The sequence below is a fragment of the Dipodomys merriami genome, unplaced genomic scaffold, assembly GCF_024711535.1.
Source record: "Dipodomys merriami isolate MVZ:Mamm:240054 unplaced genomic scaffold, mDipMer1.0.p SCAF_4, whole genome shotgun sequence".
In the NCBI taxonomy this organism is placed as follows: domain Eukaryota; kingdom Metazoa; phylum Chordata; class Mammalia; order Rodentia; family Heteromyidae; genus Dipodomys; species Dipodomys merriami.
The window spans coordinates 74,712,668-74,784,756 of NW_027205603.1; positions in this window are offsets into that span (position 1 = coordinate 74,712,668).

The window sequence follows — 72,089 nt, forward strand, 5'->3', positions numbered from 1 at the left end:
TGGGAGTTCAACAGGGTAGATCGGGAAGGGACTAATTGGAATGTTAAATAAAACCCAGTATTGGGAACACAGGTCAAGTTTGGATTGTATCTTTTGTAGGTTACAATCCACACAGCTCTAAAATGATTAATTGCCACAGAATAACTAATAGTAGTATATTACATAAATTTAAAGCTTAGACTGCAATAATAAAAGCAGACAGAGAACTCAAATGTTGAGAAATTGTGAATATGAATAAGAATGTTTTGAATTTACAGATCATAGAACCAGAGTATTCAGCAAAGAAAAGAAGTATCTTAGTTGTGTAAATCCTAGACTAAAAGGACTGATGGTAAGGATGGGAGGTTTAATCGGATCAGAAAAGAAAAATGTTTATTAGAAAAAACAAATAAATGAATAAAATGTTAGAAAACTGCAATGTTTAGTGCAATAAATTAGTAAGCATATTATTAGCAAGGATGGAATTGCTTCTAGAGTAATCAGCCTCAAATTTTTTATTTTAATAGGATATACATTTGTTTCTCTCACACAGAAATGGCTGATGGTAATGTTCATGTAAGCAGCAGAACTAAAGTTGTATGAGCTTCTTCCCATGAAGCTCTAGTGATTCTAAATTCACTGTTTTGAATAAGGAGAGCAGGAAACAGAGAACAGCAAAGAATGATTACAGAGCCAGGTCTGCATAAATTTCTTCTATTATCCTTGTACTGAAAATACCTTCATTTTGAAATATATACACTGTGCAATGCAATTTTATTATATTCTAAGAACAAAATTAGTTTTTTGAGATTACAGCATTTTCTAGAATGTTTTTTTCTCTGATCACAAGCAACATTGACAATTCTTTCCACATAGTTAAGTGCAGAATGCATATATTATGCTTCTAAAAGTGATCAAAGTCTCTAGTCACCACAGCAGGCTCAAAGGTGAATATTTCTTAGCCTGTGAAAAATCTTCAACTTTATCTATATACAACTTTTCTTGGTCAAATAACTACAAAACTTGAATCATAGTATATCTGATTTTTACACTTTCCACATGGAACCAACTCACAATAAACTAGCATTTACAAATCAAAACAACATTGAGATACCACCTCACCCCAGTTAGAATGGATATAATCAAGAACTCTAATAACAAAGATGCTGGAGGAGATGTGGACAGAAGGGAACCTTACTACATTGTTGGTGGGAGTGTAAACTTCTACAGCCACTTTGGAAAGTAGTATGGAGGTTCCTCAAAAGACTCCACATACAGCTCCCCTATAACCAGCAATCTCACTTTTGGGCATTTACCCAAATGATCACAAACAAGACCATACTAAAGCTACCAGCACAACTATGTTTATTGCAGCATTATTTACCATAGCTAAGATATGGAACCAACCCAGATGCTCCTCAGTAGATGAATGGATCAAGAAAACGTGGTAAATATACACAATGGAAATCTATGCCTCCATCAGAAAGAATGACATTGGCCCATTTGTTAGGAAAAGAAAAGACTTGGAAAAAATTATATTAAGTGAAGTAAGCCAGGACCAAAATAACATAGGTCCCATGGTTTCCCTTATTTGCAATTACTAGTATATGTCTGAAACAAGCAGAAAGATCAGATAAGTTGATGTTAGGTGAAATGAACCCCAAGATAAGGACTCAAATGTTTTTTTCTTTCCTGTGATTCTTTCTAACATATTTATAAGATGATTTCTTTGTTGCTTTGCATGTCCCCCAGGGTATAAGCCCTGTTTTCACTGTATTTGATGTTGGTATGTTTGTGGATGGGAAGGGAAAAAACAAATTGTTTAAATAGTGATACAGGTGAACCCATTGCAACAATGAGATATATAAGATGTTATGTCAAAAAACGAACTTTACAACTTTGGAGGAAAGAGGGGGGAAGAGATGGGAAGGGGAAACAAGGGAGGAGGCAAAAATGCTTGATAAAAAATGTACTCATTATCTTGCCCATGTAATTGTAACTCCTCTGTACGGTATTTTCACAATTAAAAAAGTAATAAAAAAAACAAAAAATAAACTAGCTTTTAAAGGTGTACTAAGATAAAAATTAATTTTGGAAAATCATGATCAGAAGATACAATATTATTATTATTATTAATCTTTAATACTTATGAAATATCACTGGGAAAAAAGAAAAATCATGTACCAAGTAGAGGCTAGGATATTTTGTATAGTAATCTGTGAGTTGCAGATGGAAAGGATCACTGACTTAACAAATGTGGACCTTGCTTTTGAAATAGTTCCCACTCCCCATCAATTCCTTTGGTCATTTCTGATATGTGAGTTTATTTCAGATGACATTTATTTCAGAACAACAAGGCCTTCAAAGCTTACCACTCCACTTAGGAAGTTGCTCCCCTAAGGGATTTTTTTAAATAAAGAATTTAAAGCTTCATTAATCCAGACTCGTGATTATTTTTTAAAATATGATTCACTCAAAATTATTAAGCTTATTGTCTGTTTGCTTTTAGCCTCTGCCTTGTTCTAGTTACCACACCCAAAGTTCTTTTTTAGACCTTCCAAGACTCCAAATCCAGTTGCTTTTTTCTTCTTGTTCTTATTCACTCTCTTTGAAGTTAATAGTAGCTACCTTGAGGCTTTCTGGAGCTATAATTTGGAAGACCACACCCTAAACTTGATCTTTCTTTTAAGTCAATTTATTTAGTACTATTTTGTAGCCAAGATGGTTTATCCTTTAGCTTTTTTTTTTCAGAAAGCCTTCTAAAGTTGGACTTCTTACTATCCAAGATCTAAAGCATGCCAGAGTGTCCAACCTATCAAATTAAAAATGTATGAGATATTTCATATCTGCTCTTACACTGGTGTATTCTTTTCTAAGTTAATCCCTTATATTTAATAACTTGCCAGATGTAGCTAGGAACAACGAACCTACCCTTTAAAGATTATGTGTTTTTTTTCCTTATCTAGAGATAATTTGTCAAAGTTCTTAAGTCTCTCAAACTATTGTAGGTAAGAGTTTGTTCATTCGTTTTACCCTATTATTAAATGGATTTTCCAAAACTCAGTATATATTTTTATTGTGATTGGAGAATACTACTTTAATATAATAATGTCTACATTTGCCATCAAAATAGAATTCTGCCTAAATTTCAGTAACTTCTCATATATGACAGTTTAACCTATATATGGATACACATACATACCAGCATTTATATACAGTCATATGCATGTATTTATATGCATGCTCATAGGTTTTTATAGATGGATGCATATACACATGTATAAAATTGCACATAAATTAACACTTACACATGAGGAGCACATTTTAAGACTTCTTCCCATTGGCTATCTGAAACCAACTATAGTACCAAATTTTACATATTATCTACATTTATATAATACTTTGATAAATTTCACTTTATACATTGTACTTCTATTTTATCCCTTCCCCCTTCCATCCCTCTCACTCTTTCTTCTCTCTAAATATCTTACTGTAATTTCAATTTTTCATCTAAAGGAACAGTATTATGACTTCTCTTTAGTGTGTCCAAATTACCAATTGCACTGTCATTCTAATTCAGGGGCATTAAATGCAGTAGGGTTCTTTGAATACAAGCACTACCAAACCAGGACAGATGACTGGGAAATAAAGAGCGCTATTAATTGCCCAATGGGAAGGTAACCTATATAGCATGGATACATTACCAAAACAAATTGTTTGTGACTAAGAAGTGAGAGTGTAACATTGTGTTACATTATCACACTGCTCAAAATGGCAGGCAAGTTAAAAGTTATATATCATGATGTATTTTTGGAATCTCTTTATTTAATAATTTCCACACATAGTTGATCACATAGAGTTGAAACTGTAGAAAATCAGACAGTATACAGAGAAGATTGGTTATGGCTTGACTCCAGGACATCCAAACCCATATATTCTCAAGTCCTTCTGAAAGAATGACATGATAAACTTGGCAAAGGTGGCTCACGCCTGTCATTCTAGCTAATCAAAAGACTGAGATCTGAGGATCACAGTTCAAAGTCAGCCAGAACAGGAAAGCCCATGAGATTTTTATCTCCTATAAACTACTCAGAAAAAAAACTAGAATTGGTGTTGTTACTCAAGTGGTAGAGTGCTAACCTTTAACAGAAAAAAAAAGTCTAGGGATAATGCCCAGGCTTTTAGTTCAAGCCCCAGGACTGGCGCACACAAACACACACACACACACACACACACACACACACACACACACACACACACACACACACACACACACCACACAAAATCGCATGCTACATTATATAAATTCTACACTTATTTCAACATATTTTAGTTCATCTCTTAATTTCTAAAAATCTTAGTAGAATGTTAATGATATGTTCTTAATTGCTATACTATTGCTTTTAAGAAATAGGAAGAGGTGAACTGTTCATGCATATTTTGTAGAGACATACCTTTTCCAAATAGTTTAATCCACAATTGACAGAATCACCTGATTCCAATCTCCTGATTCCACTAGGTAGGCAGATTCCTAAGCTAGATTTTCTTTATTTTGGTAATTCACCATCCTATGCAGCAAAGAACAAGCATAGAAATTTTGTGAAAGTTTTCAAGACAGAATTTTAAGTATTAGCTACAACTAAAGTGGATTACAAAAAGTGAAACTATTTGTAAAATCCAATTGAATAGATAGATCATGCCTAAAGAATGTGGTCTTAAACTTGGGATAAAGTTAAATAATGCTTTTGAAATGACATGCTATTATCTAATATGAATACACACATATATAAAAATGTGTGATATATATTATATAATATAGCTGATATGTATTATTAAAATTATATATAAATGTATATACATTATATATATATATATATATATATATATATATATATATATCTCCAGAGAAAGAGAGATTAATAAATGGATAGAGGTACACAAACACACACACACACACACACACAAATATGCTTGATTAAAAATCATTTTAAAAAGCTAGGTACTGGAGGCTCACGCCTGTAATCATAGCCACTCAGGAGGCTGAGATCTGAGGATGGCAGTTCAAAGCCGCCTCAGGCTGAAAAGTCCCTGAGTCTTTTATCTCCAATTAACCACCAGAAAAAAATGAAGTGGAGCTGTGGCTCAAGTGGTAGAGTGTTGGCCTCGAAATTAAGAGCTCAAGAACAGCACCCACGTCCAGAGTTCAAGCCCCACAACCGAACCCCCCAAAAATCATTTATATATGCCTTAGTTTCTGTATTAAAGTGACATTAACCTAGCTTATGTCTCTGGCTAATTCTACTGTAAAGCTAAATTTTAATTACCACTTTGAGTAAGGGTGAATTACTTTTTGTTTAGGGCAATTTTGAAATAAATATTATTTCATTGATTTTTGTAATTGAGAGTAAAACTCAAAAGCATAAAATAGGAAAAACATAAGATCAAGTGATAGGTAAAAAAATGAATTCACATAATTTAAATTATTGTCCCTTTTACATGGACTTTTCTCCCGTACATTTTTTCTCTATCTTTATTTTGTTTTAAATAATTTATGCTGACTCCACTCACGATGCAACTTCTACTATCAATTCTTAGTTCAGAAAATTACAGTATATCTTCAGGTCATTGGGAACTAATTCCTGAAACTTTTGACATTTCTTATTTTCCATTTGCTCTGAGTGGCCTTATAAGCATAATAAATATAAGAAATAGTTCTGAAAAATCATGAGGCATGATTTATACTTTCATTTCCTTTGTGTAGAGTAGAAAATGTTGCTCTCATCTGTTTTTTGTACATTTTTTATTGTAAAAATGCTGTACAAAGGGGTTACAGTTAGATGAGGAATGTAATGAGTACATTTCCTATTGAGCATTGTTACCTCCTCCTTTGTTTTCCCCTACCATCCTTGACTTTCTCCTGTTATGCTAAAATGATGCCTTATAAAACGTTAAAAAATATACCTTAATAATATTACTGGCTGTCTATAATGAATGAGGTTGCCTACCAATATCTGAGTACTTTTAAGAAAAATCCATATATATTTCCCACAACTTTATATTGCACTGTTTTATAATTATTTGGAAATATAATGAAACAATACTTCATCCTACACAAAGTTGAAAATAGAAACTATTAAGTCAGAAAATTATTAATTATTCCAAAATTTTACCCTTTCCTTTTTATTACAAAATGATAGACATTCGTGCTTAACTATCTTTTATGTAACAACTGACATCTCTTTTTTTCTAAATGCACATAGTTTCCTTAGGACCATCCACAAAGAATTCATTGTGAATAATTCAAATTATCCTGATCTAGGACTCCTGGTTGGTTTATACTAGATTGATGTAGGGAAAAATTTTGAAAGGGCAATTAAATGAAATGGATAGATGCAGAAAGCTATCAGTATGACAAATTAATGGAAATGTGTCAGAGGGCAATCCTTATTTTGTTTTGTATTTTGGTGATACAAAATAAAATGAAATCATTCTTACGATTACTAGGCTGGTACTCTACGGATTGAGCCACTTCCTTTTTCTTGATTATTTTGAAGATGCAGTGTAAATTTCTTTTGTTGGGACTGGCATTAAACTATGATTCTCCAGAGCCTAACTTAGTGATTAGTTAGGATTAAATAAATCACCAGTGTCCAGGTAGTCCATTTGATTATAATTAGTGAATAATTAATAATAATTAATTTAACAGGAAAAAGTGATTTAAAAAAATCTATTCATTGACTGGTAATGTGGTTCAGTGGTTAAAGTATTGCCTAGTATCTATGGTACATTGGGCTCAATCCACAGCAACACATACAATCTGTCAGTCAACCTATCAATTACAAAAATGTACGATTACTATGAGACATAGCTATTAACAATGGACATGCAGCATTGAACCAATGGGACAAAATCTATGATTTCATGAAGATTATATTACAAATGCAAGTATAACTTAGAGTAACAAAAGAAATATGTGAACTGTCTGAATTCAAGTGAGAAATTTGTTATTGCATTAAGCATCATCATAGAAGATCCCATTGAAAGATTATTTGAAAGCAAACAACATGGAAATGATGAAGTAAGATGTAATGAGGAGGGCACTTCTAAAATCATAGAATTTTCTATCAGGATTTCTGCTTTTATTCTAAATAAGAAGCCACCCTATTAGTGAGTTTCAAGTAAGGATGTGACAGGGATCCAATTTATTATAAAAGGATCAATTAGAATGCTTGTTGAGAACTATCTCTAGGATATAAAAGATGTAATCATTTTGAACAGCTGGAAGACTTTCTCATTAATTCAAGCACACAATAATGGATTGAATGAGAAATACTAAAGGAGTTGAATATGATAAGAATGTGTATATACTTTAAAGGTGATTACAACATATCTATTTTATACATAGTCAGCAAATGACAAAGTAGAAATGCAAACATTTCCAAGATCTTTGGTGTAGGGATTAGGAAATAGGAATTAGATTAATGTTTAGTAAGATTGAGAAACCTGTATGAAAACTATTTGAGGAAGAATGTAGGGAACTCATGAAAAATTTAGATTTTTATCCCATATTCAGCTGGAATTCAAAATATTGTGTGCAAAGAGGCATCTATATAAGGTTGGATATAATATATATAATATATATACATATATATGAATCAAATTGGAGTTTCAGACCAGATTGTAAATGACTGATTGAATTATCTTATTAGAGAATATAGATAGAGGACAAACTAATTAGAGATTTAATCTAATTAGAGATTATAGATCACGAACAATGAATGATCTGTCTTCATACACTTTGTATAGTGGAGAAAGAATGATGGTCTACGAAGTAAAACATTTAAAGAGATTCACTAGATAAATTTTTTAAAGACTCAAAACCAGGAGACTGGCTCATGTCCATAATTCTAGCTATTCACAGGGCTGAGATCTGAAGATTGAAGATTGAAGCCAACCTGGATAAGAAAATACAGAGGCCCTTTACCTCCAGTTATCACCAAAAATCTGAAAGTGGAACTTTGACTCAAAGATAGACCTTAGCCTTAAGTACAAAACCTCGGGAATAGGGCCCAGTCTCTGATTTTTAAGCCCCTGGAATGGGGTGCAGACACACACACACACACACACACACACACACTCCAGCAATAGACACAAGGTTTCATAAAGTCAATTGAAATGTTGTCTTTATTCACCTGAGGAAAATTTACAGACTGGTGGGAATTATCTAGTAATGAGAATGGAGAAAGAATGGAAAACTGGAGTCAAAAGCAGAAACAATTTTTTCAGTATACAAAGAAGGAAAAGATTAGAAGATAAATTAAGGATTTGGATTTAGATGAAAGTATAAATAAATAATTCATCACAATCACAGGATCACATGATGGAAATTATAATAATACTTGAGTCTATGTGCATCATTATAGATGAATGGGTAGCTACAGTGTTGGGTCTTCTGGAAGTGTTCTTTGGCAAGCTCATTTTTTAACAAGATTTTCCAGAAACTTCCCTGAGTTGGCAAGTAACTAATTAAGAAAGTGGTCCCTAGAGAAAACTGTTGGGAGTTGAGAAGTGTAACCGTGAAGAAACCAAGCAAGTGCATAATGTTGGCAGAACTCCCAAGAGTAGCTTCAGGAGGATCCAACAGTGAAATGCTAGAGGGTAAATTTTATTTCTGAATTTCCAATGGTGTAAGCATAATGTGTCTGCTATTTGTGTTGCTTTAATATTTTCTTTCTGTTGTTTCCATTGGCAAAATTACATGCCTTTTTTTTTGTTTTGTTTTTAGTGGTGTTAGCAAAAAACAATCCAGAGGTCTAGTCCTTAGGAAATCTGTACATAGCCAAAGGCAGAGCACAAGACATTCATTTGGCGGGCACGGATGGTTGCCGAAGTCACACAGCATTGATTTGGCAGATGTAATGGCAGCAGCCCATCAAGAAATAGCAGCTCTCCCAGGCTGCTGAAAGCTAACCTTAGACCCAGCTCTTTCAGCTTGACTAATAGACTTACAGGACTGTTTTAAACATTCTTTCTTGCTTATATTTATTGAAATGGAATTGAATTCCTTAACCAAGGTAGCACCACCAGAGTAGATCCTAATGCAAATCCATTGGGTGAGAAATTATAGCCAGAAAACTTGTATTCCGTAGGTTCAGTTTATACTCGATTTGTTTAATGTTATTAAATGACTCATTCCTGTAATCCCAGGTATGTGAAAGAGTACTATGGGAGGAATGAAGTTTGATATCCAGTTGGACAAAAGGTTCGTGAGACACCATCACAACTAATAAAAATTGGTGTGCAGTGTTATGTCCTAGTCTTGTACCTCTGATAGAAGCGCAAATAGGAAAATAACATTCCTAACTGGCATGTGACTAAGACAAGATGTTCATCAACACGTTAAAAATATAATCCACAATGAAAAATGAAATCTATACCTCAGGTGCAAGAATGCTTTATGTACATGTGAAACAACAAACTTATACATCAGATTCACAAAAGGAAGTACTAAACCATATGATCATCTCGTGAAATGCAAAGCATATAATACAATTCAGCCTTATTTTGCAATAAAAAATATGTAATCAAATTGAAGATAGATGGAGTGAACTTCAACACTAAAAGCCATATATAAGATGACCACAGCTAACATTATATTCAAACATAAAACACCAAAAGCCTTCTCTCTAAGATATGGAATAAGAAAAAAGATGGTTTCTGTCACAACAGTTTTACTTAGTACTGGAAGTCATTACCAAAGAAATTAAGAACGACATCCAAATAGAAAAGAAAAACAAAACAAATTTTCACCTGTTCTGATGGTGTGGTCTTATACTTAGAAGCATTATGTAGTCTACCAAAAAACAGAATATTGAATAAAGTTACAAGATGCAACATCCACAGAACAAACATTTATGTATTTGTTTGACTTTTGTTCCTGAAATTGAACCCTTAGTCTTGTATATACTAAACATGTATCTGTCAATAATTACAGTCCCAACTTAGTAGCTAGAGAATCTATAGAGTATCAATCAATGTGTTTTGGAGATAGAATGGGAATCTATATTTGTCATTTACAAAATTTGCATCTACATTTAAAATATATATGACATGAAATACCTACAAATAATTTTATCATAAAATACAAATGCCTATACTGCAAAAACTAAAATTTCAACAAAAATTTCAGATACACAAATAAATAGAAAAGAATGTCATAATCATGGATTGTAAAATCCATTGTAAAATGTCCACAATTTTTAAATAATTATTGTAACAGTCAATATAATCTCTATCAAAATTCAACATTGTTCTACAAAATATAGAATAGAACAATCCTAAAAATCAAATGTACATGCAAAAATCACAAGCATCCAAAGCATCTGACATACAAGTACCAAAGCTGGAGATATAATTATAAACTGATCCCAAATTATTCTACAAATAGTACTTTATGGAACACAGTAATGACAGATTAATTTGGCAGTACGCATGATTAGACCAACAGAACAGAATAAAGAGACCCAAACTAACCTAACAATGTATAGTAAGTTTGTTTTTACAAATGTCCCAAAACTTACCAGTGGTAGAAACTGGATTGCCAAATGTGCATGAATGAAACTGGTCTATTATCTTACACAGCATGCAAAACTCAACTGAAAATGCATTTATGGCATAAGCAGTAAAGAACAGAAATGCCATGCCTACTAGAACAAAATATAGAGAACAAACTATTTGACATTGGTCTAGGCAATGCTTTTTTTAGTTGATCTTCAGCATAGACAATAAAAGCAAAAAGGGCAAATAAGACTACATTAAAATGAGTATCTTTTCACAGAAAAGGAAAAAACTAGCACCATGCAGAGAGAGTTGACAGACTTTAAGAAAATATTTATAAGCCATATGTCTAATAGTTTGTTATCTAAAATATATGCAAAGCTAACCTATTCAAAAGCAAGACAATAAGCAAACTAAGAAGCACAAAGCAATTTACACATTACCAGAAGACCTGAATATGTTTCTAAAAAGAAGATGCGAAACTTTCTAAAGATATATGATAAATATTCAAAATGACTAACCAACAAGGAAATTAAAATTAAAACAAAAATGACATAGCATATCACACTGGTTAAAGATGAAAAGATAACAAGTGTTTTTATGCATATGTGACAAATACAAGTATAATGTGTCAATCTGAGTTTGTAATGGGCAGGGTAAAGTTTATAAATGAAATGCACTAAAAAACTGTGACAACAGAAAACACGTATATTGTGGATCAAACTTCTGGATGATATAAAATACAACAGAATCTGATTGAAATAATGTGGTCATTTGAATATGGACCTTGCGTTACATGAAAGGATCATATCAGTGTTAATTTTCCAGAATACAATGAACACATTGCAGTTCTTTTTCGTGTATTTTAAGGAAATACATGCCAAATTCTTAATGTTGAAAAATTTGATTAATGCAACCTATTTTCATTATTTTAGACAATGCTATTTTCATTAAGTTAATCATGAAGTGTCCTTGATTAATAGCTTGACACTTATTTAATAATTTTAACAGAGTAGAGCAGAAACATTTTGTATAGACAATATGTCAAAGGATAGAAGTATTTCTGTTTGTTTAAAATAATTATTGCACTAGAAAAGGAAGGAAAATATAAATACTTTTGTTTTCATGGAGAACAAATAGATACAAAGCACAACTACCCATATGAAAGTTTAGTGAGAAGAGATTTTCCTTTTTGTACTTGCAAATGATATATGCACACACACACACACACACACACACACACACACACTGGGGGGTGCAGGGTAATAACAGTAGGAAGTTTTTGTAATCTTGGATAGGTGAAGAGTTTAGGAAGCTCATTGTATTAATTTTAATTTTTTTTCAAACACGCTAAATATTTCCAAATAGAGAAAAGAATAGATATTTCAGAAGAGCATTAATGCATTTGAATAACACCAATTACTGCTGTTTTTATTCAGGAAAAATATAGAAAAAGAATTACTTATACATCCAGCTGGAAGCACAATGTATCACTTGTATTTTTTACCATATACTATACACTCAGTGGGCCCTGAGTCTTTCAGTACAATCTCAACCTGACAAACATATGTTATTATAAGGTGAAGTGATCATTTAAAATTATATTTCTCAATATATGTTGAACAAGAAAATGAAATAAAAAGAAATCCAACAATTCCCTTGGCATAAATTTACCACATATTTAATGATGAAAGCCCAGACAAATAACTTTATTTTGCTTCTAGAAGTAACCTTGTTGAAAACTTACATGTAAACTATATCTGTGTTTGCAATCTCAGTTTCAATACATGAATAAACCTGTTAACTTTATGTTTAACAATAATATACAAATCACTAATTTATATTTAAAATGACACTCATATTACTATGAATATACATGAACTTTAATGAAATAAATATTACTACTCATTTTATAAATGATTAACTTATTATTCTTATTACAATTGCTTTTGTCTAGAAAAGGGAACATGAGAAAATTGACTTGTTTTAATATTAGTTATCTTCCAGATCTAGCCTTTTCAACCTACCTAAAGTTCTTTTTTTAATTATGTATATTTAGAGATAAATGGTGGACATATACAGTCATAATACTAAATGTACATATATGAAAATAAAACCAAGTAACTTGAGGAGATGGATGGAACTGAGTTAGATGAGATATAGGAGTAACATTGATCCAAATTTATTGTACTCATAAAACCACATGTTGAAATAAAACCTTTTGCAAAGTTCTTTAATACAATAAAAATAAAATAAATTGTAACCTGAATTGAATATTAGAGTTTTCATAATGTTCTACTATGAGACAATGCATTTATATTTATTTTGTTAATTTGCTTAAAAGTCAAAAATGAGATTTGCTTATTGTCTGAAAAGCTTAGTTGTACTTTTTCTCAAACTACGCACACAATAGGTTTGAACTACTTAAATGAACAATAAGTAAATGAAAAAGTAGAGATATATCTATGAAACAAGTTTTAGCTTCAAGAAAAGTTGCAAATTAGAAATCTTTTGAAAAGAAAGAGAGACTTGAATTGTGACCCGTACAGTTCTCAGGAAACCTAGCTAGCTAATTTTCTAAGTTTATAATTTTGACAGAACTAATTATTTTACACTTCATATTTCCCTCAGACATTTTTATGTTCTTGTCTTCTTTATCATCATTTATTTTAACAGTGGGCAATTTTGTAATGATTGATTTTGGGGAAAAAAACACTGGCATCTATTATATAAAATTAACATTTCCCGCATGCATTTCTCCCTTCAATTGCTCATTGATTCTGAATTGTTTCACTGTTTCTGCATTTGAAATGAGTACATTTTGATAAGCCTCCAAATACTGGATTTTGCAGCTCTTCAAAGAGGAACAAAAAATGAAATAAAACAATCTTACAGTTACTGTAGAATAACTTTCTTTGAAAAATATATTAACAGTTCATGCTTTTTAATTTGGATTGAGCTGCTTTTGGAAATAACTGTATTTTTTAAATAATATTCAAAAACTTCCTATATGCTTTAATGAATTTTACTACTAGCACTAATGTTTGTCTCAACTGCTTGATAACTAACAAGATTAACACGTGTAAAATCTGATGAAAAATCTTCAAATAGTACATACTAACACAAGAGTAAAACTAACTCTCAGCAAGTACAGTACATTGGACTAGGACATAAAATCAATCACTATCTTCCCACTTGAAGAAATTTCTCTCATAACAATAATTTATTTTCTTCCTTCATCTCACTTCATCTTCTTGGTGATTTCAGAATTCTGCAAATTTTGCCTCTCCTGGCTTTTCTGCTATCTCCTCCGTATGCACACACATTCTATTTAACATCAATTGTCCTTTCATGAGAGCTTAATGATCTTTTACTGTGTGTAATATTTTGGACCCTCAAATAGTCAAGCCATCCTATTTAAAAGGTTCATAGAAAACTATAATATCTCCCTCATGATTTTCAGTAGAACTTTTGCATTATTAAATTGGGTGATGCTCCAGAATTCAAAGAATGTATGATTAATTATATTGTAACATAGGCTATATTACATAATTAGAGGATGAATTGCTTTCCTTATTCCATCACAGCCTTTCATTGTATATGATTGACAAAAAATTATTTTTAATTTGCTTCCTATATTGCTACACTTAACATCTAAGTTTGAATGACTTCTTTTAACATTTTAACAGATTCTGTAATCATATTATTGTTTTGGAATAGTCTGCTCCTTTTATGACTCTTTGATTGATGCTCAAAGCACAAATCTACCAGTATACCCACTAAGAACTCTATCAATGTCATTCCATTGCCTGTTTTCCTCAAACAGAGAGAGATGCACAAAGGCACTCAGCAAAAAGACAATAATTATTGAGCTGTCATTCTTACAAACTTCAAAAATGTAAGCTTTAAAAATTAGAGGTAGACAGATGTGATGGACATTGCTCCGAACAACACTGAGGATGTATGTCTTCTTAGGTTTTTTTTCCCTGATAGGATGAACCTATGAAAATATACAGATAAGCTTTGCATTCCAAATTAAGTCTCCGTATGAGAAAACTAGAACACATAGCCTTTAGATCAAAGAAAAGCAATAATTTCAATGCCTAATTTTGGAAAGGGTGTATAATAAATGTACCTGAAGTTACAAGGACCATTTTAAAAGCCAACAAGCTCTAATTTTCATCACCAAGAAATCTGTTTTGTCTGTTCTTAAACTTTATATAAATGTCTAATTTGTTATATCAATTCTACTACTCAACATTATGTTTATATGTTTCATTCATGTCTGATTTGAATGTAGTAGATTGGTTCCTTTTAAATGTATCATGTGTTCCATTTGCTTAGTATGTCAATATATATTTATTTACATCTTGCGGAAATCTGACTTACTTTCATCATGGCATATGATAAGTAATTCTCAAATTAAAAACCTATAATAAGGCACATTTATGATAAATAATGTAATGACTTATTATAACATAAGAAAAATTAGTGATTCTGAAACCTGCTTATCAACATGAAAAACTCTAAGAACAGAATTAATCAAGTGCTAAATTGAATATATACATGATTATAAATATAGCAAAATCATTTGTTTTAATGAAACTATAGGATTACAATTACATTAAAACTACTTTTTCAGTGCAGTTGAATATGTAGTCAATAGTACAGTAAGATTTTTATTGACTGCTAATATTTAACCAAATTTGTGTAAATTTCATATTTAGTGGTTTATTCTTTTAAAACAGGTAGATCAAATCACATGTTAAATGTACAAAGAAGTATAATCACCATCACAACAAGAACATAAAATATTTTGTTCAACACAATTTATTTTTTAATAAGCTTTTTATTGTAAAAATACTGTACAGAGAGGTTACAGTTACCTGAGTAAGGTAATGAGTACATTTCCTATCAAGCATTGTTGCCTCCTCCTTTGTTTTTCCCCTACCATCCCTTCCCCAACCCCTCCACAACTACACTCCTCTTCTCCACCCCACTCCCCACCTCCCCCAACTTCCCCCTCCTCTGCCTAAATTGTAAGGTTCGTTTTTGACATAGTGACTTGTACATCTCATTGTTACAATGGGTCAACCTGTATCCCTATTTAAACATTTTGTTTTTTCCCTTCTCCTCCCCAAATTAGACTGACATCAAATACAGTGAAAACAGGGGTCATACTGTGGGGGAGGAACGTACAAAGAAACAAAAAAATCATATGATACATTATAAATACGTTAGAAACACAATTTCAGAATCCTCAAATATGAATTCAATTTCCAATACTTTATCAACCCAGATTTTGATCTGTTGTTACTGCTATTAGTTTGACGGTAGTAGAATTTTATAAATACTTAATTCATCTCATTCAGCCTAGTGTAGAGATTTATCTGTTTTGCTTTATGTTCTGGTGGATTTTTCTTTCTGTTTGCTGGGTTGAATTCCATTCACAAAAGTCCAACCATTATCTGTTAAACAGCATATGACTTATTTTGACTACTATGAATAGAAATATTTTAGTTTGGTGATGTTTTATTTTTTTAAATAAGTTCCCTAGGCATGGAGTTTCTCTAATATAAGGTAAATAAGTGTATGTGGTTTTAATACGTATCTTTAAATGGTTGTACAAATGGGTTTCAATTCAACAAATTTGCTTATAACTGCAATATATCTTGGTCAATAGTTCCAAAAACTTTTGCCTATATAACTTTTGAAATATTTTTCAAAGTTTGTACATAATATTTTTAATTAAGTTTTTTTATTGTGAAAGGTAATGAGTGCATTTCTTATCCAACATTGTTGCCTCCTCCTTTGTTTTTCCCCTACCATCCCTTCCCTCCCGCCTCCCTCCTCAGTTACAGACCCCCAACCCCCACACCCCCTCCCCCAGCCTAAATTGTAAAGTTTGTTTTTCGAATAGCGTCTGGTACATCTCATTGTTGCAATGGGTCAACCTGTTGAGAAAAAAAAAATTATATTATGTGAAGTAAGCCAGGCCCAGAGAAAAAGGTCCCAAGGTTTCCTTTATTTGCATTAACTGGTATATATCTGAGACAAGCAGAAACAGTCATATAAGTATTTGATGTTGGTATAATTTGTGGAGGGGAAGTGCAAAAACAAACCGTTTAAATATGGATACAGGTGGCCCCATTGCAACAATGAGATGTACAAAACATTATGTCGAAAAACGAACTTTACAACTTTGGGGTGGGGTAGGGGGTGACGGGGGGCGGGGTGGGAGGGCAGAGAAGGGGGAGATGGGAAGGGATGGGAAGGGGAAACAAAGGAGGAGGCAACAATGCTTGATGAGAAATGTACTCATTATCTTGCCCATGTAATTGTAACCCCTCTGTACAGTATGTTCAGAATTAAAAATTTTAAAAAAAAGATGATGTTAATCAAAATGAATCCCAAGATAGGGACAGAAGTGGTTTTTGCTTCCTTGCTATTATTTTTAACGTATTTATAAGGTATCATGTGATTTTTTTTGTTGCTTTGTATGTCCTTCCCCCACGGTTTAACCCTTGTTTTCACTTTATTTGATGTTAGCATAATTTGGGGAGGGGAAGGGAAAAAGCAAAGTTTGTATATAATATTAATGCCTTCCTTCCTTCCTTCCTTCCTTCCTTCCTTCCTTCCTTCCTTCCTTCCTTCCTTCCTTCCTTCCTTCCTTCCTTCCTCCCTTCTCTTTTTTTCTTTTCTTTCTTTCTTTCCTTCTTTCCTTCTTTCTTTCTTTCTTTCTTTCTTTCTTTTTTTCTTTCTTTCTTTCTTTCTTTCTTTCTTCCTTTCTTTCTTCCTTTCTTTCTTTCTCATTCTCTGTCCTTCCTTTTTCTTTCTTTTTTCTTCTTTCTCTCCTTCCCACTCTCCCCTTCCTTCCTTTTATTTTTTTCTCGGTCTCTATTCCTTTCTTGCTTTTTCTTCCTTCTTTCTTGCTTCCTTCCTTCCCTCCTTCCTTCATTCCTTTCCTTCTTCCTTTCTTTTCTCTCTCCTTTTGTGCTCCTCCTGAAGTTTGAACTCAGGTCCTGGGCACTTGAACGTTTTTGTTCAAGGCTAGTTCTCTACTACTTGAGAACCACAGTTTCTAGCTTTTTTAGTGTTTAATTAGAGAGAAGTGTCTGAGTGACTTTCCTGCCAGTCTAACTTTAAACAGTGATCCTCAAATCTCATTCTAGTGAGTAGGTGGAATTAAAGGCATGAGCCACTGGAGCCTCCTCTCTTTAATATGCATTCCAGTTGCTTTGCATTATTGCTGTGGATTTTTATACAATTTTAATATTATCTATTTATTACATCAGAAGAAGATATTATTGAGCTTTAATGTCTGTTTCTCCATATCAAATGGTTCTGAGCATTTTAGGTCCTATACCACATTTTACTATTCTCTCCTGATGTGTCCTTTTACATATTTTAATTAGACTATTAGTCATCTCATTATTGAACTGTAACATTTCTTTATATATCTTGTTATACACACAAGTGACTTTTTGTGCAGCATATATATACATATTTAGATGGATACATAGACAGACAGACAGACAGACAGACAGACAGACAGACAGACAGACAGATAGATAGATAGATAGATAGATAGATAGATAGATAGATAGATAGATAGATAGATAGATAGATAGATAGATGTAGATTTTAAAGTTTGGGAAGTATGAGTTATTATATTTTTGTGGTTAAAACTTTGATGCCCTAATAAGGAAAGCTTTAGCTACTTCAAATTTTCAGACATTTCTTGTCTTCTTAAGTTTACTTTTATAATAAACTTTCACTTCTCTTTTGTGAATGGTGTCATTTTCCTAACCATATTTGGAGAATATATTTCTTAAACTGTAGGCTTCTTTTTAGTTGGCCAGTATTTGTTGGAGTCTCTTTATTAAAAATAAATAATTGCAGAAATTTTGTTTAAAACTGTCAGTCAATAGAAATGTCTACATAAATGATCTTCAAAATTCCTACCCTAAAATATTAGATACTTTTATGAACTCTCCAGAAACTTCATGTAATCTATGAAGTTTTTGGGCTGATATAGAGAAAGCATTTGCATTTATTTCTATTCACAGTTATAGTAGTGGTGCATTAATAATGGTGAGAAAAATTGACAATGACTTAACTTAGTTCAAATTGAGACAATAATATAAAACTGCATTGATATTCATTACATTTTTATATTCCCTACATTTTTGTGTCAAGCAGCAAGGAAGGAGAAAAAGGTAATTCATCCTCGTACTAAACTTATGTATGTATGTTCATTGTATGGTAAATATTTTGTGTGAATCATAAATGATGGATGGATATTTAAATACAACTAGATTTTAGATTCTATATGATAAAAGATTCTTTTGATAATCCAACATAAAATAAATCTTTGACAGATGTGAGCAGAATTGTATTTGGAAGATATTTGAAGTAGAGATGACTGATAGGAACAGCCACATAAGCCCTAGAGGACAGAGTAGTAGCATACAGGAGATGGAGGTGCCGATTTATGTGGCAAGAACATCGGGTTTGGTTAGGTTTCTCAGCAGCTCTGTAGATTGCCTCCTGTGAAAAATTTCTTCTTCTCTACAACATAAACTTTAACTCTATCTGACATTAAAACTGGAGACAATAAGAACAGATACATAGTTATCATTCAGTTGGATTTATTGCTTTGATTTTTAAGTATATAAGCAAGTCTATTTTTTTCAATTACTCAATTATCAACTATAATATGATAGATATCTATTTTAATTAAGGAAAAATTTAACCTCTTTGGATTTCTCAATCATTTTAGAAAGTTGAAAAGATTACTGAAGCTGAAATATTTGACAACCTTATCAATTTTATTATTTATGGTAATTCTTAAATTCAGATATGGCCATTCCAAGTTTTGTTTTCTTTTTTAAGAGTTTCATAATCGCGCTACTTGAACTTTATTTAGAATTTTAATTTAGCCTTACATTATGTATAAGCGAGCAAATGCTGAGATTTGATTTTAATGTTAAATCTACATATTGTGGGAACTGGCATTTTAAAATACTTATCTTCTTTTTAAAAAATTAGGTCTTATATTTCAATTTATGTAGGGATTCTGTAATCTCCCTGCAATGATTTATAATGTTTATTTATAAGCATTATAAAATTATTAAAAATGACAAACATTTTATTGTAATGATATATATGACAAAAGTTTATATTTACGACTTTGATTTTTCATATCTTATAAAATATTTTCTTCATCAATTGTTTTGCAAATTTCCAATGAGTTTCTCTCCCATCTAGTGTTCTGCTTGAAAATAAGCCCAACTTTCCATGCTCTTTCTAACTGCTTAGGCTTTCATTGTGTGTGTGTGTGTGTGTGTGTGTGTGTGTGTGTGTGTGTGTGTGTGTGTTCTTTATTGCTTTATCTAAGATTTCTAATACAGTGATTAAAAAAAGTCTTCATAAAAGCACTCTGTGACTGTTCTACTATATTTAAAAATATGTGTATTTTATACTCTGTCACTCATAATACATTTCCCAAAGATGCCATTCATCCCACAAGGACGTTTACACTTTGGTTCTGTATTTGCAAATACAGTATTCCTCCAATACTGAGCTCTTAATTACTGTCTTATCTTCTCAGAGTTTATTGATATAATGTGACAGTGAGGCATTTGTTTTTTCATCTGATATCATGTTTGAGATTTAAATATTTAAACCAATCATGTACTACTGAAATAACCACATTTAGTCATGATGATAGACTTTAACATATGGATGCATTTCATCTCCCAAACGTTAATGAAATGAATTTACATCTGTATTTACAAAGAAGATTATCTGTAATTGTTGTAATAACAGTCATTTATAATGCTTTTTTTTGTTTTAGTATATGGGTTATAGATAACATGGGAAGAGTTTGTATGTGTCTTCTTCATGCTTTTCTAACATGATTTGTGGTTCCTTTCTACCTTCCTTTTAATTCAAAAGTAACTATAATATTTTTGCTTTGCTATTTTAATTTGGGGAATATGATTAAGTTAATCAATTAATTATCCCTTATTTATAAATTTTCCTATATCCTGAAACTGTAAGAATCCTGACTTTTTTTAGTTTTCTATATTGTTACTAATTTTCTGTCAAATAAATAGTTTTCATTTGTTGTTGAAAAGTGGACACTGAGATTTCCACGTATAATTATACACTTGTTCATTTGCTTTCTATATAGTTTTGTTTAATGTAGTTTTGGACTTTATTACTCAAAATGTAAATCAATTTATAAATATTTAGAATCATCGTATCTTCCTTCTGAACTATTATCATTATATAGCATTATGTTTTGTCTCTTGTAATGCTCTCTAACCTGGGTTATTTTTTAACAAACAGTAATAGAGTCCATGTTTTGTTTGGTTAATTATCACATGGCATGTATTTTTTAATAAGTATTTTTATTGTGAAAATACTTTACAGAGGAGGGGTTACATGAGCAAGGTAGTTAGTACATTTCTTATCGAGCATATTTTTTTTGTTTCCATTGCTTTTTACTTATTAACACAATCCTAAGAATGTGACAACAATGTGTTTGTTTTTGCACTAGTTGCAATGGCTTGGGATGCATTTTGACATTTTTGTACATCCACATGCCAAACTCTGAATTTAAAATTAGTTTGTTTTTTATAAACATGATATGTTTTGGTGTTTGTTTTATGTTTTATCTATTTTGTTAATGGGTGTTTCAATAGATGAATAAATTCAAGCTTTATAGGGAATAATTTTCCTGTTATTAGTCAAGTATAACAATTTCTTATGTGTTTGGCTCTTTGTTAATTTCATTTTGTTTCTTATTCTGGCTTAGTGTGAGCTATGGGAGCAGATTTCACAATTTTACAATTTAATCTTGATTTAGCTGCAGTGTTGCCAGAATGTATCTTTTTTTTTGTTTTTGTTTTTGTTTTTTAATGTCAGTCATCAAGTTGAACTCAGGATCTGTCCACTATCCTGAGATTTATTTGCACTTAAAGCTAGCTTGAACCCTACCACTTTCAACCACAGCACTATTTGGAGTTATCTGGTGGCTAATTGGAAATCAGTTTCACAGACTTTCCTGCCTGGGCTGGCTTCAAACCACAATCCTCAGACCTCAGCCTCCAGAGCAGCGAGGATTTAGACACCAGCTCCCAACTTAGTAAATATCTTTGTGTGACTTGGATCTCATCAGAGTTGTTCTTGGTATTATTTTCCATGTGTCTGAATTAGCACAGATTAACAATATTCAACCTTTATGTATTCAAGTCATTTGTAGATTTTACAATTTTAGATATGTTCAGCATCTTGTTTTAAGTATAAGTTTTTCAAAGCAAAGGCATATAAACTTTTATTTAAATAATCACATCCAATTCATAAAACACATTTGCAAAGGCAGTCTGTAATATGTGCTCAAATTACTGCTCTTTACATATCCCTTCTATCTGACACTGAACGATCATTTCTTCCTTCATTATCTTACTATCTTGAGAAACACCTTTAGCCAATATTTAAAAATAAATATGTATATCTTTGAAGGGTAGTCTTTTCTTTCAGTATTAAAAACTATTGACATTTTAAAATTATTATTATTATTTTGTCAGTTGGGGGCTTGAACTCTAGGTCTGGGTGCTGTCCCTCAGCTCTTCAGCTCAATGCGAACACTCTACCACTTGAGCTACAGCGCCACTTCTGGTTTTCTAGTGGTGTATTGGAGATAGGGTCTTTTCTGCCCGGGCTGGCTTTGAACAGCGATCCTCAGACCTCAGCCTCCTCAGTAGCTAGGATTACAGGTATGAGCCACCTGTACCCGGCTCTATTGACATTTTTAGTTCTCCGTAGTTTGTGAAAAAAATTACTTGTATTATATTTTTACTACAAAGTGACGTTTTACTCTGGTGACTTTCAAATTTCTACATTTTGGTTTTCGGTATTTAGAGTTCTAAGTATAAGCTACCTTGGTATTATTTATGTTAGGTTAGTATCTGGTTTTGATTGGCTTGATTTCTAGTATTGCTAGTTTTGTTTTTTTTTCAATAGGTTTTAGAATGGTTTCAGACGTTATTTTTTTGCATATTCTTTCAGTCACTCTATGATCATCATAGCACAACTAGGATATATACCTGCTGATTCCCCTCTATAGATGAATGAATGGTTAGTTTATTAATCCTAACCTATTTTTTCTCTCTTGATGCTTGTCTTCAAGGAAAAAAGTTGTGTATAAACTCATAATTTAGCTACTTTTTTCTGTTTGGTAATCATATTTTCCAGTTCTACAATTTTCATCAGTGATAATTTATAACATCTCTTTCTGAGTCATGTTTTATCTTCTGTTTCATTTGTTTCCAGAGGCTTTTAGTTGATTTTGAGGTACTTTTATTATGGTTTAAGATTCTTATTATAGAAATCCAACATCTGACTCACCCTGGGTTGTTGTCATTTATCTTTTTTATTTAAGTTTCCATATTCCTGGTTCTTGTTGTTATGGGTAATCCTTCAATTACAATATTAGCATTCTGCCTGTAAATCTTTTGTTTTTGTAAACCATGGCTATTTTTATAGTTACCACAGCTATAGTAGCCTGTTTTTATGTATGGTGCTTCTAATGACAGTCAAATTTCTAGAGCCTGTGGACTGTTATTGTAATCTTTGTTGTTTATTTAGCTTTCTCCTTATTCCTGCAGATGTTGACAGTTAACCAATAAGTAATTATTGAGCACTTGCCCTGCAATATGCTCTAAGCAATGGATATACTGCTGCTAATAATGTAGACAAGACCCCTCACCTCTGCTAAAGAGCAAGATGAAGATAATATATGAAAAAAATAATTTAGGAAAATGGCTGAGGGAAGAAGAGTATACTTTAGATTGTATGATTTGAAAAGGACTATCTAGGAAAATGTATTTGAAATAAAACCTTAATGAGAATCAAGAAACAAATTCAGAAAATAAAACTTTAGTCAGAGGCAATGACAGTATGCTGAGATTAAATTGATGTCAACAAAATTGATGTGAACACATTTACTCAGAAGATATGGCTGTGGATACCTGAGGCTAATTCCCATCAAAAAAAACCTCTGAGAACCATATAAAGATTAGAATTTTCTGTAATAGGACAATTTCTGAGGGGAGAAGAATATCTTTTGTTCAATTATAAACCTCAATGCTTAAGGATTAACTCAGTATATGAATTTCTGGAATTATGTGAATAATTATATACAGACAAAAAATAACCTGGGTTAGATAATCTTAAGAGGAAAAGTAGTAATGGAATAGACAATGTTCTTGAAATATTCTTAAGAAAAAGAGCACCTTCAGACATTGTTAAATTTATTTATGATAACTTTACTGAAATATTTAAATTTCCTTCCATACTTCAAAAAGGGTCCTAAAATATCTAATTCTCTCTCTCATTATCTGTCTCTGTCTCTCTCTCTGTCTCTCTCTCTCTCTCTCTCACACACACACATGTATTTATCTGGTAAATTAGATATTATATTATGATTGCTTCCTAGTTACCAGATAAATTCATAATTTTGTGGTAGAAATGTTCCTTTATTACTAAGTTTCTTGTGAATCAAGCATTTGTAGGTTTTGTATGGTGACATTCTGAAATGATCTTCATTCCATCTTAGGCACATAAAGCAAATAGAAAGGTATTGTGAGATAACCTTCTATCTAACTTTGATTCAGACTTTTGCAATCTCCTTTTATGAGTAACATGCATGAAAACACAAAAACATTCTATTTCGTTTATTTATTTTTCATGAAAATTAGCTGCGTATGATGAATCTATTCCACTTATTCCCATGTATGTTTCATAAGTCTAGTGAAACATAGGAATATTATTCTCAAAATACACTTTGGTCTTGTTTTTTTTAAATGTGCACACATAGACATTTGTATAAGGAACTGTGTAGATTAGGACATAGTGCAACTCTGGAATCAGGTTCCTGGGTTTGCATACTGAATGACTCATTTATCAGAAGAATGAAATGGTGCACAGTATTTATCTTTCTGTTACTGCCTTTTCTAATAAGGAGATGTGAATATGTCTACCTTTAAATGTTACTTTTGGATTCAAGCAACATTATGTAATTTAAAGCACAATGACCGGCACAAAACCTTAAATAGATATTGTCTGCTAATGGTACTGATACTAGTCATATCATGCTTCCCTACTTTCCACAGTGCGGTTATGTGTGCACTGTGTGTTCAAACACTGATTTTTTTTAAAGCATGCAACGATAATGGCCTCACCATTTCTAAAGGCCATTTCCACTGGGAAGAAAGCAAATATTGCTGTTGATGTTTTTATGTCAACTAATAAACTTTATTCCTCTGAGGGTGAGTGGAACTTATCATCTGGCATCAGAGTAGGTAAAGGTTTTCGACGACATTCAGAAATTGTGCAGAGGTCTGCCTTTTATTAGGAAAAATTGATCTTCGATCTTAAAGGTCAACATAGTAAGGACTTGACTCTAGTTCCTAAGACTCCTACGAAGTAAGCTGCATGTAGTGTACAGCATTTTATCTGCTTTATGACTTAACCCTCTCTGGACCAGGATCAGTGATGTCTGAAGGAATGGACCTCGACAGTGCTAAGTACTTTCTTTGACGTAGGAAAAACAGAGTTTTAAAGCTATGGAAGGAACAGTTGTGAATTCTTTTCTTAGAGAACTGAAGTCAGCAGTGGGGTAATTGTATTGAAATTGTGTTGTAATATAGGTGGAATGGTAGCATTCACTGGTGGATTTCCACCAGTATTCTGGTAATTGGTACCAGGAAATATCAAGAGTATTATATGGCCCTAGCTATCTGTCTGGCATAGTTCAAGTACATTTTTCTAATGCTTTACAAAAATTAATGTTCACTACAAAAATTAATGTTCACTATGAAAAATACCATAGAAAATCCAAATTTCCAAAATCTTCTTACATAAAACCTACCAAATACAAATTAGAGATTAAAAACAGGCATAACATCATATAGTAGATTATAGACAAAATTGCAAAACAATTTTGAACAAATGGAAGATTAAATATGTCAGTGCATAGATCCAGTAAGATAAAGTGTATCATGAAAACAAAGGGAAGTTTTAGTGGAATCCGCTAAGAATTCCTAGCTGGAACAAGACTGGGGGTGGGGAAGTTGAAAAGATAATAGGAAGAGGCAGAGTTTAGGTAGAAGGTAGAGATAGGTAATGTGTGGACTTCCCTGTCACACGTTACTTTTCCCTGCAACTTTTTTCTCTATAAGGAAAATAATCATGGCAGAAAGGAAGCTGTAGAATGCAGCTCTAAACCAAAATAGTAAGCAAAGAAAAATGTTTAAAGATACCTACACCAATGTGAACTTCATCTGGATGTTTGATTGCCAATCAGAGGAAAGAGAAAACTGAGAGAAGGTCTCAGAGTTCATGGCATTAAATAAATGAATGATAAAGTAGTCCATGTCAAAATCTACTACCAGCCTCAGGGTCTTTTATATACTTGGCCATCAGAGCAATGACTATAGTAAATATGCAAACCAACATCTCCCATAGCTATAGTTTGTTTCCCAAGCAATTGAAAAATACCTCAAGAAAAGATATGTGGAAAGGAAAACCAAAGGAAAAAATATTTTTGTCAAAAGACATGCAGACTAACATTATTCTTTTGTGTTATATCTGTTATGTATGTGTGTGTGTGTGTGTGTGTGTGTGTGTGTGCGTGCACATGCGTGTGATAGGAATTTGAATTCAGGACATTGCATTTGCTTGGCTTTCTTGCTTGGCTGGCTCTACTATTTAAGCTACATCTTTATCCCTGCTTTTTGTAAGCACTTTTGGAAATGTTTTGCTACCTATACTGGCTTCAAACCATAATCCTCCAAATCTCAGCCTCCTCATTAGATAGGATTATAGTTGTCTGCCCTTAGTCTGTAGTCTAGCCCTATTCTGTGAACAAATAATAAATTCTGTTTGAAATTTTCCATTTAAAGCTTGGAAGGATTTTACAAAGCAACTTCATACTAATAAAAAATACTTGGTGGGGGGCTGGGAAGGTGGCTCAGTGGTAGAGCACTTGCCTTGCATGCATGAGGCCCTGGGTTCAATTCCTCAGCACCACATAAGCAGAAAAAGCCAGAAGTGGCGCTGTGGCTCAAGTGGTAGAGCACTAGCCTTGAGCTGAAGTGCTGAGGGACAGCATGCAGGATCAGAGTTCAGACCCCACGACCAGAAAAACAAAAAACAAAAATCAAAACACTTAGTAGGAAAAACTTAAGAGAAAGATAAAGAAAACCATGTAAATGGTGACACAGCCAGAGAGTAATATTAGAAGAAGTTATGTAACAAATGGTGTGGTAAATGTCAGTGTACCTGGGAATATTGAGTATTATTTTATAATAAGAAGTGACAAAAGCAAACAGCATGCCACTGAAAAATATATATTGGGTTAAGAGGCATAACCAATACATATTGGTTAAAAGGTAGTGTCAGATTTCAGACTTCAACTTCTTTAAAAGCATCATAAAATATGTTACCCAACACAACACTGGAATAGAGTGCTGATAATATTCAGAAAATTACAAATAATTCAGAAGGATAGAATAAGAATGTAACTAAGTTAAGAGTATCTGAGGTTTTCATATTTCTTGTGGTGTTTTGTTTTATGTAGTTATACATACTTTTTCTTTCATGGTTTCAACATTTTTTGAAAATCTTGACATTTGAATTTAGGCCCTAGTACTTGGTAGGCAGGTACTCTAAACTTAAGCCTTTTTCCTGGTCTGTTATTGCCTTAATCATTTTACAGATTAGATTTTACTCTTTTGCCTGATAGGCTTTGGTCTGTGATCCTTCTAGTCACACTTCCTGCATTAGAGTTGGATACTACTCTACCCAGCTAATTTGTTGAATTGATCACCAATATTTTTTTTTGCCTTAGGTGGCTTCAAATTATAATCTTTTCAATCTCCACTCCCTAAGAAGCTGGAATTACAGTCATGACCTACCTTGAGCAGCTGTTTCAACAATTTTTTAAATTTACTTTATTCTTACAAAGCAATTACAATCATATGAGTCAGGTCATTAGTATGTTTCCTCTCCTGCAGTGTCTTCCCTTCCCTCTCTCCCAGTCCATCCCCTCTCTCCAACAATGAATTGTATAATTCACTTTCAACAGTGTCCAATGAGCTCTACTACTGCATTTGTTCACATTTTTTCCCTTGAGTTCTGTGTCTTCTTCCCTACCTTCCCATGATATAAATGTGAATATACTGTACATAAAGATAGAATCATCAAACATAATTTTTAAAAGAGAAAGAGCATTTGTTTCAGCAACTTTAAAGAGTAAATTTTTATCCATTCTTCCATTGAGGAGTATCTGGGCTGAGTCCACACCTTAGCTATAGTGAATAGTGTTGCAATGAACATGGTTGTGCTGGTGGCTTTACTATATTTAACCTGGTTTGTTATCTTTTGGGTAAATGCTAAGGAATGGAATTGCAGCATCATAAATAAAATGTGGTTCAGATATACAATGGAATTTTATTAATACATTTTAAAGAATAACATTGTGCCATTTATAATCTGACAGAAAGCCTTAGAAAAATTATATTAAGTGAAGTGATTCAGGCCCAGAGAGGCAAAACTTGCATGGTTTCCTTTATACCCAGTAGCTAGAATTAGTCAGATTGGGTAGTATAGGAATCTATACAAATGTAGTAGCTGAAATATAGTAGATTTAAGGGAGAACTAAAATAGTGTTATTCTTGAGAAAGAGAAAGTCAAATGCAAATAAAATAAACACTAGGAAATGGGTACTTGCAGGAAAGAATATGGGGACAAATAGAAAGGGAGAGATGAATGCAGAAAAGAAGTGAGGGAAAATGCAGACACAAACTCAATGTATTTATATATGTGTGTGTATGTATATATGACAATGTTTTTAAAGTAATGGAAGGGATGGGGGTAGGTGAGAAAGTGGAAGGAAGTGATACTGAACAAGATGCATTGTATTCCTACATTGTCTTATTAAATGGAAAATCACTTGTATAATTGCTAAAAGATAATACTAAAAAAGAGTAAACTGTACTCCCTCTTTCCAGGTGTGTGTTTACAGGGAATGCCCTAATGCTTCTTTATGTCCTCTCTGATAAAGTATGACTAATCTGATTGGTAAAAGGATTGTACACAATTTATTTCATGTATACATTGGATTGCCTTTTCCTATGACAGGCTTTTTATATTTTTTTAATATAATTTTATGTTCAAAGTGATATACAGAGGGATCACAGTTACAGACATAATATAGTGAATACATTTCTTGTCTTATTCTAGATTCTTTGTGTTAAAGGAAGTAGGCTAAGGCAGATCTCTTATGTTTAGGGTATGTCTTCCTTTGTGTAATTTGATTTTTTTCCAATGTCATGTTAGAGGAAAACACAGACAAAAAACAAACAAAAAATAACCAAACAAACAAAACTAGGAAGTTTTAAGCCAACATCAGTAGACTGAACTGTATTCCATGAAAATTTTTCAGAAAACTTGATCTGATTTTTTTACATTTAATTTGCCTAATAGTCCTTACATGCACTACATATTGGAAAGAGGAATAGAAATCTTCCAGAAAACTGAGTTCCAATAATAACATTTTCTTCTCAAGAGATAAAAAGAGAAAAATAATCACAAAATCAAAATTTTCAAAGAAATAAACTTCTCAGTATATAGAATAAAATTAACAAAATATATAAACAAACAAATCACCTTATTTCAAGCAGAAAAATAATAATAAAATTATAATAAAATAACAATAAATAATAAATATAATTATTATTATAATTATAATAAAATAATAATAAAATTAGTGAAGTCTATGAATGAAGAATTTTTACAATTAATTTCAGATAGAAGGAACAATTGACAAGAAGTTAAAAATCAGAATGATTATAGGCTTTTTTATTAGTTTTTTATCCAAGAGTCAGAATTCTATTGGAAAATAAGCATATTATCAGACTGATTTTCAAGTCTGAAGAAAATAGAATTATGTGCTCAAGAATACAAGAAAAAAATACCATTTAACATTTTGTATTCATGGAGAAAATTATCATATGTTGTGTAAAGGAAAGTAGAAATAAACATTCTCAAATGAAAAATTCATGGCATAAAATTTCTTGTGCATGGGTTTTCAATAAATTTAGACACAAAATTAACAAATATATATATATATATATTTAAGTCACAAAATGTATTAATGTAGAGTATAGCAAAATTAACACTTTTCAAATGTCTAATACATAAGATAATAATTAGGGGCTACATCAAAACATTCAATTGAAAATTTGTAATTTTGGAATTTTCAGTGGTTTTTATGAGAAGGGTCAGTTTTGCTGAATTTGATAATCTAATAAAGCTTGGATGTATATATATACAGTTTTTGGTATTTACCTTTATTAAAGCACTAAACATTAAACATTTAAATTTTCTTTACTATTATGTAGATGTACATCGAAATAAAACAATCTAGCATATATTATAGAAGAATAAGTGCAATTGGAACAGAGGGGAAAAAGAGGAAAATCACTAGAAAAACAAAAGACCAAACTTGTTCCATGATAATAAAACTTGGTAGCCTTTAAAGAAAAGGTCAAGGGAAACACATAATTGCTTGGAGGGAAAAAAATATAAACAGGACAATCTTGCCTAAGAGAAACTGATATTTTTTAATGTGAAAATATAATATGATGATATATCACAGTAAAACAAACCCAAAAAAAGAAAGTTGCAATGTTTATTCGAAGAAGTTATTCGATTATATACATCCTCTATATTCATTCTACATGTGGAAAATCTGTCTACTCCTCATCAGCACGATCTCTATACAGACCACACAAAAATACATTTCCCACAAACACAAACGGCACACATACATACAAGCACACACACCACAAACACCATGCACACACACCACACAGACATCTACAAAAATTCTAAAGACAAGTTCAGATAGAACTGAAAAATAAGCATACTTGAAAACATAAGTTCAGACCCAAAGAAACATAGGTCCCATGCAATTACTAGTACATGTGTAGGTCAAGTAGAAAAGGTCAAAAGCTATGTACATATGACCATATAAGATGATGTTAAGCAAAATGCACCCCAAGACAGGACACAAATATTTTTTCTTGCTTGCTATTGTTTCTAACGTATTTATAATGTACCATCTGATTTTTTTTGTTTCTTTGTATGTTCCTCCCCCCACAGTATAACCCCTGTTTTCACTGTATTTGTTATCATTGTCCTGCATCTTGTATATACGCTTCTCTATTTTGGAGAGGAGAAATGAAAAAACAAAATGCTTAAATACGGATACAGGTTGACCCATTGTAACAATGAGATGTATAAGACACTATGTTGAAAACGTAATTTACAACTTGTGTATGGGGTGGTAGGTGTGAAGGTGAGAGGAAAAAGATGGTAGGGGAAAAACAAAACACAGGAGAAGGCAACAATGTTCAATAAGAAATGTACTGATTATCTTGCTCATGAAACTGTAAGCCCTCTGTACAGTAATTTAAAATAAAAAGGTACAAAAGAGTAAAACCAATTCTAATATGTAAAATATTAAAAATAAATGAAATATAACTAAATAGAAAAAATTAAAAAAACATTGTGAATTGTGTGTGTGTGTGTGTGTGTGTGTGTGTGTGTGTGTGTGTGAAAGAGAGGCGGACAGAGAGAGAGAGAGAGAAAAAGAGAGGGGGGTTATTTATTAAATATCCCCAAATACTCAGAGTTGAAAGCTTGCTTCCCAGCAGATGGTTCAGTTCAGAGGAGACAGGATCAGTTGAGCAGTAACATTATTGCTTAATCCACTGATGAATACATACTGAACATGCTATTACAAAGTGGAAGCTACTATGGAGAAATTGGATCATTTCCTGTGAAGGAACATAATTCAGGCCTAAAAAACATTATATACTGGTACTTGTAGCAAAATAAATGGAAACTAATGCTAAATAAGAGATATTTTTTAAGTGAGGGCTCTAATTCCTTCTCGTAAATGGGTACCAAAATCTGAATTTAGGATACTTAATATGAGAATTTGGAAGCAGGAGGAGTTTGGATAGAAAATATAACTGGAGAAACTAATATACTCTATTGTTCTACATGAGTTATTTGACTATATACAGTTTGGCCTGATTTGTAAGAGAAAAAGCACAAAAGCACCAGACATATTGATCATATGGAGTTGGAAATATTAATTATTCTGATTTTGTCAATATACATTGTAACTATGTAACACTGTACCCCTTAAGTATGCACAATTATATAATAATGATTTTACAGAAAGGATTCCCTTTTCACATTGAAGGAAAATATTCTTTAGTATGCAGAATGTCCTGCGAAACTCATTAAAATTGAGCTATACAGATTTCTTATTTGGAAGTGGTAAACAAAAATATTCATGAAGTCTTAAAAGCACAAGAGTATCAGAGGGAAATAATGTTTAAAAACACATGGGCTGATACATCAAATCAGTGATTCATGTGAAAAGCTTGAGAAAGTAAATTCTATCATATATTAAGCACAATCATCAGGTTATGCCAAATGGGAAGAATTCAGATCAAAGGAAAATAAACACATTTTTAGAGATTGTAAAATCTGTTTAAAGGAATTCATGAATAGGAAAGATCAATGAAGACAAACACATTCCATGTCATTAAAAATAATTTACAGGATTACAGGGACTCTGGTGATTTAAAACCACACCATCAAAGAATTTTGTGAGCATTATACATGCTACGGGCAAACAGCATTTACACAATACAATAAAAAGAGTAGAAGATCTCTCCAAATGGGAGCATGAACAAAATAAAAGATAAAGATAAATCAGATGCAAAAGAATGTTTGTTTCAGATGTATTTATTTAGCAAAAAGGGAAAATATGCTCTGTCAGATACTAGGAGTAACTTTAACTACATATGTATGGACATATGTTCCTACTACCAGTTAACATATAGGAGAAAGACACACATTGTCCAAAATTTGATGATGGAGGACTGTAAATGATAAAATTTCATATGCTATAGTACCACATAACACTAAAACATATGAATCAAATGAGCACAAAAATTAAAAGAGGAAAAACATATTAAAATAACATTAACTCCTTCTTTAGTATTCAACTTATGTTAAATATTCTGTGTTGATCATCAAAAATTGCATTCTCAATTTCTAAAACTAGTGAAATTTTGAATACAACATCCTTGGTTACTATTTCTAGGCTATAAGAGGAAATAATTTAATAATATTAAAAAGAGAGTGATATCATTATATTTTAGTTAACTAGTAGGTATTTATTTAACATAATATTTTTAAATTTATTTAACTTTTTTGTTTCTTCAATAATTTTAACTTCCCTTACTTCAATTATTTTATACTTAATTGTTTAAGTCCAAATTTTCATAATGATTTTTAAAAGAAGAAACAAATTAAAGCAGAATGTGACTCTCATTTATTTAAACTATTTCAAAATCAGGTGAGCTCAACTGTTAAACAACATACCCTTCTACTAAAAACGAAATAAACCAGAGTTTGGGGGATTTTGTTTTGTTTTTAAGAGTTACTGCTTAATGACAACTCATTTCCATTATTTCTATAAAAAGAACCCAAATAAATATTCTCCTATGTCAATCAGAGTATCAAGAATAGAAAAGATATATTCCACACTGCCTGAAACAATCTTCTGTTTCTTCAGAAAGCTGTATTTGAATGTCTATGCATAGAGTCTAAGTTAGTGCTTCCACACAAGGAATCACTAATTAACCTTCTCCCTCAAGACTCTTAGATATTTTACATTGTCTTATACTAGTTAGATCAGTAACTACATTTTAATTACCCTTCATGTATTTCTAATTTATCATTATTTCCAAGCTAAATGATTACTATTTCACTAGCAAGCAGACATGTTTCCCCCTACTAAATGCCATTATGTTTGGTTTCCTATATGAATTTAACAGATATAGAATATTTTGCACCATAATTAGTAATTTTCTGCTTCTTTATGTTTTCTAAGAATAATTTTCTAATAGATTCCAGCAAATCAGAAGAAAGGAAATGGCAGGATGGAACCTGGTACAACTTTGCATACCTGCTTTACAACTGAAATAAATTTAATTATTAGCTTGCTTTTAAGACATTGGAATTATTCCAGCTTTTTCTCCAAATGGAGTTAATACTGGATTTAATAAATGGCTTTTGAAGTCTAGATTCAGTTTGCCTTTTACACTTTACTGATTTATTTGAAGAGCAACACCTTTGAGAAGGAAATGAAGCTATTTAGATATGCTTTGTAGTGTCTGTAGCTCCTGTATGCCCTTTGATCCTGAGATAAAATGTCATTTTAAAATCTCCTAAAGACTCTTATCTTTGAAACTAATATTAATTTGCTTACTTGAACACAAAGTACAGGTTTAGATGTACATCTTGAAAATGAAGAATAGAATAAATGCTAAAAATGATTCTGAGATGGTGGCTAATTAATGGGTGAGTATTTAAATGAAATGTATTCTCTGCAAAATGTATCCAAAATATATTTTTACAAAGCAGCCCTGTGCATGTTTGAGGTTTTCTGATGCATAAAAATGTGCTCTAAAAATGCCAGGGAGGTAGAACACTCATTGTGATTGTCAATGGTACGTCCCGTCATAACCCCTGTGGAAATCACAGAACTCCCCAGCACATTGAGTCATGAAGGTCACCCTGCATAAATCTGTCTAAATTCATGACTTGCGCTGCTAACTGCAACCAAGACAAGCTCACTATACAGCTCATGCTGCTGAAATGGCAGAACTCATTGGATAAAATCCCAAATATCACATTCACATTTCGCCTTATCTTTAAAGCAGAGCAGCAACTATACAGAAATATCCCCTTGATCGTTTGCATATTTGCAATGTCATTTGTTGATTTTCCTAAGCTTTGGCAAAGACATATATTATTGGGTTGTATATTTTAAAAAATATGTAGGTTTCTATAGAGTATAACAGTGAGTTTTTCTTTTGGGCAACAAGGACATTGAAGTAGCTAGGCAAATAATAACAGTTCCATACACTGACAATAAAAATGAGTGTTTCTATATAAAATACTAGCAGTTATTCTATATTTGGTATGTTTTGTGTATTTTATACCTTTACATAACTTTACACATGGTATTATTTTCAAAACATTTTAATGAGAATACAATGTTTCAATGTTTCAAATGTTATAGGTAACTAAAGCGGAAAGGTTATGATAATTAAGACACATCATCTGTACTTGAATATAAAATCTATTCCAAATGCACTCTCCTAATTTTGGTTCTCAATACACTTTTAAGATTATAGATATACAATTTATTTAAACAGATAAATAATATATATAAGTATATATTTTATATACTATATTATATATAAGTATATATTTTGTATATTATATTATATATATAATATATTTACATTTTGTGGGAGTTGGTGTGGTGGTGTGGGGGTGTGTATATCAGTCATGAGACTGGAACTCTGGGCCTAAGTTCTGTCCCTCAGCTCTTCAGCTCAAGGCTAGCACTCTACCACTTGAACCATGGCACCACTTTCTGGTGGTTTATTGTAGGTAAGATTCTCGGGGACTGTCCTGCCTGGGCTGGCTTTGAACAGTGATCCTCAGATCTCAGCCTCCTGAGTAGCTAGGATTACAGGCATGAGCCACCAGCGCCCAGCCTAAAAAATATTTCTCTACTATTGAATTATGTCTTTTGACTTGTCTAATTATATAAATTTAATCCTGCAGTTTAAATACATGTAATTGGCTCATGAATATTTTCTCCTGCATTAATCTACACGGCAGATGTATCATATTACCTGACATCATTTTTGATTGAAAAATCAACTGAACTTTAGTATTTATTGGAATTTGTCCAAAATGATATTTTTCTATAAATAATCATATATGCTATTTTAATATATAATAAATTATCCATGTTGGATCATAGGTGCTGTATTGAGTCTTGATTCACGTATATGACACTGTGTCTTTGTGCACACTTTGTAGTTCCATAAAGCTTTACTCTGTACAAAGGCAGGTTGCACTGAAACATAATAACTTCATATTTCTAGCTAATGTATTCCATTTTGGTACATTACAAGGATTTATAATGTTGTTTATATTACAGATTTACAGTAGAAAAACATGTAAAATGACACACACTTTTGCTTGAAATCTCTACTCCCTCATGTATACATGTGTCTAAGCCTGTCTTCTACCTTAGGTGCATACATACTGATTTCTCTACTTAATACACATTTATGTATATTTTTGTGATATTGGAGTTGGAACTTGGTCCTCACATTTGCTAGGCTGGTGCACTACCACCAGTGGTTATTTTAGGATAGGCTCTCACTCCATACCCAGGCAAGTGCTGAGTTGCACTTCAACGACTTTTAGGTTTCTCATTGCTGTGTATCACAAACGTAGGCTACATTTTCCAACTTCCCTCCATGGCTATGTGTCACAGGGAATTTTCTGCCTGAACTGGCCTGGAACTGTAACCCCTCTCAATCTCAGCTTTCTTTGCAGCATGGAGGACAAGCCTGTGCCCCTATAGTAGTTACTAATTGAAAAGGGGTCTTGTGAACTTCTCTGTCGAGACAGGGCTCATCACAATCCTCCCCAATTTAGCCTCCCAAAAAGCTCTGAGTGCATGCATGGGCCACCAGCACCTGGCTAACGTTGGTCGATTTCTTATTAAAAGGATTCATCTAAAAATGAGTTTATTAACACATACTAGTTGTACAAGAAGCATTGTTTCACCATGTTTCCATACATGCATACAGTGTGTGCTCATCAAAATCACCACTTTGCTCTCTCTCTGATTTCTCTCCCTTCTGTTCAAAACAATTTCAGACTTTCAGATGCTTAAACTTGAGCAATTCTACAAACATCCTGGCCATATATAAATAAATGGATAAAAATTAACACAAGTGCAACATATTATGTAAATTTCTTCAGAAAGAAATTTCAGTTCTCAGAAGTATTCAATTTTAAGCCGGGAGCCGGTGGCTCAAGTCTGTAATCCTTGCTGCTCAGGAGGCTGATTCTGAGGATCACAATTCAAAGCCAGCCCAGGCAGGAAAGTCCGTGAAACTCTTACCTTCAATAAACCACCAGAAAACCAGAAATGGTGCTGTGTCTCAAGTGGTAAGAGTGTTAGTCTTGAGCTGAAGAGCTGAAGGATAGCACCCAGGCCCAGAGTTCAAATGCTATGACTGACAAAACAAAGAAAAAAAGTATTCAGTCTCTCTATCTGTCTCTATTTGGTCATCATTTGGAAATCATAGCAGTGCTTTGAGATTATGAAAATTTTGCTTTGAAAAAAAATTTTCACCCAATAATTTTAGAAGTCATGGAAGATTTTTACTTAGTTATTACAATGTGAATTGTAACGAGGTATCTTCCTGATACTATGATTCCTTCATAATTTATTAATATATATTTTAGGAATTTTAACTTCTGCCTGTTGTCAATACTAGTTGGATATTAAATCCATTGAAATAGGATAAAACATTTCTTCTATTATACTTCTTGATGTCCAAGGGTGGGATCCTGAAGTCTTATTCAGCAACCATGGCACAAAAAGAAAAACAAAGAAACAGAAAACAAAAAATGTGGTTGGAATATTGATGATATTTCATTGAATTTGTAGATAGCCTTTGGCAGTATTGCCGTTTTCACCGTGTTAATCTCAATCCAAGAGCATGGGAAGTGTCTCTACTTCCTTAGTTGTGTTTTAATTTCTTTTTTTCAGGTTTTTAAAGTTTTCATCAAAGAGATTCTTCACTGCTTTGGTTAATTCCTAGGTATTTTATTTTTAGGGCAGCTATTAGAAAAGGAGTTGCTTTCCTGATTTCAGCTGTGCTCTTCTTCTCATTATTATAAAGAAAAGCCACTGATTTTTGAGGGTTATTTTTATACTTTGCCAAAGTTTCAAATCAGCTCAAGTAACCTGGGAGTGGAGTCCACAGGGTTCTTTAAATACAAGATCATGTCATCTGCAAAGAGGGAGGCTGTTACTTCATCTCTCCCCGTTTGGATGCCCTTAATGTTTGCATCTTGCCTTATTGCTCTAGCTAAGCATTCATATACTAAATTGATGAGGAGTAGAAAGAGCAGACAAGCTTGTTTCATTCCTGAATTTAGAGGAATTAGCTTTAGCTTTTTGTCATTAAGTATAAAGTATTATACTGTAGGCTTGTCCTGCATAGCCTTTATAATATTGAGAATGTTTACTTCAGAATTATTCACCATAGCTATGAAATAGAACCAACCCAGCTGCCCCTCAGTAGATGAATGGATCAAGAAAAAGTCACACACACACACACACACACACACACACACACACACACACACACACACACACACACACACACACACACACACACCGAGGAATTCTGTGCTTCCATCAGAAAGAATGGCACCTCCCCATTTGTAAGTAAATGGAAAGGCTTGGAAAAAAAAAACATATTAAATAAGTGAGACCCAAAGAAACATAAGTCTCATGGTTTCCCTTATTTGCAATAATTAGTATACATCCAGGATAATCTTAGCAGATGAGCAGAAAAGCTCAGTAGTTACATACCTATGACCATATAAGGTGATGTTAACCAAAATGAGCTCCAAGATAGAGACACAAGAAGTTTCTCTTTATTGTTGTTGTTTTTAATTTACTATGTGATTTCTTGTTTCTTTTGTATGTTTTCACCGCTTTGGTATATCCCCTGTTGTCACTGTACTTGGTTTTGGCACCCTGGTATTGTACATACATTTATCTGAATTAGGGAAGAGAAGGGGAACAACAGAATGGTGAGACAAAGGACAAGGGGGAACCCACGCAGCAGTGATATACAATATGTTGAAAATTATCTGTGAATTTGTGTGGGGGCAGATTTGGGGGAGAGGGAATGTAAGAGAAAAATGAGGACAAAGGTAACAAGTTTGACCAGAAATGTACTTATTACTTCACTTATGTAAATGTAAACCCCTCTGTACATCATTTTGACAATAAAAATTAAATAATAAAGGACCCCAGAATTTAGCAAACTGCCAAATCACTTTCTGACTGGGCTATTTTAGGGGAAAGCAAACAAGAATACACTTCAGAAATATAACAGTTTTTAAATCACACTCTCAGACCCTGTATTCATTTTCTTCAAATCAGAAGTGAGGAAGAGCACTTTATTTCTTGACTCTTATTCCTTTAAATCAAATCACTGGAAGTGTGCTTCTTGGAACTGCTGTAGCAAACAGTTGTCAAATATATAACCTTGTTAAAAAAAAAGAAACATATAAAGGAAGAGGGGAAGAAAAAGAGAAGAAAAGAAAGGGGAGCGGAGAGAGGTAAACAGAGGGAAAGAGAGGGGAGGAGAGGAGGAGTAAGAGAAGAGAAAAACAAGAAAATGTATTACTGTTGGAATTAAAATAAAAAAAAACAAAATTATAATCTTATGTGAATTCATTGGAACAAAAGACCATAAGCAGTATTTCTGTTCTATTTTGTTTTAAGGTGAGATAATAATTAGCAGGAGAGAGTAAGATTCACTCATTAAACAAGAGGAATAACAAAACAAATTCACATTTAATTGCTTAAGTTGTTAGCCTGAAAAATAGACATGTAAATTCTGAGAACAGTCTTGCAAAACTAAAGCAGGCTATAAAGTTGTGTTTCTAAAGAAAAAACTAAAACAGATGGAATAACAAAGATAATTTTTTTAAAATGTGGCAAAAACCTAATTAAATGAGAAGTGGAAGATTAACCATAACCTTGTGCATAAATACATTAAAGGGATCTACTGAAAGATGATGATAATAGATATAATTCATAAAATGAAATCTGAGTCTGTACTGTCTTGAAGGAAATTAACTATATCTATATGACTCTGAAAGATAAAAAGTAAATCAATTAACATTTATATGATTTTATAAAGGAAAGGATAGAAAAATGTATATAAATTGTGCAAATTCATGAGTATTCAGTAAGTAAATATGCATATAGCTGTTTTATAATTGAATAGAGTAATCCAAAATTATATTCTTTCAGGACTACTAAACAATACAAGAACAAATAAAATAATTTTATAACCTTAAGATATATGAGCAAAACCGACTATGAAGGGAAACATATCTGCTACGTATAGTAACAAAAACACAAAGCTCAATACCCACAGTATTTTATAATTTACATTAAATAATTTTGTATTAAAGAAAAAAGTAAAGACAGTAATTGGAAACATAATTGGAAAATACTCTTTCTTAGTAACTCTTTCTTAGTAACAAGCTTCCCAGCTTGGTGTTTGCTTTCTTGGAAGTGAGGCAGAGACCTACTTTGGGAGGAAAAAAAAGTGAAATAAAAGATTAGTCATAGTAGCTTATACCAGCAATCCCAGCTACACAGAAGGTATAAGAAGGTCTTAGTCTTAGAAGGGCCAGGGAAATATTTAATATTGAAACACAAAGTATTGGGGGCATGGCTCAAGTCATAGAATACAAGTATACAACCATGAGTTCAAATTCCAGTCTATCCATAATAAATAAATAAATGAATTATGAAACAGGTAAATGGATCTTCAAGCCTTCTATGCATTTGTCCAGTTGTGATGTACAATTATTCATTACTGAAGAAACTAATGGCAACTTCGTTACATGATTTTTATTCACAGTTGATAAATGTTTTGAGGACATCATTGACAATAGGATTCAGTTATTGGATTTGTGTGTGTGTGTGTGGGTGGGTGTGGGTGTGTGCAGTGTGTCTTGAACTCAGGGCATGGGTTTTTTCCTGAGTTTTTGTGGTACAGAATAGTGCTCTACCATTTGAGCCACAGCTTCACTTCCTGCTTTTGATCGGTTAATTAGAGATAAGAGTCTCCAGACTTTACTGATTAGACTGACTTTGAAACTTGATCCTTAGATCTCCACCTCCTAAGTAGGATTACAGGTATGTGCCAAAAAATTCCAGCTGGTAAAATATTTTTTTATAAGGAAATAGGTGACAACAATATACTAACATTCTAGAATTATAACTGAAATGTATCATGGTGCATTCTAGAATTGATACTAAAAATCTTGCACTCTACCACTGAGTCAACCTCCAAGCCTGACACTAAAAATCTTTTGAAGTTGCTCAATAATTATAAATTAAAATAAGATTGTCTCACCCATGTCCCTTTGCTAAATTTTAGAAAAGTTATGTAGAATTTCAAAGGAAAGAGCTTATGTTTATACATTTTGGTCATAAAGGGAATCCCTTTGACTTCATCTGAAATTTCACGTCTGTTCAACCACCCAAATCCATTCTATCTGCCAACAATAACATCTTCACAGTTTTTCAGCATACAGTCATTTTGAAGCTTTCATAATGGCACGTAAAATCTGTCAAATGTAGCCAACAGCATGAAAGCAAAGAAGAATTTTGCTTTCCCTGGCATACAACTGTGCTATAAAAATATTTTACTATGCTAGGTATACATTAGAATGTATTCAGAATCAAGAATTCAAAATGTTGCTTTGTGGGTTACTTGTGGGACAAATCTTACCTTATATTAGAATATATCTTATATTGTATATTTCACTCTTTGCCAGTCATGGGGTTCAAAATTAGGGCTTAGGTGTTGTCCCTGAGCATTTGTGCTCTAGGCTAGCATTTTAACACTTGAACTCAGCTCCACTTCCAGCTTTTTGGTGCTAAATTGGACTCAGGGACTTTCTTTCCTTGGCTAGCTTCAAAACAAGATGCTCTGTTCTCCACCTTTTGAGTAGTTAGGATTGGAGGCTTTAGCCACCAGCACTTGGCTGCTATATATTCCATTTTTTAAGCCCACTTACTAACACTTAACACAACAACTGCCCATCATTCTGATAAATATCAGAACCACAAAATTTTCCTAAATAATAGGAACATTTAGAGTATAGCTGAAGAAACATACTTCTAACCATATGTATATTTCAAGTCAGTGTCATTTCATTTAATCCAATATTTGTAATACATGTTACCCTTGCAGCATATTTACTGGATAAACAGTACCAATATCTCTGGTTCTCTTTTATAGAGAAAGGAATGTAAAACAAATAGGTTAAATGAAGGTCATATAACCAAAGAAACAGGAGGAAATTTAATTAACACTTTCATGAAATTGATTCTGCAAATAAAGTGTTTTAATAGTGATAATTCTGAAGAAGAGAAAATCATTATGTTCAAATAATCTTGTGGTTTTCCATGTAAGCTGTGTCTGGTCTGATCATATCACCTTTCAATGTCCACCTGGGAACATGGAGTATCCATTAGTACTACATCATGATATATGATCATGTGATATCTATGTGAAAATTATAAATAACAAAATCAGCAGAATAAGAAATAAGCTGAAAATTTGGGCTCCATGAACTCATATCACTAGTATCTTGTGAATCCTGAGAGCTAAAACACAAATTTAACAAGATAAATCTCATTGGCACTTAAATTCAGTCCATTTACTGAAGGAAAAAGACTTTGGGTTGATAATTTTATGCAAATGTTCTTCCCCCATTTCTTATTCTCTATACAACAACTAACCTACAAAGGACCTAAGAATCCCCTGTTGAGAGACAATTTCATTTAAAAATGGGAATGCAATACAAATGAGAGTTGTATATAACAAAGCTGTGTATATCTCCAGCAAATGGACCCTAGGAACACTGTAGTGGTGTTAACTGATTGGTTCCTATAATACATAATTTTAGGAAACAAGTGTGTTCTCTGAATACAGTGTCTTATAAAGCCAATCCTATAAGCAAAGTTGGAATCATGGACTCTTTGTCTCTTGATCCCTTCTAAAGCATCTCAATCGCCACAATGAAAGCACCCATGCTTTTAATTCATCTACAACACTAGCCAAGATCTCTTGTAAAGCTCTCATTAAAAATAAAGCCTCTAGCTGGACCCTGGAGGCTCACTCCTGTAATCCTAGCTACTCAGGAGGCTGAGATCTGAAGAACGCAGTTCAAAGCCAGCCCGGGCAGGAAAGTCTGTGAGACTCTTATCTCCAACAAACCATTAGAAAACCGGAAGTGCCGTTGTGGCTCAAGCGATAGAGTGGTTACCTTGGGCTAAAGAGCCCAGGGACTGCGCCCAAGCCCAGAGTTCAAGACCCCGACCCACCAATAATAAATAAATAAATAAATAAATAAATAAATAAATAAATAAATAAAGCCTCTGCAAAAGTGTCAAGAGATTTTAGCAGAGGAAATAAAAGGATACTTGGTAAGCCTTTATCCAAAAGATGACAAACCGGTACACATTAAAACCACTCACACAACCATGTTCACTGTATCAATATTCACCTTAGCCATGCAATAAGCCCAAATACCCTTCAGTAGCAAATGGATCAAGAAAATGTGTTACATCTACACAATGGAATTTCACTCAGCTATTAGAAAGCTATTGTACGAATTTTAAAGAAATGGTAAGCCCTAGAAAAAAATTATGCTAAGTAAAACAAGCCCATAGAAGCAAAAAATTCATTTTAAAAGGGGTGACATTGATCAACATATATTATATTCATAAACTGTTTTGTTAAATGGCAACTCCTCTGTACAATTACTTAAAAATAATTTTTTAGGAAAAGTGAATATTGAAACAGTACTCCAACTCTTCACATTTGAAAAGTTGACTGGTAGTAGGAGGTTTCAATTATTTTTCAAGAAAAATCAGAGAAGAACATAGGGAAATCGAAATAAAAATTAAATAATGGGTAAAAATGAGTTGAAAGATTAGTAAGACCTTCTCCTTCCTTCAATCACTAAGTAATATTAATTTGGATAGAGTTTAATAATTCAAAATGAAGAACCTATGCCTCATTTTGTGTTATTTACAACCCATTGAGATTTATTTTGATAAATTTATACAGTTTTTGAGGGAAGGCCAATATTGATGTCTGAACCCCAACCCTTGCACTTTGTTAGGCAGATGCCTGCCACTGGGCAACTCAACCCTTTTGGGGTCATGGTAGTTTTGAGAGTGGTATCACATCATTCCCAGACACGTGATCCACTTATGTTAGACTTCCACTAGTAGCTGAGATGGCAAATATAATCTGCAACACCAACTTCTTTCCTTAGAGATGGAGTCTTTTCAGCTTTTCTGCTCAGACTGGCTTGGAACCATCATTTTCACAATCTTAGCTTCTCATGCAGTAGGAAAAGCAAGTGCATCACTAGGCTTAGCTTTAGATTAAGACATCATCTCACATGTACACCTGGTCTAACCTTGGACCACCATTCTTCTGATCTAAACTTCCTAATTCATTACACATATAAACCACTGGTTTCCATTTAAGGCATACAAGTTGAAATAAAGAACCACAGCTTTGCAGGGAATGTGGCTTAGTGGTTAAATGTTTGCTTAGCATGTATGAAGCCCTAGGTTCAATTCCTTGGTACCACATAAGATTATAAAATAAAAGGAAAAATAACCATTAAAATTATTTTAAAAAAGAACCACACCTTATATTTTTTGATGAAAACAAAGTGTAAAGTTATTTTACACCTTAAAAGAGTTAATCTGATTAACATGAATTTTCAAAAAGTTTATCTGCAAAGAATATAAACAAGCTGTGTTTATAAGCAGTCAAGAAGTATTTATGGGGGCTGGGAAGATGGCTCAGTGGTAGAGTGCTTGCCTTGCATGCCTGAGGCCCTGGGTTCGATTCCTCAGCACCACATAAGCAAAAATGAAAAAAGCCACAAGTGGCGTTGTGGCTCAAGTTGTAGAGCACTAGCCTTGAGTTGAAGAGCTGAGGGACAGCGCCCAGGCCCAGAGTTCAGGCCCCACGACCAGACCCAAAAAAATAAAAATAAAAAATAAATAAATAAAAAAGAAGTATTTATGGAAAGGTTGTCTATGTTTCTATCAAAGAAAAAATATTCACTCATCGTTCTTTCTCTGAACTTTTCTTCTCTTAGTATTCATTTCTTCTTTAGTCTTTTTTGTTATTCAAGAAATATGTATGTGTGCTTATATGTTGATGTCATATTTGAATACAAGATGTAAGTTATAGCTTTCTTTTCTTCTGCAGCTAATAATATCCAATTTTGTTCCAGTTTAGGAACATACCTTAGTCTATTCAGGCTGCTATAAAAAATATGAATATTGGTTTAGACAACAAACAGATCAAAGCTCTGGGGGGCTGGGAAGTCTATGATCTTGGTGCCTGGTAAGGACCTGCTTCTGGGCTCACAGACTCCTGTCTTCTTGCTATGTTCTCATTAGACAAAGAGAAATGGTAACTCTGGTTTCTGTTTTATAAGGGCAATAACCCCATTCATAATGGCTCCATCACACTGAAGATTCTGGTAAATGAATTTCATGGGAACACGAACTTCTAGTCTATGTAGCAAATGAATAAGCGTTGTTTCTTTCTCTTCATTTTAACTTTCTCTTCATTTCTTTCTCTTCATTAGAACAGGAAACTAAAATGAGCTTAGCTAGTTTACTTACAATTAGAGAAAACTTCTCCATCCATCAATGGAAGAGAATGTACTGGCAACTTTTTGAACTTACAGGTAGAAAAGTCATATTACAAGACACAAATCTCCATGATGAGGTTGTATTTTGAAATAACATGTCAATTTCTTTTCATATACTGAAATTTGTAGATGAGAGCAAGATTAAATAGACTAAAATCTAGATCATCTGTAAAGCTCTGATGTTTACTAATAGGAGACATGGCATTGCCCTTTGCACAGAGTCATCCTATAATTTTCTATGTATTTTCTAAAAGGACAGCATTCTAAATTTATATACCTAATTAACATTCTTGTGTCATGATTTTGTAACAAATTTTGCTTAATAATTTACCTACAGCCAACATATATATCTTAGAAATTTTATAGAGAAATTATATGTAGCTTCTGATAAATACAGAATATATTCTTAGTCAATAATTCTTGGATGCCAAAGAAATTTTACAAAACAGGTACAAAGAGTCACAACTCTAATTCTAGCCGATTGATAACGAAAGATTAGAAAGCGAATAATTCCAGGTAAGCCCAGGCAAAAACTTCATGAGTTCCCCTCTCAAGACATAAAATACTAAGTTTAGTGGTGCACACCTATCATATGAGTTACATGAGACATATAAACAGAAGAATCACAGTTCAGTCTGACCTGAGAATAATATGAGACCCTCTTATTTTTGACTGAAGCAAAAAGGTTAGGGGTGCTGTTCAAGTGGTAAAGTACCTGCCTTTCAGCAAGGACAATGTCCCCAGTTCAAATACCTCTGTGTTTTGAACTACAATTATACAAACCTTAAATTTAGGGGTAGTAAATGTGAGTAAAGAGAGAGGCACTCAGAACTGAAGAGCGGACTCCAATTAGTTCTCCACAATATTTAACCCAGAACTAGGTAGGAAATGTTCACTTCTTCAATTAATCATTCTCCTAGTTCATCTAATGTCTAGTGGGGAGGGAAGTCTGCGCAGTTCATAAATTCTGAGGCTTATCAACTGATCAAATGCCACAGAAGAATCAGTGCTCCTACCCAAATAATCATAGTAACAATGTCAACTTCATGCTGCTGAAATTTCTCTGAGAACAGAATAATTAAGAGTAAGCCAGTGATAGCTATTGACAAAGAGAATACAAAGTTTAAGGATGATTCATTCATACAGGAGGAAAAGGCTTATGCAAATGTCCTTGTAGGTGAAAGGTTAGTGTATTAGAGAATGTGAAAGTAGATGATTTTTTTTTTCCTGCTGAACAAGTAGCAGATTGATAGAGTGTGAGCAGAATTTTAATAAACAAGCAGAGGCCAACTATTTATATGGTCCTGTAAACCATATTAAGGAGTCACAATTCTAAAATTCCAATTACTGAAAGACTTTGATATTTATAAGACAACAATAGCATCTAATATATTTTCAAAGAATGCTCTGGCATTCTTAAAGAGTGTAGTAGATTCTTTTCACCTAATGTAAAATAGATTTATCATGGTGAATAAGCTATGCATAAGGCAACAAATGCAGTTACTGATGTTTTTACTTAAATTTTCTCTCCATCACCTTCTCTTCCCTCTCTCTTTTTCTCTCTCTTGCTCCTTCTTTCTCCTTTGCCCTTCGTCTCTGAAGATACATCACTTTGTATCAGGAATACGACAAACCAGCATCAGGTAGACAAACAGAACATTAGATTTCATCTGAGGTTAATGTTACCAACTATGAGACTTTTGACAGTATCTGAAGGAACTTTTCATGCCAAAACTTATTTAAGACAGAATTGCTATTACTGGCTACTGGGAAGAGTTTAAAGATATTGCAAAATATTTTATAGTGAACAGTGCAGTTCCTCACAACAAAGAACTTTCCAGACTGAAATGGCAATAACATGGAGGTGGAGAAACTGATGTCAATCACCAAGACCATCTTCCCAGGCATTCTTTTATTTGTAATCATGTCCATCTTATCTCATGACCAGGATGCATGCAAAGTTGAGGACTCGTTGAATCATTGCAAGATGAGACAGATGTGGTTCTATAACGCAAAGTGATTTTTCACTTGAATCTGTTATATTCTTTCTGCCAAAATTTAGCCCTTATAATCAAAATGGTGAGTTCCAGCAAATAATATAGTCAATTTCCTTGTTTGTACAAAACAAGTTAAATAAGGTAAGCTGCAGCTCGGTAAGTAAGGGAATTCTTGGGCTGTTTGCACAGAAATTAGATGATGCCTCACTAACCTTCTGCTGGAGAGAGGGAAATATTAAAGTATTCAGAAAAGATTAATCACTCTGGAAAAATTGTTTGTGTGTGTGTGAGCAATATTAGCAAGAAAATATACGGCGGTAACTTCTATTAATTATATGTCTTTTAAGATATATTTTTTAAAAGTTACCAATAAAAAGTATTTTGTTAGCTGGGCACCATGGTTCATGCCTGTAATCCTAGCTATTCAGGAGTCTGAGATCTGAGGATCACAGTTCAAAGCCAACCAGTGCAGGAAAAGTCTATGAGACTATTATCTCTAATTAACTATCAGAAAACCAGAACTGGCACTGTGGCTCAAGTGGTAAAGCGCTAGTCTTGAGCTGAAGAGCTAAGAGACAGTGCCCAGGCACAGATTTCAAGCCCTATGACCTACAGAAAAAAAAAAAAGCATTTTGTCTTCATTTGCTAAATAAAAGGTCTTTATCTTCTGTCCTCTGTATTGCATTCAGAATAAAATTACAATATGAATTTCCATGCAAAAATTCACTGCAGTGGCAAGGAAAACAAGCATTGTGAGTTCTCTAGGGTGAACTGAAACAGTTTTTCAGCATTCCAAGCAGAGAGCAACTTTTCCTAGCAACAGCACTTGAAGTTCTCTCTTAGATACAGTCACAATGAGTTTAAAAAACTAACAGCTCACACCTGTAACCCTAGATACTCAGGAAGCTGGGATCTGAGGATCATGGTTCAAAGCCAGCCCAGTCAGATAAATCTAAAAGGCTTTTATCACCAACTATGCAGCAAAAGGCTGGAAGTGGAGGCTGGGGTCAAGTGATAGAACAACTACCTCAAGAGAGTGAGAGGCCCAGAGTTTAACCCAGTGCAAGCACACACACACACACACACACACACACACACACACACACACACGTGCACACACACGCGCGCGCACACACACACACACACACACACAGGAAGAAAGAGAGCACTTGAACAGAATATTGAGAAAATATACTGCAATACTGAAATCAGAACCAAACACATAGTCTAAATGTACAGAGGCTTTAAAATTCAAACACACACACACACATACACACACACATTTACACACACATTCACACACAAGTTCAATCTTGAACAACAAATTCTGACATCTTAATGGTTGAAAAGCTTTTAGTATGCATGAGAATTTTCTTTTGAGTAAATAAAGAAATAATTTCTTCATCTCTGTGCTCAAGGAAAAAAATCAATTTTCCATCTAGTTTCTTCACCATGAAGAAAACTAAACAAATGCATCAAGTGTTGAATTTTGTACACTGCAAGAATCAACTGCAATAGCTGATGTCAAGAAAGATTCAGATGGACAGCTCTGATGTGGAGAGTTTCTTCTCCACATAATTTTAGAGCTAAAATAATTATTATGAATAATCTTTGATACTAATTTAGCTTGCTGAGTGAAGCAAAGTTTTATACTCGGATTGGTCATTCTCGTTCTTAAGGTATATTGTAAAAATGTTAAACATTACTTTTAAAAATCAATCATAAAAGATTATTTCTTTGTTGCTTTGTATGTCCCTCCCCCACAGTATAACCCATGCTTTCACTGTATTTGATGTCGGTATAATTTGTGGAGGGGAAGGGGAAAAACAAGTCGTTTAAATAAGGATACAGGTGGACCTGTTGCAACAATGAGAAGTACAAGTTGTCATGTCAAAAACGAACTCTACAACTTGGGGGGGGGGAGGATTTGGTGAGGAGGGGGAGGGACGATGGGAGGGGATGGGAAGGGGAAACAAAGGAGGAGGCTACAATGCTTGATAAGAAATGTACTCACTATCTTGCCCATGTAATTGTAACCCCTCTGTACAGTATTTTCACAATAAAAAAATAAAATAAAATAAAATCAATCATAATATATGCCTAAGTTTATTTACATAACAGTAATTTAAATTGTATAAACTGCATGCCCATTAGAAATGTGTAGTTTTAGATTCCACCGATAAATCCCAATACAAAACAATTATTTAATCCAAGAAACAAAATCAGATTAAAGCAGTATTTTAAACAGCCAATATTTGACATTCCTAAAAAGATTTTATGACTATAAAATGTGATAGTAAGCTTAAAATAAAAATTTTACTAATTTGAAAATATAACTTATCCAGATTTTTCTCAATTAAAAAAAAATTTCATTTTCTCTCAGTCTTTGTATGATACTGTGCTCAGGTCTTTTCTTATCATCTATTAGATAAACATTCAGTCATTGTCCCTAGTGTTAAATTCCATGACCTTATTCACACTGATTGTATTAGTTTGACTATTTCTTCCAGGAATAAGTAAATGCCTAATGTTTATTTACAAACAGTATACTTAAAGTTTTTAAAGACCTTGTGATTATAGCAAGTGAATACTAGGTGGTGTTTAAGCCAGGCTCAAGTGGCTCAGACTTGTAATTCTACCTTCCAAAAGGCTGATGTCAATTTTAAATCCAAAACAACAAGCAAATAGCTGGTGGGTGGGGGTGGGGGGATTAAGGGATGGGGTATGACTCAAGTGGTAGAGTACCAGGAAGGCAAACAAATCAGGCAAGAGCCAGACTTATTTTCAAACTCCAGTAATGTCAAAAATGAACATACAAATAAAAGAATTAATATTAGCATTTTAAAATTAAGTGAAAATAATTAAATTTAAAATGAATATATGTTTGCAAATTTCATGCCCCTCCTTGACCATTATGTAGTATTGCTTTCTGAATCCACTTGCTACTTACACAGTACCATGTCACCAAGGGGCAGGCATCTATGGATTTCATCAATAAGTTTGCTTGTACTCTGACTTATATTTGGGCAATGGGATATGCCAGCAACTACCAGAGATGTAAGAAGAACAACAGTGCTTCTTGTTCTCACTTCTTCCCTCCCAAGGACGTATTTCTTCTTTCGTCATGCAGGTATTCATTCTGGGATATAGCAATCATTTTCTCTTCTTGCCACTGGAAAGCCGAAATCTTCACAGTTGCACACTGTTGGAAACTATAGCCGTTATAAGTTGATAAAATATCTTACATTTTTCCAAGGAAAGCACAATCTAGAGAGCTGAATGCCTGACTTTGCTAACCAATATAAAATTGAGATTAAAATCATCTGATAAGAATATAATCTGTTATCTATGCCAAAAAGATTGGCACAGAGGTCTGAGCAAAAGCTACTATTGACAGCAAGCAGTAGTTTTCAGAAAAATATTGAACTATTTTGTCATGTCTGCATTTCCAAAAAAAAAAAAAAAAAGGAATTTCAGTTACAAATTCTGATGAGCTATAATAGCTTTTAAGTTTCTGCTTTATTTTCTGGTGAAAATAAACCAAAACTATATATATAAATAAACAAATAAGTCAATTAATTTGCTCCTTCTCACTCATAATTTTTCATCAAGAGAATGAATATATGCACGACTAACAGATACAATACAAAAATGTTTAATAATAATGGTAAAATGCTCAGAATAGTGACTGCCTTAAATAAGTAGCTGAAACAATGGCAAAAATAATTGTTGGTGTTCATTGCTTTTCTATGGGTTTCTACACTACGGCAATAGCTGATTTCCATACCCTCTTCAGAAATGGTGCCTTGCTCATACTTTAGGCTTCTACTACCTTTCCAGGACTTAGCAATTTAAGGAAAACTTAAATCTTAGGATACATTTAACAAGATTCCGGCAGTAACTGCGCACAACCATTTGTAGGGTAATTTTCCAATTTGTTTTGAGCACTGTATCTACTTTATGTTTTCAGTTTGAAAATATATACTCAGCTTCTGTATTTTGAAAATTCTAACTAAAGTGACAATGAATTGATCATTAAAGCATAAACCAGCATAGAAAGAAAAGTAAGCAAAATGGACTTTTGAAGGAAAATAGATAAATGAGTATGCACTAGGTAGATCAGAGAAGTTTATTTCCTGTCTAGTATTGGTGAATGTCAAAGCATTCCCAATTTATATGTGAAATTCCCCTAAGGGATAAGAAGCCAGCAGTGCCAAGACCCTTCTAGAAGTGTTGGTAAAGGAGGAATAAAGGTGGATTTGTTTAAAGTCTGTTTATAAAATAGACTAAGGATTTTCTCAGCAAATCTGCAGAGCTACAGGCTGCTGGTCTTCAGAGGCCTTGTCTCTGGAGATGATAAAACAAAATTTCTCAAACTTCTGGAGTTAGAAAATTAAATAGAAAACAATATGATTAAGTAAATTGGCTTACTGAAAATGGAGGCTTCTAAATTCTTTCCTCATGAATCTTCTCAAAGGCTCGTAATTATATTTTCTAAAAAGATTCACGCAGCCTACAAGACCAGTCAGACATGACACTATTGAAATACAGAGTTGGAAAAGCTACCTACTAAAAACCATTATATTATATCACCATCACATGTATTGAAGTAAGTAAATACAAAGGCACAAATAATAATAATGAAAATATACTAAAATACCTACCCCCCCCCACCTAAATCCTCAAGTTGGGATTACAAATAAGGCCTTCTGAAAACCAGACAAGGACAATCCACTGACCTATAACTCCAACCCCAAGAGCTCACTTTTGTCCACACAGATGAAAACTTGGTAAAGACAAATGGAACCATTTTTTTCAATGACCACAAAAGGAATAGGTACACGTCTGAAAGGGAGAGTAAAGAAAGATAAACATGTTCAAAGTACTGTATGTACCTGTTTGAAAATAGGACTAGCGCTCTACCATGACTTATGGTGCCACTTCAGTTTTTGAGTTGTTAGTTTCCGATAAGAGTCTCAAGAATTTTTCTGCCTGGGCTGGCTTTGAACCATGATCCTCAGATGTCAGCTTACTGAGTAGCTTGGATTGCAGGTTTGAGCCACTGGTACCTGACTATGCAAAAATATTTTTTAAAATGTTATGCTCATAAAACAAAAAAAAATGGAAAAGCAATTTTGTGACTAAATTATTTTTAAAAGAAAAATAAACACAAGCTCATAGTGACTTGCAGCCTGGCTGGTAGAAAAGAACATGAAATCTTAACTACCAAACACAACAGCACAGTACAGTGCACAACAGTTCAGGCTAGAGGTGAGCAACTTATCAGAACAGTAAAAAAGAACAATAAATATAGCAATCATTTGCATATGTAGTATGATGACATATATAGCATTTTAATATAGAATGAAATTAGTGTATATATGTATTTACCAACTTCATTATATATTATATTATGTTTTCATTTACTTTTTGTGATAGCTGTAACAAATCCATTTTCTAAGGAAGATACTGAGATTCATGAAAATTAAGCAACATGCCCAAATCTATTACAAATAGACATAGGATTTTCACTAATCTGACTTCCATTCACTGTGGTCACAAATACTTAATACTCTTCATAGTCATTGTTAAATTTCACACAAGTTTAAATTACAGTATTCTATTGCTTTCCTTGGCAAACATGATAATTCATCCACTCTCACTGAATACATAAATGGGATATACCTTACTTCTACTCCAACTGTTCATTTTACTTGGAATGTATTTATCTCTTACTTTTTCTCTCACAATAAAATAGTTCTCTGCAAATTGTTTTTATGCTTCTGTTCATTCACTCAGGAATACAAACACAACACAACTTAGGTTTCTAGTTGAAATGCATATTTTTTATTTGACCCTTATCCAATTAATTAGAAAATCTAAAGTGCATCCCAGAATACTGAATGTCAATAAACATTGATATATTGATTTCTCAATAAACAATATTAATCAATATCAATAAACATTGATTTTGTATCATGAATGATTATGAGAACTTCTGTATTAAAGGATGAAATTGTTCTTCGTTATCCAGAGGTAGATAGATGACTGATAGATACATAGACACATATATATGTGCATATATACATACATACATACAGCTATGCATGCATTACATTCTATATTATTGGATTAATATTCTGATATTATTTAAGTGGTAAGTCATATTCTTTTGTAGAAAAAAGTTTCTTCTCCTGAAGTATGTAAGTCTTCAGAACTAAACATTCTAAGAAATGCCAGTTCTTGAACAGGAAAGAAAACTGGCAGGGATGACTAACAGAAGGAAGAAGCACTAACTGGCAGAATAACAAGGTATGGCAAATAATAAGCTTCATTGAGGCAGACCAAGATTCAGTCCCTAAGTTACCCAGTCTTTCCCTAGACTAACGAAATATCAAATCTCCTGATACCGTGTTACAGAAATGTCTTCCCCCTGTAGGAGATCAGAGTTTGGTGAGCTAGAATCTAGCTTTGTGTATACTATACTAAGACAATCCATTTGCCTTTGGCTTTCAACATGTATATTTGTTAGTTCTATAGGTAAAGATGTGACAAGAAATTCCAGGAAATATCACATGAAATGCCACAGAAAAAAATTGTAATTTTCCATTTGTCTATATTAAGCTAGCCCTGAGTCTTCAACAACAGATTGTTTATAAAGAACAATGTGATCTAGCTTAGAATTAAGAGTTTCCATACTTAAGGCAATTCTCTCAATTACCATGGTGGTGATTATGAAGACAAAAGCTTTTGAAACAATGAAAAACTGGACTACATGTGTCAGATGGCATTATAAAAGGAGGAGATAAATTAAACTTTTCCCCCTATGGATATATTATGGAGGTTTCCACAGCAAAACTATTTTAAATTTTCATTTGTTTTTATTTTACTTCAGCCTCTATTCTTTAGAAAGTCTTTTAGACAATGCAAAGAGGATAATGAAAACTACCAACATTAGAACTATTATGTGCAGATATTTTGTTGTATGTATTAAATGTATCATTTTATTTACTCTTCAAACTCTGCTTTTAGCCCAGTTAAATGTAAGGAAATTTACCACTACAACTACCTGTTGTAGTGCTAAATCAATAAGCAGGAAAACCAGCTGTGAAGTTTTATAGCCTGGGTTTTAAACACTATAATACCTCCTTCTCTCTGATAATTGAATATGATTAATATATTCAGTAAGACTATTATGTATAATATTAATATATATCTATTATATAATAACAGTGAAGACAATAGATTATATAGGATATAGATTACAATATATAATTATTTTATATTAAGTGTAATTATATAGAATATATTACAGTATACAGATTTATAATATATTATGTATAAAATATATTTCTGAAATCCCTACTCTGAATAAAGTATATGAAATTAACTCTGATTTGTCACATTCCTAAAAATACCATAGGCTTCTTGGTAACACATGTTTACCACAGCTTTTTTCACTATTATGACTATTACCACAATACATCATTTATCATTACTCTACAACAGAAAAACAAAACTGGAAATTCCATGTGCCTTTTTGACACTGTTAAGAGAATAACAAATTTACAGTCATTCCAATCCAAGGGCTGAGGTGTTAGCTGGTGAAGAGAAAAGCCAGGAATCTGAATGAGACAGACTAAAGTAACACATTTATCCATTGTTCAATACAAGGACTAGAAATATGTAGGAGAATTTTTTTAATGTGAAAAATTATAGGAAAAAATAACACAAACTGTTTTAAAGTAGTTTCTGATAGCCTTGAATTCATAGACATTGATAAAGTGATTTTTGTACATTTTTATTGTAAAAAGTGCTGTAAAGGGGTTACAGTTACATGTGCAAGGTAATGATTACATTTCCTATTTAGCATTGTTGCATTGTGCAGGTCACCAACATCAAATACAATGGAAACAGGGGTTATACTGTGAGAAGGAACATACAAAGCAGCAAAAAATCACATGATACATTATAAATACGTTAGAAATAATAGCAAGAGTTCATTGGAGTTCATTTCACTTAACATCATCTTATATGGCCATGTGGTTACGGCTTTTGGTCTTTCTGCTTGTCCTACACATGTTCTAGTTAGTGCAAATAAGGGAAACCATGGACCTATGTTTCTTTGGGCCTGGCTTACTTCACTTAATATAAATTTTTCCAAGTTTTTCCATTATTATAATTTTAATTCCTCATCTTAAACAGTAGAGGTAAAAGTTGATGAGTTCCTTTTCAAAACAAAAATGTAAAGACATATATCATTGATGATTGAACATTTTCCCTACATTAACCTGTCTAGTGAATTCCTCTACTTTCAAAGTAGAATTCCATCTTTCCATCCCTGGCCTTCTTGAACATATCCAAATGTGAAATTAAGCGGTAGATTTTAAGTAGCTAATATGACCAGAAAGGAATTAAGTGGAATTTAAGATCTTTGAGAAGCTAAGGAAGTTATATCTAGGGAGCTCTTCAGAACTGTTTTGCCATTTTTATGGAAGTGCTAGAAGAAGACCTAGATCCCTAGTATCCCTGTTTTTAACTATGGAGCATGCAAGGACAGTTCTGCCACTTAAATAAAAGTAAAGAAAACAATAGGCATGTGATTTATCTTTCTGTTGCATAATTCTATTGGAAACTAGCATCTCTGGTTGACCTGGAGTGATATTAACCTAAGTGCATAATGATGTATCTGTTCCCTGCTGGGAAAGAAACTGAGGTATTAAAAGGGTTTGATTATTTATGACTTTTGTTGTAGCTGTCATTTGTTCACTTGTCTGTGGGCATTCTGGGAAACTATGGCAATGAAAAAGTGTTTAAACATTGAACAATTTTGAGATTAAACCCAAAACTGATTTCATCACCCATAACTAAATGTAGGAAAAATAATCAGAGAAATAAAATATAAATTTTCTGAAGTATAAGTGGAATGCAATGCTATTAATGTGAGGTCAGAGTGGAGAATGAACATTTGCAATGTTCAGTAGTAGTAGAACAGAAGGAGGAGAGTAAGGTTGGGGAAAAGGATGATTATTCATTATTATTCAGTATATCCTCTATAAGCTAGTCTAAAACATGTTAAAAAATCATTAGAATTGGTTTGTATTGGCCTGCTCTAGAGCTCCAATCTATAATATATATATAAATATATTATGCACATTATTTATATATGTATATACATTTATAATACATATATGTATATATTACATATATAGTGAATTGATTGAGTGAATGAATTTTCATTTGAGCATGTAACAAACAGCTTAAAAAGGGAAATGTACATTTGGATTTTCTTTGGATAAAAACACAGAAGTCATATTGCCTGAATAAACTGATTTTATTTTTATCATGTAAATATAATATATATAAATCAATTTTGCCACTGATATCTAATGTGACACACTTTGATATGCCTATTATATATGGTAATGCTGAAATAAACTTTGAACATGTCCAATGTGTAACTATCACAAATATACCTAGATCTTTACAAACATACTAAAATTTCTGGTTAAATTTCATCTTCAGTTTTTTTCGAGTGAAAGTTGTAGACTAATTTATATTTGATAACCAATGTCAAGAAGGGTCTCTTCTTTGATTGCTCATCATCAGAAATTTAAGAGAAATTGAATATTTAGAATAAATTAATTGTTTGCTAAATCAGGTAATTATTTCATTTCACCTAATGTGAAATATTGTATTGTCGAAAGCAATTTTTATTTAAATCTCTAATATGCTATGAAATATATTAACTTTTAATATAATTTTGTTTTTAGATCAGACATATCCTATAATTTTATTCTTGGCCAGAGTATAAAAAAGTCACCTAATGAAAAGTATAAATTGGAGTAATAAGTACAATCTAGGTAAAATCAGTATACTCACTAGCAGGTCAATCATAAACTATTCCAGAAAATGTCAATCGTGACAGATTCAGCTTCTGTGTTATACTGGGGCCATGAGGCTTCAAGACAATAGACCTGGTATGAATTAGGGTTCCTTTACTTGCCTTTCAGACCTCTTAAAAACGTTCTTATCCCTTGGGTGTTCAGAACACATAGGAGGAGCATTTTTGTTTACTCAAAATTAGACAATTTCCATATATAATTTAGACGAAACTAGCAATTCCCCAAACTCTTTGATTTTTATGTTCCAGCATTTAAAAGTAGGTGACTTTACATTTTGAACTGTAACTAGTTCAGTCAGCTTTTATGCTTTAAAGCAAACCACCCCACCACTACACAGAACAAGGAGCTCTGCCTCCAGACACTGGGAAGGGATGACTTAGACATAAATCATTTCATTAAGCAGGCTCAGAGCTTGAAGAAAGAGCAATTATACCTTTAACAGGTAATATTTGTTTTCCACTGAGAGCACCATCACTCTCAAATGTAATGCTTTCTGAAAGAGAAATGCACCCCAGGCAGTTTGTTAGTGGACTCTAATAATTACCTTAATAAAATAAGAAGTAACTAAGGTAGATTTGTTCTTCTAAATTACTGAAATACTCAAGTAAGAAGAACTTCCAGGCAAGCTGAGATTTTCATCATTAAAAAATCCTATCATTTGAAATCTTTTTCAAACTAAGGCTATATTTGAGTATATTTATTCTTTAAAACTTCATGAAATATTTCATAACATTGTTATTATTATAAGAAAAATATAGCCATACAGAAAATTAAATCTAATGTTTTATTTTCAATATCAAAACCTAGATTATAATATGTCAGACATGTTTCAAAACTAAATTTAAAGGAAAATGTTAAAATCAAAAATTATTTCCTTGGAAACATTTGAGAGACATAGTAAAGAAATACAACTCCTGGAAATTGAACAAATGCTTTTGGAAAACCCTAAATTGAAGTGCTGGGGAAGAAAAACTCTACAAGTCAAATAAGAAATATATTTGAAGGCTTTTATAGCACAGTAGATCAAATAAGAGACCAAATATCAGTACTCTGAGACATTTTTCAAGGAAAAAGATCATTTTTGTGATTTTACAAAATAACCAAGAACTCTACAACTTCACTGCCAGATCAAACACACAAAATATGAAGAAAAGGAGAAGATTAACTAAAAACATAAGGAATATACTCAATAAAGTAATTAGGAAAAAAAAAAAAGACTTCTCAAATTTGACAAAGAAATTCCAAAGAGTTACGGAGGTCTTCAGCCCTCCAAACAGATGGAATCAGAAGAGAATAGTTCCCTTGAAGATTATATTTAAGATATATACAGAGAACAAGGTAAGAATTTTGAAAGCTGTAAGAAAGAAGTGCCAAATCACCGATAATCCAGGTTCTTTAGAAAAATAGCAGATTTCCCAAGAGAACTTAAAAACTAGGAGGGTATTCAATGATGTGTTTAGAACATTGAAAATAAACAAGTGTCAATCTAGATTATTCAACGAAGTTATCATTCATAATTGAAGAAGAAATAAAAACATTTCATAATATAAAATAACCTAAACCTTATGACCAGAAAACTGACAGTGCAGAAGATACTATAAGAATACTACATAAAGAGCAGGAATGTAAACATAATCATGAACATATAGGAGTAAATAAATCCTATAATATGAATATATAAATAATTGAATATCACAAATCAACATGATTCCAGGAATTATTACATACACTTTGATATTAAGCTGAAAATTAGTGGCCTCATGTCCCCAATCGAAAGGCATCCTAACACATGCTAATAGTCCTAACCATGTGGGAGACATAGAAAGATCAGAGTTAAGCCAAAAGCCAGTGGCTCACACCTGTAATCCTAGCTACTTAGGAGGCTGAGATTTGAGGATTATGGTTCAAAGCCAGCCTGGGCAGGAAAGTCCATGAGATTCTTATCTCTATAAACCACTAGAAAACCAGAAGTGGTGCTGTAGCTCAAACGGTAGAGCACTTTTCTTGAGCTGAAGAGCTGAGGCATAGCACCCAGGCCCAGAGTTCAAGCCCCACGACAAAAAAAAAAAAAAAAAAAAAAAGAAAGAAAGATCAGAGTTAGAGGCTAGACCTAAAATGTGGCATATATACACAATGGAATTCTATGCCTCCATCAGAAAGAATGATATTGCCCCATTTGTTAGGAAATGGAAAGGCTTGGAAAAAATTATATTAAGTGAAGTAAGCCAGGCCCAAAGAAACATAGGTCCGTCCCATGGTTGCCCTTATTTGCAATATCTAGTATATGTCTGAGTCAAGCAGAAAAGGTCAGATAAGGTGTTGTTAGGGAAATGAACCCTAAGATATGTATTCAAATGTTTTTTTTTCTTTCATGCGATTGTTTCTAACACATTTATAAGATTATTTCTTTGTTGCTTTGTATGTCCCTCCTCCACAGTATAACCCCTGCTTTCACTGTATTTGATGTTGGTATAATTTGTGGAGGGGAAGGGGAAAAACAAATCATTTAAATAGGGATACAGGTGGACCATTGGAACAATGAGATGTACAAGTCGTTATGTAGAAAATGAACTTTACAACTTTCGTGGGGTGGGGGGAGGATGGGAAGGGATGGGAAGCAGAAACAAACAAGGAGGCTACAATGCTTGATAAGAAATGTACTCATTATCTTGCCCATGTAATTGTAACCCCTCTGTACAGTATTTTCACAATAAAAAAAAAAATAAAAAAATCTAGACACACCCAAAAAAATAACTACAAAAAGAAAAACAAAAGAAAGAAAAAGCAGAGGACTGCTGATGGCCACTTAGGAATCTGAGATCTGAGAATCTGGGATCAAAGTCAGCAGGAAAAGACAAATCCACAAGACTCTTTTTACTAATTAATCAACCAAAGGCAAAAATGTGAAAGTATGTTTCAAGTAGAAGCACATCAACCATTCTCAAAAAGGTTGAGTGTGGATATAAGAACCTGAGTTTAGGGCTAGGAAGTTGGCTCAGTGGTAGAGTGCTTGCCTCTGAAGCATGAGGTCCTGAGTTCAATTCCTCAGCACCACATAAGCAGAAAAAAGCTGGAAGTGGCTCTGTGGCCCAAGTGGTAGGGTGCTAGCCTTGAACTGAAGAACTGAGGGACAGCGCCCAGGCCCAGAGTTCAGCCCTCACGACTGACCAAAAAAAGAAAAAAAAACAAATCTGAGTTTGAGCCATAGTATGAGCACAAAAGAAGAATAATAAAAGGTAGACAGAAAGAGAGAAAGAACAAACTAGAGAGAGGAAGGAAGGAAAGAAGGAGGGAGGGAAGGAAGGAAAGAAAATAAAAAGAGAGGAGAAGTGGAGGAGGGAAGGAAAGGAGGGAGGAAGGGAGGGAAAGGAAAGAAAAGAAAAAAGAAAAGAATAGAAATAAATAATATTAAAGATCCTAGAAGCACTTTCCATGTCCATGGAACAAAAGAATCAGTATTGTGAAAATGGCCGTATTACTGAAAGTGTTCTACAGAAGATAGATAAACGTCTCACTCTCTCCACCAAATACTTCTGATGTTACTCAGGTTACTTGTTTCTCTATGACTCAGTTTCTTCATTGGTAAAATGACAATTCTAACAGAATTTATTTCCAATGGTAGTTTTCAAGAATACAGTGCGTAAATTTTTACTTATACTTTCAAACACTATCATGCTATATATTAAATATTCTGTAAATCATTGATCAGTGGATTTAATTTCTACAATCCACTAGATCCATGTTCTAGCAATAATGTGAATTATTTCACTTTCTCAAATATTTAAGTGGGATATCAAGTTTTTTTCAGTACGCTTTTGTGCAAATCACCAATTTTCCTTCTTAGTCTTTTCATTTTAAAAATGTAATTACAGATACATGAAGAAGAACATTTCAGGCCTTCAATAAGTTGATAATTAAATTTCTTTATTGACTTAATATATATTAAGGTCATATAAACATGTAATTATTTTTGGTAACTTTGGTCGTTGGTCATGTAAAAAATTATGAATATCCATTACTACAATGAGTTTATCAATAGGAAATCATTAAAATATGTTGATTCGTTCCAACCATCTTATGAATACATCATACTTTACCAGTCAGATAATATACAGATAGTTGAGTTTAGATTTGGGAAATTGAAGATATCAAACTTCAAATAATAGGAACTAATTTTTGTGCTTCCATGAATAACACACAAGATTTGGTTATTGCCGCCTAATAGAGTAAATGAATGGAGAGGCAAAATGATAAAGATCTTTACTAACAATAAGCCAGCAATTCTCTTATTTCTTTCTCTGGAAAGAGGTTTTATGTGATATTTCAAGGAAAAGTATGTTACTCCCAGAAAGGTAGGTATGTCCGATGTTCAGAGTTTCAAAAATACCCTCTTCTAGAGCAGATGATGTATATCTTCTTCCGGTCATATTAGTTGGTAAGAATTACAGTCCAATAGGTACAAAGGGACATAATTGGTCAAACTTCAGTCTTGATTAAAGTGTACAGTATTTTTAGAAAGCAGAAACGTAAGAAACAGTTTCTCTACAGTTTGTGCCCTGGGTGTTCTCATAAAGGGATGGTTTGTGGACTCCCAGTTTAGCCTCGGTTAATTTTTAAGAGATAGATTAGTGGAAAGGTAATCCTTAATGAAGAAATAAGGTATAAGAGTCAGACGAAATGTTTAACAACAAGAGGAGGAATAGAAATTCCATAAACAAAATGAAGTAACATGCAGATTCAGATGGTAGCATTAGCCCTCTAAGCAGTTCTTATAATACCATACCCCATACGTTGGTTTTTCTATCTGAAGGAAATTTAGCATTCCCAATTCATTCTTTCAACTGCTGGCTAATTACAGACTAATAGAGACTTAGATGCAATCTTTCCCACACCATCTGCATCTCCTCTTTGACAAGTTCTGTTGGTGACTGAGTGGCTGATGAAAAGGAATATGGAGCCAGTGGGCTTTGGACTAATTATAACGCATCATGCCTTAGATAGTCAAGGTCTTCTTGCAGATACCAATCTGCTTGTTTAATAGAAGAAGTAAAGACACAATCTTTTATTATGCTGCATGGAAGCCCTCAGGGAAGAGAGGAAATTCCTCAATTTAGTGCACCAAGATTTCCTGTAATGAGCAGCTGCTTTGTCCATGAAGTGAAGGCTGGTCCTGTTGTATCAAATCTTCTGTCAGTTTTCTTCACAGACACCCACTAAAAGCCTCAAGGCAGCATTTGAAAATGGGAAAGTGGTCCAGCAATGGTTAGTGGAACTATGATTTTCCCCATGGGAAATACCCTTTCTGAACTAGAAAACAGGCAAAACGAGTCCATTAACTCTCCTTTGAGAAGGGTATGTTTTTGTGGCTTCATCTAAATAGCATTACAGAGTTGGAAGGGAATTAAAGTCTCAGACTTTAAATTCTAAAACCCCTCTCCATTAGATAATGATCTTAATGAATGCTTCATAAGGAAAAAAGAAAAAAAGAACAACACAAAAGCAAATATCTCAGACACATTAGTGTAAAACCCACATTTAATGGACACTGAATAACATCCCCTTAAACAAAGATAGGTGAGTTATTTTCTTCTTTGTCTCATATGAATTTACTAAAGGCAGATATACCAGAGAAGTTTATGCCTTATAGGCATGTTTAAGAATATATTTAAATTGTGATGCTTTTAATCTATTGGAATGTTGCCATTCTTTTCTTATGATGGGAGATCTATTGTTTAATAACTGACTGCCACAGTATTCATGTGCACTATAGCTCAAATGGCATCAGTATAAGTGACAAGATGCATAAGGCAAGTGCCCATTAGGTAAGAAAGTAGAATACTTCATCATTCTCTTCATCTCAAATATGATGTTTTCAGAGAGACACAAACTATAAAGAAAGGGTATTTTTGTCTGGTTAATAAAGTGGAACTTGGATAATATTTAGGATATTTCAAAATGGTGTTGCATATGCAAAACCCAGAGGTTGAGAAATATGAACAAAGGATGGGAAGAGAAAAGAACAGAGTCAAAATCTTTATCTAGGAACTTGATTGTCAAGAGTAATTTCAACTTCAGATAGGCTACTACATTTTCAAAGTTATTTTTAAGCAGTTGTACAAAAGAGTTCCTATAGCTCAAATCTGGATATCCCTTAATACAACCTAGTTCACATCTAAAATTAACCCTGCACTGCCTTTACCTCTACAAATGTGATATTCAATGACAGGGAGCAATTCCTTTGAGGTGGAATTATCAAGAAAATAGTACTAGTTTCTAAAAAGTCTTCCAGTCTCTGGGTAGCAGTCTAACTTGTTTGAGCACAAACAAGCCAATTAGTATTGATAGGCAGCCCTAACACATTAACCAATTCTCTTCATGAAGTATACAGTGTCATTCCACGAGTCATCTCTAATACCTAAAATACAAACTCTACTACCTCTGAGCCATGGCACCAGTACTCTGAGCATTACACTATTTTGTTTTTATTATGATTTATTTTACAAATAATACACATTTGAAGTTCTAGACATTGATTCTCAAATCATGTAAGCCATAGTTGTGCTTCTGTGACTGGCTTGTTTTACTTTGCCTACACTCCTCCTCATTCATTCACTGTTTTTCACGTTAGGATTTCATTCCTTAAGGCTGAAAAATTGTATTGGACATATAGAAAATATCTTCAAATATTGAATATTGTGATGAATGCTGCAATAGTTTAGGTTTAAAATGTCCCTCCAAAGACCAAGTGGTTAATAGTTCTCCTTGTCATCTTGTGGAGATTTGAGGAAATAGTGAATGAGGGGAGGGCCCAATGTTCTTGGAAGGGATAATGGGACCCCTGGTGATTTCATCTCCATTTCTCTTTGCCGCTCATCTCCCAGGAAGTAAAGAATCTCTTCCTGTCACAAGTTGTCACTTGGAGTTTTTGTTCTAACACATGCCCAAAGTAAGCAGACCAAAACTACATGACAAAAGTCTTTAAAACTATGAATCTTTCCTGAGTAGATGTCTAAGGTATTCTATCACTGTGAAGGATGATTTGCACATGCTACAATGAACATTGGACTGCAGATATCTTTCAGTATGCTGATATCATTTATTTGGGGTTAAAAACCTAAAGTGATATTACTAGAGTACTAGTGCCTATTCTATTTTTTTTTTGTATAACTCTCATAACCTTTTCCTTGATACTTTAGAGAAAGTAATGAAAAAGTTATGAAAACTGAACAAAATATATACTATAATATTTGATGGTAACTATTTTGAGACTATCTTGGAGTGTTTGGACATAGAAGAGGGAATAGTAATTTTAAAAATGGCAAAATTGATTGGAATATATTTAAAATGTATTTGGCAATGTAACAATGAGATCTCCTTCTGTATGTATGTGTGTGTGTGTGTGTGTATATATATATATATATATATATATATAACATAAGCTAATAAAAAAGAAAGATGATTTCATTGTGAAGAGGACACACTGTGAAAATATAATTTTATTGTTTGTATAGTATAGGAAGTGTATGCCTACAAATTTGTACTGTGTAATGATGAGCCAGTCTAGAAAATGAAATACACAACCTTCCAGGTACCTGAGGTCCCTTGAATTTAAATATCTTTCCTGGCTACCTGTTATGTTGTGTTAGCCTTTCCTTTTAAAAAAATATGGAAAAGATGCTGTACAGAGGGGTCACAGTTACATGAGTAAGGCAATGAGTACATTTCCTGTTACTGGGCATTGTTACCCTGTCCCTTGTTGTTCTCCCACTATCCCTTCCCTCCCCCCAGCTCCCTCCCTCCTCATTACCAAATACAGCCTTTCCTTTTGTTTTCCTCCTTTCCTTCTTTCCTCTCCCCTTACTTCCTTTCTTCATTATCCCTCTTTTCTTCTACTTTCTGCTTTCTCTCATTTCAATAACATATTCCAAATTTCTAAGCATCAAGCAATCTATTGATGGAAATACATGAAAAACATTCTTTCTCATGTCAGCCATGCAAAGCAAAGTACTCTTGAGTAGGAGCAGTATCTTGACCTCTCTGTAGCTGTTGTACTTTATTCCCTACTGAGAAATACATTTCCAGCTAGCAAAGGCAAACAGATTATTTTCAATATATAATACTAATTTAGGGCAATTACTATGATTAATGTTTTTGAAACAAAATTGTGAAGTTTCCCCAATGAATGAAGCTGAAATGTTTATCTTATAATAAAGCTGTGGAATTGTATTAGTTCATAGTGGAACAACAAAGCTAGAGAATCATAGAAAAGCCAAACCATAAATCAGAACACCCCCAATTTGCTTTGAAACATTATTACCTCACTGTTATAAAATTTCCTGACTTTAAATATAGAAAGCTTAATTGAGAATACCAACTGCTATATGATTTTCAGAGAGTTAAGTCTTGTTTCCAGAAATTAGAATTATTTAAAAGGAAAAGAATCTTAAGTTCCATTATAAAACTAAATTTCACTTTAGATCAAGAAATGAAAATAGCACCATTGCACAATGAAATATATAAATGATGCTATGTGATGCTTATGTTTACTATTTACTAAAACGAAGTGGATATTCTTTTATGTGTAAGAATTTGTAGTAGATTAAAATACTATAAATGAAAATAATGGATAACTTAACTTCAAATGTCAAGATATTCAAATTTAGAAACAAGTTGACCTGCGGGATCTTTTGCAAATTACTTAATCTCTCTAATGAGTGTGCTTTAAATACAGATTCCTGAATGGTCCCCAAGTATTTCCAAAGCCAAGAATGGTATACACGATTTGAGAATCAATGCCTAGAACTTCAAATGTGTATTATTTTTAAAAATCAAGATCCCTTGGAATGGACTGTGAGACAAAGAATATTTCAGGATCTTTTCCCAATTCTTGACTACACCCTTCACCTATTTTGCAAATTAAGGGAAAATTCTTGCTCTGTTCAAATCATTTTGTGACAGATTGCCCTGGGGTTTATAAATGGAAGAACTATTTATATTCAGAAGCATCTTTACATAAACTTCTAGGATTTAAACTTTCAAATTTTGTTTTATATGTGTGCAAATGAGATGTTAAAATGAAACATTGTTTTCTCCCAAGAAATACTGAAACTAAATAAATGAAGATAGAGCTAAAGATAATCTTAATTCTCATTCTTGCCATTGTCAAAGAAGCCATTTCTTCTAAAATGAACTCTTCCAGGGCAAAGCAAAGGAAGCATTAAAAATAATGAAGGATTGCCTTGAAGTGGTCATCTTTCCTTGTGGCTTGTTTGGATTTCGAGACCTTATTGATATGGGAGTGTGGCTGCTACCTAGACTCCCACTCTCAGGGTAGTGGAAACATGCTCAACCACTCTGGAAAGCAGTATGGAGGTTCCTCAAAAGACTAAGCATAGAGTTCCCCTGTGATCCAGCAATCCCACTCCTGGATATTTACCAAAATGACCACAACAAGGCCACACTAAAGCAATCAGCACAACCATGTTCATTGCAGCATTATTTACCAGAGCTAAGACATAGGACCAACCCAGATGCCCCTCCATAGATGAATGCATCAAGAAGATGTGGTATATATACACAATGGAGTGTTATGCTTCCATCAGAAAGAATGACATTACCTCATTTGTAAGGAAATGAAAAGACCTGAAAAAAAATATATTAAGTGAAGCAATCCAGGTTCAAAACAAAGTAGGTTGTATGTTTTCCATCATTCGTAATAACTAAAATATGTCTATAATATTCTTAACAGCTGATTACAATATCCCTATTGTTAAGTGCATAGGACCATATATAATGAAGCGTATCAAAATGGTCTCCAAGAATTGGAAACAAGAGGTTCTTATTATGCCCTGTATGAAATAATTTCTTTTTTTCTGTTTCAGTTTTCCTAGCCCTTTGTCTTGTATAGAAGTTTATCTGATTCATGGAAGGGAATGGGAATCACAGAAAGAGCAGGACAAAGAATGAACTAATGCAACAATGATAATCACTGGATACCATGTTGGAAATGAACTATATAACTTGGTGGTAATGGGGGCAATAGAAGTAGGGAAGGGTAATCAGGAGAAAATGAGGGAGTGGGTAACAGTGTTTAAAAAGAAATGTACTCAATAAAGTAAAAAAGAATAATAAGAAAAAAAGAAATGTACTCCTTACCTTACTTATATAACTTTAACCAACCTGTTCATCACTTTTACAATAAAGATATAAAAAGAATAATGAAAACAGTAACACCATACTTAGTATAGGTTATAATTTATATCAAAGCTCTAAGACCTAGAAATTTCACTTTCAATAGATAGATAATAGAAAATAGGTAGTATATAGAATGAAGGAAGACACAGAGAGGAAAGAGGGAGGGAAGGAGAAAAGAAAGGAAAGGAAAGGAAGGAAAGAAGGAAGGAAGGAAGGAAAGAAGGAAGGAAGGAAGGAAAGAAGGAAGGAAGGAAAGATATGTGATGGTTTTCTTTAGGAAGAATGTTAAGAAGGAAGAATTTGAGTTTTAAAGGGTATTATCTCCAACGTAAATTGTTAAAATTATTATTTCCTCTCACAATAAGTGAATTTGTTTAAAAAATTAGTATTAAAGAATATCAGGTTTGCTACTAGTGCTTTGAAAGTTTTGATAATTATTTTTGTATTTCTTAAAAGAATTGAAAGAAATTATTCTAAAACAGATACTTTTACAAATCAAATGGATTCCATATTTTTTCCATAAAATTATAAAGCTATTAATGTATACCATTATTTGTATCTTTATATAAAACCTATTCAATTTTATGACCATAATCAACTTAGTGATACTAATCTTAAAATTTTTGTTTGATTGTCATTCATAGCTTCATAATATTATTGTATGTTCTGTCATATGTAAATCTATTCCTAAAAACCTGACTTAAGTGTAAAATGCAGGAACCTTATTCAGGAAGCTAAAAACCATGAGGGTTTATAAGTGTTGTTGAAAAGAGGTACAATATGATTGAAGTGCTTATCTGTACATATGAAATAGTGTATTGAAACACATTTAAATTGCTTGTAACAGGAAGGAGAAGATTAACAGAGAAGAATGGAGTAAAATTGGTCAAAATACATCACATGTCTGTATCGCTCCATCAAAATTGAACAATCATTACATGATTTTTAAAAAGGTAAATAAATCTCACCTTCTAATTCTATTAAAAACTTAAAAATTGAATTCATGTTAACTTAAATTCTAGTAAAATATATTATTTAGCTATAAGTCTTTCAAGTAATTAGAAATAGCATTTTATCTAGGATTCACTGTACCTTAGCTTTTTGCTCAAGGTTGGTGTTGCACTTGAGATGTAGCTCCACTTGTGTCTTTGGTTTATAGTTGGAGAATAGACTTGCACAAATTTTTTGTTTGTCTGCAAACGGTGGTCTTCGGATCTCAGTCTCCTGAATAGCTAGGATAGCCCCAAGTACCTTGTCTATATTCACATTTCTTGATGCAGGGAAATAAGACAGTAGAATCCGTAAGATAGGGTCAAGCAAAAATGTTCTCTTTATTACTTCTCGAAGCCTTTCTAAAATGACAATGTTGCTATGTAGCCCAAGTTGTCTTCCATCTCACCATGTACCTGAGTGCTGATTTCCAGTTGTGTGCTTTCACACACAGCTCATTAGTACAATATCGATTTGGAAAATTTGCATGTAAGCAAAGCAGCAGCAAAATAGGAATAATAAAACTCACATAGAGAAAAAATTCTAATACATAATGAAATGTGCCAATTTTTTATTGTATTCAAGTTATACTGCATACATTTTTAATGAAAAATGTTTCTGAAAGTACAAAAGAGCAAGCACTTTCAATCCTCTAGAAAGCTATGGATATTTATAATAAAACAATGCTGCAAGCCAAATAAAATGAAGTTAAATTGTTTATTTTCTCCAACATAAGAAAATAAGTCCAAGTAGTTTACTGTTCTATTCTGTATTCTTTCTCTTCCATACAATAGAAAAAAAAATTATACTTATTTTATGAGATTACAGTGCAGAATGATTGTGCACTTCCTGTAAATGTCTCCCATTGTTCCTGGCACAGGGACAGAGTCAGTAAATATTAAATCTGGTTTTCTGTGGGACAAGAAGCAATATCGTTGAACATTCTAGTTCTTCAAGGTCAGCTCTTAAGTCTTCCCTGGTTTAGAAATTTGTGGTGGGTAAGCTGAATGCCGGTGGTTCACGCCTGTAATCTTAGCTACTAAGGAGGGTGAGATCTGAGGATCAAGGTTCAAACCAGCCCAGGCAGGAAAGTCCATGAGACTCTTATGTCCAAAAAACCACTAGAAAACCAGAAGTGGTTTAAGAGGTAGAGTGCTCGCCTGGAGCTGAAGAGCACAAGGACAGCACCCAAGCCCAGAGTTCAAGCCCCATGACCAGCCAAAAAAAAAAAAAAAAGACATTTGTGGTGGGATTTTGACTTATGAATAGAAATATATTGTGCATTTTAATAAGAGAAAATTGAAAGAAAAAATAGGGAGTGGGAAAATGATATTGCTAAATTATACTTGTTCATTGCTTTCAGGCTAGGAATTTTTATTTCTAGAACAGAATTGTCATAGAACTCCTTAATTATTACTTCTGATAATTAAGTTTATGTCTTGTGTTTTTCATTGCTTTATGAAGAAGTACAAGAAGTAAAAGAACTTGTACAGGTAAAATATACATATATACACATATATGTACATATACAGCCTATCCTCAAATCTAATATGCCTATGATTCTTTTTTAATTTTATCTTACTGTAAAGATGTTGTAAAGTGGTGTTACATGAATAAGGCAATGAGTACATTTCGTGTCAAGCATTGTTACCCCCCCTTGATGTTCTCCCTCTATCCTTTTCCACCCCCACTTCCCTCATTCATTTCCAATATATTGTCTTGTGGTTATCACAATATATTCCAATCACAGTATATTCCAGTATACTGTCTTGTGATGGGTCATCCTGTGTCCTTGTTTTAGTGTTTTGTTATTCCCCTTCCCCACCCCAAATTAGACAAATGTATATACAAGATACAGGGTACTAAAATCAAATACAGTGACAACAAGGAATATACTATAAGATGAAGAAGATACTGACACTGATATTATCTGAGAGAATATTTTTGTTTCCATTTACTTTTTTCAGGGAGAGAGAAAGAGAGAGAGAGAGAGTGTGTGTGTGTGTGTTTGTGTGGTGCACATGCATGTGTGCTAGGAAACTACAGCTAGGACTTCACTGTGCAAGCTAAACAAATGTTTATAACCACAACCACGTAATGTTTCCTTAACCCTTTCAAATTTTGTTAAGCTTATTAAAGCTAACATTTTAGTGTAAGTAAGGCACAGATGATATATAACCCAATCATTTGGGGCATTGACAGTATAATTATATGGCCTGTCAGATCATTGCAAAGTTGTGTTGGCATTTCATATTTGTCTAAACTTACACTTGCATTTTTTCCACCAGTTGAGTCACAGGTTGCCAAAGGCTACACGGTTTCTGGTGAAATCCAGGAGTAGTTTTAATGATAGCTCTGCTCTGTATTATGCATGAATCTATAACTTGAGCCATACATTGCTTGAAAGTGCCTTTCAAGGGTTCTAAAGGAGATTAGGACATTCCTAACACCTAGAGTTGTAACCTTGTGAAAGTCACTCTGTCATCTGGAGCCTGGCTCTTGCCCAGGCATTTGTCTGGCTTTCTTTAGTATGCTATCTATTTCAAAAAAGGGAAGAAAAATGTTAAAGATAGTTTATCATGAAATAATAACAGAAATTTGAGGAAATACATATGTATAACTTGATTTAAATATCATGAAATGTGTATGGAATGTGATGGAAATATCACATATTGCCTCATTGATATGTAAATTATTCCCTTCTGTGTCAAATTAAAATAAGTATGAAAAGGAAAACGCATAGATTGCAATGTTCATGTATATTGCTTAGACACTTGATAATCGCTAATTTGAGCTATAGTTTCAACAAGATACTGAAGATATTCCAAGGTATGGAATTGGCACATATGCCCATCACTAGGTGGATGAATTGAAAACATATGGTATATGTACACAATTGAATTTTGCTCATCCACTAAAATGAATGATATTACACCATTTGTAAAGATATGAAAAGATGTGTTTAGTGAAGTACATCAGGCCCAGACAGTCAAAGAATGCCTATTTTCCCTTTCATGTGAAAGCTAGATTTAGCTTATAACCATTTATAAGTTTCTAAGTTTTATAACTTTTTTATGTAAACACATTCGAACGTACACAAGTGTATACCAATGTATTAAAAGAAATATGGTAGATTCAAGGGAGAACTCAAATAGGGTATTTCCTTAGAGGGTCAAAGTCAAAGTTCAGCCAAATAAAACACCAAGGAGTAGATACTAGAAATTAGTGAGGTGGGATCAAGGGGAAATGAGGTAGAGGAAGGACTAGGATAAGTGGGGAAGAATGCAGTCAAAAGTTTAATGTATATTCTACAAAATTAAGAGGAGTGAGGATCAAGTGGGTAGGTAAGGAGGGGTGAGAATGTTGAAAGGGGTGACACTGAGCAAGATGCATTGTATTCCTAAACTGCTTTGGTAAAGGGCAACTCAGTTGTACAACTACTTAAAGATAATTTAAGGAATAAAGAAAAACAGTTCCGTGAATTTGGAAGATTTTGAAGGTAGGGTATCATAAACATATATAGTTTTTTTGTATCATTGGAAAGAGAGTTGATGGTCAATTTTTACAGAATAAATGTATTATTTCCCATAGGAGAGGGGTAGAATATTGATTAGAGCTTGGGACTTCAAGAATCAGTAACATTGTCAAATTGACAACAATGACCCTAGTATGAAATATAAGAAAAACTAATAAGATGCTGCTGAACATCAGTACTAGAAAAGCTAGGATACAAAACAAAACCTATGTAGTGCAGCTACATGGGTTATGATGTTTATGCACATTTCTCATCGGATTTCTTTGCATGAGAATATATGTAGTTATCTTTGAGCTCAGACCACATTTCCTACAGCTTTCCAGAGGCACTGTCCACTGAGTAAAGGACAGCACACGAACTTCTTGA